This window comes from Benincasa hispida, chromosome 3 (assembly GCF_009727055.1).
Source record: "Benincasa hispida cultivar B227 chromosome 3, ASM972705v1, whole genome shotgun sequence".
In the NCBI taxonomy this organism is placed as follows: domain Eukaryota; kingdom Viridiplantae; phylum Streptophyta; class Magnoliopsida; order Cucurbitales; family Cucurbitaceae; genus Benincasa; species Benincasa hispida.
Genome location: NC_052351.1, coordinates 22,189,097 through 22,261,185, shown reverse-complemented (window position 1 = coordinate 22,261,185; position 72,089 = coordinate 22,189,097). Strand labels below are relative to the sequence as shown.

General features: G+C 32.9%; 4 protein-coding genes across 4 annotated transcripts in view; 3 read left to right on the top strand and 1 right to left on the bottom strand.

The window, feature by feature from the left end:
- Window positions 1-116, top strand: part of LOC120073916 (leucine-rich repeat receptor-like serine/threonine-protein kinase BAM1) — a 3,603-nt gene extending 3,487 nt beyond the window's left edge. Inside the window, exon 2 of the mRNA XM_039026831.1 lies at window positions 1-116. This exon is cut by the window's left edge and continues 543 nt beyond it. The gene's annotated coding sequence lies outside the window, so the exon portion shown is untranslated.
- Window positions 117-905: 789 nt separating this feature from the next.
- On the bottom strand, window positions 906-4,112 carry LOC120074607 (malate dehydrogenase, glyoxysomal). Its single transcript, XM_039027774.1, has 9 exons — window positions 3,928-4,112; window positions 3,532-3,747; window positions 2,978-3,292; window positions 2,607-2,696; window positions 2,435-2,518; window positions 1,748-1,783; window positions 1,543-1,632; window positions 1,365-1,459; window positions 906-1,199 (listed from the first exon to the last, which is right to left on the bottom strand). The coding sequence occupies exons 1-9, from the start codon at window positions 3,997-3,999 to the stop codon at window positions 1,127-1,129; spliced, it is 1,071 nt and encodes a 356-aa protein (XP_038883702.1). The 5' UTR covers window positions 4,000-4,112; the 3' UTR covers window positions 906-1,126.
- Window positions 4,113-43,831: 39,719 nt separating this feature from the next.
- Window positions 43,832-44,173, top strand: LOC120073484. The gene has a single exon (XM_039026329.1). It carries the CDS (start codon window positions 43,832-43,834, stop codon window positions 44,171-44,173), a length of 342 nt encoding a protein of 113 aa, XP_038882257.1.
- A 51-nt stretch (window positions 44,174-44,224) lies between these two features.
- LOC120073483 lies at window positions 44,225-44,626 on the top strand. Its single transcript, XM_039026328.1, has one exon. The coding sequence runs from the start codon at window positions 44,225-44,227 to the stop codon at window positions 44,624-44,626; it is 402 nt and encodes a 133-aa protein (XP_038882256.1).
- The last annotated feature ends 27,463 nt before the right edge of the window (window positions 44,627-72,089 follow it).

The window sequence follows — 72,089 nt, the reverse complement described above, 5'->3', positions numbered from 1 at the left end:
ACTGTGAGACGTACGAGTACTGATGCTATGCAAAATCACAACATTCTCCCATTACATGATTAAATAAATTTTACTTTATGAACGAGAAATCATAAGTTCAAGCTTAAAGAATGTAACTACTGTTTCATTATTTGATACTCTGACTTAGTATCAATTATTGACTTTGAAATTAATCATGAATTTGCGGAGGAATGTGGTGAGTATTATTAGTATTCCACTAAATGGGCCTCCAAGCATCATTTCAATATAAAGAAGAAACCTCTAAATTGGGCATTACTCAAGCTAATGTTAATTTTCGAAGGAAACGTGAAATAAAGATGATAAGTATTCATCTTGTGGAAGTGTTTGGTTGATTGTTAGGTCAAAGTGATGGGCTTGCATTAGAAGACAGGACATGATTGCAAACAGGAAGCACTACTCCCAATAATTTCTTCACTCTTATCATTGCAAAAAAAACAAAACAAAAAGATCTTTTTTTATTTATGGTATTGGCACTCATAATGCAAAGTCTTTTCCCCGCTTGTTGCTATCTATTCACTATCACTACTATCAGTGTCTGTTTATAAACAGATTACTTTGCAAGTACTTAAAATCGTATTTTTAAACATTTAAAAAATCATTACAAATCAGTCTCATATTAATCTACAACGAAGATTATTTCTAATCTTTTTCATAGAGTGATTGGTTCTTTCCAAGTGACGGTAACAATGTGCAACAATGAGATCTGTCCAAAAGAGAGACGAAGGAAAAGGAGAAGGAACAGAGAACAGAGGATGGGGAGGAAACAAAATGCTACACAAAAAATTAGATAAACTATTATGTAGGAACTCGAGGACAATTTCAAAAAGATTAGATGGTCTCTTTTAAGAAGGGAATGGACTAAATAGAAACCAAAGCACCATGCAGAAAAATGAAAAATCACCAATCTCATAAAGTACTCTAAAGTCTAGTCCAACCCTTTTGGTTGTGCATTAAATATCGACATGATGGCGATACAGTTTTATTAGTATAAAAATACGTGGTGTGGTTTCATTTCAATCAACTACAATCTCTAGGAAAACATATAGAACAAGTGATTATGAGAGATAGAATGTTTCTATTAAAACTAATGGTAATTGGCATCTCTTCAGCCTCTGATGAAGGAAACTCCTTTCTCAATGCTTCCTGCCAACTCTTTCTTCGCTTTCTCCAATCCAATCCTGTCAATCAATATCCCAACTCTTTCAAACTCAATGTTTCACGATCAGATTAAATCTCACGCTAGACTACTTTTGTTCAACAAATTCACATTTCTCATCAAACAGTTTAAATGAGAAATCATATTTGATTCTTATGTTAAATTTTCAGAACTGGCAATCACGTACCTCTCATACTCATTTAGTGGGCCAAGGGAGTATACTTCTTCAATACCATGGCGACCAAGTCGTACTTTTGTTGCAAAGAATGGAAGTTCAGTCACCTGTACATGACAAAAACATAAGATGAACATTATTCTAATTGCGAAAAGGGAAAAGGCCGATAACTTGGATAAAAGATGCCTACCTGAGAAGACACGAACGCGCATTCAACAACACCTGCATCTCCTCTTAAGCCCCTGAGGCATGCGTCTGCAAACTTAACGGCAGCATAAGCCTGCAAATTTCTACAATACATTAGTCGATTTCTTTCTATTTCTTAGATTTAATGGTAGCCAAACAATTTAATAAGCTATTTTGATAGTGATGGCAAGGAGTGGAAAGAAACTGACCATTGAGAGAGTTGCTGAACCAGCTCCTGCTTTGGCCTGCAGAGAGTAGCAGATTAGTATAATAAGCTATTGTGATAGTGCTGATAAGAGTACAGCAGAATGGGTTCAACAAATGTAAAAATCTCAAGAGGCGTTTGAGCACTTGCAAACGTATGGTCAAATTGCAGGTCAATCTAATTTGTGCCCGATGCAACAGTCTACATGTTGAATTTTCACAGAAGATAAATGATGGTGTAAAAATCTCAAGAAATATTAGAGCACTTGCAAATAAGTATGGTCAACTTGCAGGTCAATCTAATTTGTGCCCCATGCAACAGTCTACATATTGAATTTTCACAGAAGATGAATGATGGTTCTGCCTTCATCATATGTTACGCCAATAAAACTTATAGAAAAAAAAGGGAGCAAAAGAACTTGAGGTGGTGATTAAAACTATATATATGAGCTTTTATAGCAGCATCTAAACATAGACGAAGACAAGTCTGATTCTACATGAAGTAGACGCTTCTTCTAAACTAATATACTCAGTTCATTATATTTCATTTATCGGGAATACAAACAAGCATAGGCACTGGTATTTCTCCATTTATTGGTATCTACCAAACTAGCAAAGTTTTTGTTATTAGATTTGTTCAATAAAATGTATAGTTGTAGTAGATATTTACAACAAACAAATGAATTTTTTACCTCGACAACTTCTGTTCCACCATTTTGAATCCTATCGGTCAGGTAATTAATCTCTTCTTGTGTGAAAGAACTTGGAGGCTTGACCTATACACAAAGACAAACAGAAAAATGAAAACTTAGTATGCAAATCAAGACATCATGTAATTCAACCAAATCAGAAGCCCGTACAAACCTGAGATAGAAGGGGCAAAATGGTTACACCAGCATGACCGCCAACAACTGGCACGTCAACATCCCGAGGATCAAGACCCAATACTTCTGCCTGATAAAGACAACATAACATGACATGACATAAGTTCCTCGAGAAAGAAAGCCATCTCAATCCTGGTGAATGCATTTTCATAAAGCAACCACAAGAAAGCCAAAAGTGATCACATCTAAATTCTAAATACGCAGTTAGTTAAATGAAAGGGGTGCCATTTTACCATGAATTTTAAGCATCGGGTTATCTAACAGGACTTTCATTCATCATTGCGACAATCTAACTCCAAACTCAAACATGATCTAATAAAAAGGGAACGAGATTAGTGGACTATGGCATACCACAAAGGTATTGGCTCTAACGACGTCGAGCATTGTAACTCCCAGAAGTCGCTTTGGATCATAGGTTCCAGCCTTCTTGAAAACTTCAGCTGCAATGGGCACGGTGGAGTTCACAGGATTACTGATCAGGTTGACAATGGCTCTTGGACAACACTTTGCAATCCCTTCACAGAGAGTCTTGACAATTCCTGCGTTTATTTTGAACAGATCATCCCTTGTCATTCCTGGTTTTCGAGGAACACCTGCGGGGATTATAACAAGATCCATGCCAGTAAGCGCAGCCTCCAGCTGCTGTTGCCCCAAGAATCCACGCACCTAAATTTTCAGAAATATTCTCAATATGCCATCCACTCAATTCAAGACCTCAAACTTGCATAGCAGCCACTCAAGCAAAACAAATCATGTCAACAAATTCCCCAATTCAAATGCGAATACACCGTACACGACAGTATCCTCAAAGTATCTTGAATCACTTAAAACCCATATCCCATAATACGTTCTAACTCCAAATTGCACGAAACCCAAACCCAATAGAATATAGATAATAAACTCACCACAGCACCCGTGTCCATGTGGCTAATATCAGCGGTGACACCAGGGGCATTGACTACATCATATAGATGTAGAACAGAAACCAGAGGATTCATCTTCATCAACATCGCAAGGGGCTGACCGATGCCACCGGCAGCCCCGAGTATGGCGACTTTGAACCCGGGAGCTCCGCCTTTCGCCCGGCAATTCACCCTCCTCAAAGCTGAACTCTCCTCCATCTATCCCAAAACAACCAAAATCAAAACAAATAAGGAAGCAAGTAGGATCACTTGATCCAGAACTAAATCCCCGTATTCCCAGATGGGTTATTGGGTTACAGCAAAATGCTTCGAATTTCACAGTGATCCTGAAAGAGTAAGCCAAAGGGAAGAGAAAGTGACAGGGCAGAGAGTGAGAACCTGAGACTTGGGAGGATGAAGATGTGCAGAAATTCGAGCAATGCGCTGGTTAACATCGGGAATCGGCTGCATAATTAGTTCTGCAAACAGAAAACAAACCTACCGCTTCGAGATCAGAAACCTTTTGGGAATTTGGGGTTGGGAAGAGGTAACTGCTTTGCGGATCAAATTATATAATAATAATACGATAAACAAATGGTTGGGAAGTGTGAAGAAAGGCCATCCCGTGGCCAATCTTATCTTAGCCAAATTGATTACACGTGTCAAAGTCCCGCTTGTTGGACCCCACTTCCTTCGTTTGCGGGCGCTTGGCAAAAAGGAGACCTTTGTGGATGAAACGGAATTTCGCTCCTTTACAAGATTTGGGTCAAAGGTCAAACTGGACTTCAGTTTGTATTTGACGGGCTGGACAATGATAAATTTATTGGGCCGGGCTCGATCCCTAAGCCCATAACAACGAGTTTCTATTTTTATTTTATTTTTTAAATATGACTATCAAAAAAATATAATGTATATAACGTAAATCAGTGCAAAATACTTATTAGATAGGGATAAGCATTGGTCGGTCAGAGTTCATTTTCTGACCAAACTGCTACTGAACTAACTATGATTAGTTTATATGTTCATACTGACCTCGGTCATTAAGGAGTAAAGTTGGCCAATTGGTCGGTTTGGTCGGCTTTATTCTTTTTTTTTAAAAAAAATCCGATTTGGAATTCTCTCAAACCGACATCGATCGACAAACTTCTATTTAGTAGATCAGCTTGGTGTTTTGATCTATCATGCTTACCCCTAATTTTTAATATAGAAAGATTTCATATTTATGCATAAACTTTTCAAAAATTGTATCTATTCGTTCCTTCAACTTCTAAATCTATCAGATAATTTTCTGAACTCTTTATTGTATATATTTAATATGTCTCTAAACTTTTAATTTTACTAGTTAGAAAGCACGTGCGATGTACTTGGTTAAATTTTATTAGAATTTAATTTTTTATGGTAGCATCAATAATAAGCATTTGATATAAATTTAATAATGAAAAAAAATTATCCTAAAACTATATGTATTTTGTTGTAGGTTAATTTATCATGAAAATAAAATAAATTGGAATATAAATTTTCAAGGTGAAATATAAATGGTTCTCTACAGAAGATGAAATATAAATGGTGAATGAATATACTATTCATTAGGTGAAAATTATAAATATACTTAACCTTAAATTTTAAAATAATGGAAGAGAGAGAATAATTAAAAAAAAATTAAAAATACCATTGAAATACAAGAAGTAAAAGATATATTAAAATTTGTGACGGGGCAACATAAAGTGTTAAAAAAAAATATATATTGTATATGAGGTAATAATTTTAAACGGAAGAATGCTGAAAATATTGGGCCATTTTAAAAATAGAAAAATAAGAAAAACAACTTACACAAAATAACAAAATTTAATCTTATTTGTTAGCAACTAATAAAAATCTATTAGTGATAGAAGCGGATATAAGTGTATCAGTGATAGAAGCCGATACAAGTGTATCACTGATAGAAGCCGATACAAATCTATCACTGATACAAGTATATCAATGTTTATTAATGTTTTTTGTTATTTCTGTAAATAATTTGATATTTTTTCTATCATGAAAAATTTCTAAAAATATTTTTAAATATAGCTAAATTTCACTGAATGACGAATTGTGGTCACTGATCATCTACTAATATTGATTGATTTCTAACCGTATTATTACTAATAGCGGTAACACTTTACTATATTTAGAAATAAGTTTACTTATTTTACTATATTTGAAAACCATCCTAATATATGCTTAAGTTAAAAGAATGAAACAAAAAGGGAATGGTTTAGTTACAAAATATTGTTTCTTCTAAAAATATATGTATATTTATACATAAATTGAACATTCATAAAATCGAGAGGAAACACTCAAAAATAGTTATCGAGTTATATTTTACATGCATTTTTAAATAGATTATTGATAAATTAGTATATCTTCTTAATATAAAAAATAAGATTGTTTAGATACACAAATTTATTTTCAAAGATTTGAACATCCGTAAAATGTAAAAGTAATAAACATATTGAAGTGAAAATTTAAAAAGAAAAAAACTCTTACTTGGAATTCAGTGGATTGGGCAAAAATTTAAAGAAAATAAAAGAAGAATACAACAACCAATTACTTGTTTGTTTTTAGATTTTTTTTTTCTTAGAGAAAACGTTGTTAATCATTAAACTCGTCACGTAATTAATTAATTAATATATATATATATATAACATATTGATTAAAAAGATATATACATAAAACTAAAAAGAGTTTATTAAGAAGAAAAAAATTGTTTAGATAGAGAATTTTGTTTTTAAAATTTTAAAAATAATAAACATATTTAACTAAATTTCTTTAAATTCAAATATATTACTAAAATAAAAATGGTTTGATTATAAGTTGTTCAATCAAATATTAATAAATATACATAACGATTAAAGAAAGACATATATATAGTTGTTTCAACTTCTACGTTTATTTAGATACATAGCTTGTTTTCGAATATTTGAACATTCATTGGAGATTTACATACTAGAAAAGTTCTTACTTTGAATTTAATCGTTGAGTAAAAATAAAAAAGAAAATACTACAGCCAAATACTTGTTTCTTTTTTGAATTTTATTTTAGAAAAAAAACAATAAATAGACCCATTAAACTTATTGACCTTGTTTTGATATTTTTTTCACTATCAAATTTTGGAAAAACAAAAAGCACAGTGATTAAAAAATGTATATAAAAACAAAAAAGAATTTTCTAAAAAGAAAATATTTGTTTACATATAGAATTTTGTCTTTATGATAAATATATTCAACCAAATCTCTTTGAGTTTGAAGAAAATAATAAACATATTCAACTAAATCTATTTAAACTTGAATACCGTATTAAAAATAAAAACCTTTTGATTATAGTTTGTTCCCTTAAATCTTTAATTTATAATACACACATCTGATGATAAAATTGCACTAAAAAAAGGTGAAAATAAATAGATTTAATACCTTATATCATGATATTTAAAGAAATGACATACAATACTTAAAAAAAAAAAATCAAATACCTTATTTGATAATACTTTTTGTCACTCTCAAATCTCTTTAAAAAAAAACTAGTAATTAAAGAGGGATGCACAAAAAATAATCAAAAAATGAAAAAAAAAAAATGAAATACTTTATTTTAGGGGTGTTCATGGGTTGGGTTGGATTGGGTTGGGTTGAAAGACGTTTTAGACCAAACCCAATTGTTTGGGTTCTTCAACCCAAATAACCTTTATTTAAAAATAAACCCAACAATGAAATATTTGAGTTGGGTTAGTTCGGGTTAATCAGGTCATTTGTTTAAAATTTTGTTCTAGAAAGAACCATAACGTAAATATATAAAATCTTATTTAATTATTTTCATATATTGAATTAAGATTAACAACTCAATTTCAATTTATATAGTGAAAATTTTCTTTTTAAAGTGCAAAAAAACTATTTTTAAAAGTTGTTGAAAATAAATTAAAAAATATTGGAATTAAATAAAATTAAAATCAATATATGTATAAATAATTGTGTTATATGTAATAAAAAAATATTTTTAAGTTAATAATAAATTGATTTGGGTTATATTAGGTGAACCCATGAACCAACCCAACCCACAAAATTTTTAATGAGTTGATAACCCAACGCACGGGTTGGGTCGGGTTGATTGGTTTTTTTGGGTCATCGGGTCTTTTGAACACCCCTACCTTATTTGATCATATGTTTTGTCATTGTTAAATCTTTTGAAAAAAAATCCTAGTGACTAAAGAGACATATAGAACAAATAACACACATTCTTTGATGATATATTTTTGAATGTGTCCTACAATAAACTTCCATTTGAAAATTATTATTTGCCTTTGTAAATAGAGATGGATACATTAGATTCCAGCCACACTTACAAAGGGATTGAAAATTATCTTAAATACTAAGCCTAGGCCCAATGGGCTTTTACATAAGGAAATAAACTAACACTAATTAACATAATACAAAATGTAATTACATCAATATTAAATATTTTAACATTTCCAACAAAGAGGAGAGAATTATTCATTTGCCTTTGTAGAAAAGAAAGAGATCCTTTTCAACTTAGATAACAGGAAAATATATAGAAGGTGGTTACATTGTTTTGCGAAGAGATATAATTGAATAAGGGCTTAGGTTAAAATGAGGGACAAAATGGAGAAATTTTTTTTCCCATATTACCCCTTATGATATAGTAATAAATATTTAATAGGACCTAAATTGACAAATTTTTTATTTAAAAAAATCGACATATTCAAAATTCTTAATTTTTAATTGTTCTGTTATGTGTTAATTTAGTTAGGTCTAATAACTCTAAATTTTTAATTGTGTGTTAGTAGATTTATAATTTTTTTTTTTTAAAAAAATACCAAATAGGTTAAAGATTTATTAGACACGAAATTAAATTTTAGTATTTGACACAAAATTTAAAGTTTAAACTTTAAAGATATTTGTCACATTTTAAGATTAAGAGACATATTTGACAATTATTTTACACCAAATTGAAAGTCTATGAACTTATTAAATATTAGGGGCATTCAAATGACTCGATAACCCGAACAACTCAAACTACCCAATCTAAAATGTAAAGGTTGGGTTGGGTTGTGGGTTGGCTAAGAAATTTTTTAAGTTGAACCAATCCAACTCGAATTTTATATATATATATTTCTTCATTTTAAATTTGATTACTTTGTATTGATTAATTTATAAATTATTATTATTTTCTTCAAAATTGTCATGATATTTGTCTTTATTTAAAATTTGTATATAAATATCATACATATTTGGTATCTAACATTTGAATTTTATAAAATTTTAGTTATTAGTCATGTGTGTAGATAATGAGTTTATATAATTTTAATTAAAAAAAAAAAATTATAACTCAACAACCCAACTTGAATTTTAAGGTTTGAATGAGGTTGGATTGGAGACTTTATCTAAGTTTTTTGGTTTGTCAATCTAACCAATCTGAATTTTCGGGTTGATTCATAAAACACCCTCAATCTAACCTATCCCCAACCTATACATTCCTATTAAACACTCGTAAAGAAATCAACTAGACACAAACATGAAAGCTTATGAGGCGTTTGGGATAAGGGTTATCATAAACATATAATGACCATTTCTTACTACAGTAAAAACTATTTCAAAATCTCAAATTAGCTAAATACTATTTCAAAACCCTCATTTTCTACCGTATTTACTATTTACTATTTACTATTGTTTTTACTATTTTATATTCATCATTTTTTATTATTTGTTATAATGTTTACTATTTCCTCCTCAAACTAAAATAGTTTACAGTTTAAATACATACTATTATAACCCAAACTAAAACAATCTACACTCCAAAATACAAACTATCATTACCCAACTATAATAACCTAAGACTATAATAACTAACTTATTGTCCCAAATGTTCCTTTAGAGATTAAAATTTTCATTTAACTAAAATTAACAAATAAATTTCAATCCTAATAGTATGAGCCTTTAAACTTCAATATCCTAGTATCTGCTTAAATGGTTAAATTATTGTATCATTGCTCCAAATGTTAAAGGATGAATCCTCACTTGTGTCAATTGAACTCAAAATGAACAGAGTAATTTTTATTTATTTTTTTGAAATTGGGATCAAAAGAATTATAGATGTTGGGAACAAGTGATAATGTAGAGCTTAAGTCAGCCAACTTATACCACGATGATACTTATCATTAAAATATTGTTTAATTTTAAGTTTGGACGGCCATCACGCTCTACAATAGAACCGTGGCATTAACTCAATTTTAAAGAGAAAAATGTGGTCTAATTAAGAAATAATGAGTATGTTTTATTTGATAATCATTTTGTTTTTTTTTTCCCTAAAAAATTATAATAGTTTGGTAAAAAGAAGTAGTTGCAAATTTTGATTTCTATTTTTAAATTCATTATTTTCCCAAATGGTGCTTTTTCCCCATCTTTGACCTATCTCTTTTGAACAAAAACTTCGGTCTTTATAAAATAAAATAAAAGCTATTCATAAATTTTCTCTAATATTTTTATCTTTATATAACTCTTATTTTTAAGTCAACATCTTTATATTCCTTTTATTTTTCGTTCTCTAAAATCTACATTACTATAATAATAGAGTGTAGCGTGTACCTTCTTAATATAAATGTACCTCTTTACTAAAGTGAACATAACTGATTGATAATTGATATGTATTATACTCTTTTAACTTTATGTTATATATATATATATATAATTGGTATAATATTAAAACCACTAACTAGTTCAATGGTAAATTTGTCTTTCAACTCTCTCTAAATCCAAATTTAAGTCTTACTTATTACATTTATTTTTTCTAAATTATATAAAGATCCCCGTCAACAAAATTTTGGATCGTTCATAACTTCATACCTCACTTTCTACTCTCTAAAAATTTTGTATCTTTTGTAAAATTTCACTCTCGGAACAAAATGTTCTCACATATTTATTTTTCAAATTTCTCTTAACTTTTACTCTCTCTCTTATTTTTCTCTATAATCAATGTATATCTAACTTTTCTAAGTTTTTCCCCACTACAACTCTATCTCCCTTTAAATTATCTTTATATCTCTAAGTATATTTTCTATTCAAATAAGTCTAACTAATATTCTCCGGTATCTCCCTCTAATTATATATATTTATTTATATTGGAGAATTTGACTTTTATTTTTTCAAATATAATTTGGTTAAATCATGAATCAAACTAAAAAAATCCAAAAGTTGATAAAAAATCAATATCAACTTGGAAAAAAATAATTAACAGCATAGAAATATGAACACAAATTCTTAAGTTTTGATGTCAAGTTAAATAACGGTTCAAATACTTGTCGATAAATTTCCTAACTCAGATATTGTGCTAAATCACCAATCTACTCAAATACGTATAAGTTGATGAAATTTAATTAAATTAAACAACCCATTATAACACATTTTAGGAGAGGCTATTTACCTCTTCTTCTTTCTTCACTCCACCTGCGTGTTTGGTATACCTATAACTAATTACCAACTATAATTAAAATAAAAAAATAATAATAAATCTGTCGGTGTGTCTCAGAGGGTCTAGAAGGGCTAATTTCTTAGAATCTTGGAGTTCAGTTGGGACTTCCTAAGAATCCTCATTTGACATTTCACCCTAAACACACCATCTTTTCCCCAACCTTCATTGTCAAAAAAACAGGGTGCAACCACTGTCACTATAATAAAATTAAAGAAAAATATATATATATATATATATATATATATCCTTTTAATCAATTTTTAATTATTTTCATTTATGAATAATTAGCGAATTTTTTTCTTCCTTTTTATGAAAAGAAATCACAATTTAGATATTCTCTTTGGTCTCAACAGTATGTGAATCCAAATCCAAATTAAATTAATTTTTTTATATATATATTGTTGTATTAAGCATACTTTAAAACATCTTATCCGACCACACCCGTCTTCCCCAAATAATAATTATATTAAAAAACAAAACGACATTCCAATTCTTAAATCATCGTAACCTTCAAGCTATCTTCTTTAATCTTTTAACACAATAATTTCTATACACGTTTACTTTTTGTCACATGTAAAAACAAAAAACAGAATGCCCTATTTCCCCCCCCCCCCCCCCCCCCCCCCCCCCCTTTCTCCTTCCCTTCAAAAACCTCGTTTTGTTTGTTTTAATTAGTATTTTTAATTGAATTTCGAGTCTGCATTTGAGCTGGCTTATTTGGAATTAAACGAAACCCAAAAACGATGCCTTTTTTTTAATTAAAAAAAAAAAAAAAAACCCAAACTCACACGAATTTAGCCTATAAAAATCATGTGAAATCCATGAAATCTCCCAAATAAAGTTTTTAAAAAAATCCATTTTGATTTAATCGATAAACGCGTTTGAAGAAGAGAAAAAAAGGGTAAATATGAAAAGGGCCCTTCACCAGCCACATCGACCCCGATGCCTTTCTTTGTCTATATAAATCAAAGTTTTTCTTTTGTGTTCTGTAGATGGGGATCAATATAATCAGGTTGGTTATCACTCCAACAAAAACCTCTCTGTTATTATTATTATTATCATTATCATCATATAGGTTTCTCTCTCAATCTCCCATCTTGTTTGAATGATTTAATTTCAATTTTAGATAGAGCCCACTTTTGTAAAATCAAAAGGGGTTGAAGAAATTAAAAGAGTGCAAATGTGAAATCTTGAGATCTTCCTTGAGAAATTAGAGCAGAAGGAACAAATTTGGCAGACAGGACCAAGCCAGGCAGTACAATGGAAGCTACAACAACAACAACAAGAGTTCGTGATTCAAAGTCTCAGGCCATTCTTGCTGATGATCTTAGAACAATCTGATTTTGGGATGGTTTGTATGATTTTTTTTTTTTTTTTTAATTTGGTAATTTCTTCGAACTTTATTTATAAATATATTATATATTGATGAAATGTTATTGGGTTTTGTTGTTGAGAAGAGAGTGTTATTGAGGGAAATCTTCTTTTTTGGTTTTTTTTTTTTTTTTGGAATTTTAGGATAAATTCCCACAAGACAAATTCTTTTCTTTGCGTGGATTATGATCCAAGCAAGAAAGATAACACAAGTTTCAGAATCTCTGTTTCAAATTTGAGTAGCCCACTTTGTTCTAAGCTGTAAGCCTTTTTCTTTATGAGAGAGTGAATAAATTGGAACAAAGAGCATTGGATTGTCAGAGAAGAGAACCAAATTTAATTTGCACCCAAAGTTTGAGGCTGTAATGTTTTATGTCGAATATTCTATGGCCTAACTAACAGCCTTTTAAAAACTTGGAATAAATGCGAAGGAAGTATGATAAAGTAAATAAACAAATATGTCTAAGCCTCTCCTTAGTTATACGGATACAAGTGATTGAGTTCCATTTGAGTTTTTGGCTAAAATGATTTGGACTCAGCTTCATAATTTGAGAAAACTAAATTTATAGTCTTAACACACTCAAATTATAATCTTAATAAACTCTAATATCATATTAGATAGAGCAAGCAACAATCACAAACGTTTTTGTGTCTACCATCATTACTGGTATCATTCATCTTATAAAAGTCCAAAAGGGTTCCCGTTGGTTTAATTTAGTTTAACCAATTTGTTCAACTTGGTTCGATTCAATCAAAACGCAATTCCGTTCCGTTCATTCAAGTTGGTCAAAACCATTTTAAGATTAATTGGTATTTGATAATGAGAGTAACTTATGTATATCTTATAAAGAATTAATGTGAGGTTTCTCCATCTTTTCCTTATGAAATTCTCTATAGATATAAAATCCGTCACATATAAATTAAGAGAACAAATGTCTAGAGAAATTATTCTTCCAAAGAGTCGAAGTATCATTATTACATAACATATACATTTCTGATTTCATATATAATTTCATTCCCTTGATAGTGAAATATTATTATGAAGGACAACAAGCGTTAATTCCCTAAGTGAAATTATCATTTCATCCATCTACGACAATGTTACTAAAAATTATACTGACATAAAAAATTTGAAGCTCAGGATTAATAAAAATTGAATAATATATGACAACTGACAACATAGATTATTACTGACCATTTTATAAATATGGGTGAAATACACTTTATTATTACCATGTTTTATTAATCGCAAAGGTTGTCTAGTACACAAGTAGAATATATTTACACACTATAATTTTGAAAATATTATTCAACTGAAGCTCTGTAGGTTGAAGAGTTTAAATTGGTCCAAAAGGATTTTTTTTTATTACCATGGAAGGTGAAGGTTCAAATGACTTGTTGGAAATTGTTAATACCTATGCTAGTTGAACTAATTTAACTTCTTAGAACATGGGATATCTCAACCACCATATCTAAGATATCATAGTGTCACAGGCTTGAATCTATCATTCTCTACCTCAAATTTTGATGGGACGTATGAGACATGATAGGTAGTAATCATTTTTAGTTTTTAAGAATATAGGAAATGTTTGAGGCACTGAGTTGATTATTATAATTCCTGATTATTATAGTTGATAGATTATAATAGTTAGTGTTCGAGGTGTAAATTATTTTATTTTGTGTTTCGGGTATAAACTACTTTTGTTTGGGTAAGAGATAATAAATACTATAACAAAAAAAAAAAAAAATAGAGGATGAGTGACAAATAGTAAATACGATAGAAAAAAAGGTTTTGAAATAGTATTTACTATATTTAATCGTAGGTTATAAATAATTGTACACACCACTATTATATTTGGTGTTCAGTCAACTATCATTATTTACTCCACCAACTTTTAATTAGTGTTCTAAATGATCCCATAACATTTATAAGAAATGGCCATGGTTTTCCACGTGTAGAATAGAAAGGCGTTGAATTTGATTAGGAAATGAACATGATTTGTTAGAGAATGTAATTATGAATGTTGATATATATGATTACATTTTTTATATTAATTTTTTGAGAAAAATGTTATATATGATTAAATTAGATTGTGAAAATTATATTATTAAAAATTCTCAACTTCCTTCCATTAGGCACATATTACTAAATATTTAAGGTAATAATGATGCTGCACCTAATTTGCATGCCATTCATTTTATACATGGTAGAAAAAAGTTTTTAAAAAATCATTTAAAAAGCTACTACATTAATTTTTATTGTATGCAAATTGAGTTGCACAATAAATGACTGCACCAAAACTTTTTCATATTATTTATAAGAAATTGCAGTGGGTGGCAATTTCAAAATGAGATTTTGTAAGCATGTCTTTTATATTTGAGATTTTGGAGATATGACAGAATTTTAAATTCTTGAATTTTGTGGGCTCTCTATTCCAAAAATTGCCATAATGACAAATTAACATTTTGAACCACCTCCATTGATGACCACTTTCTCACACTCGAACTGCTTAACACAAAATCATATTTTCTTGTTCCGATTTAGAGATTTACAGAAATGTTCAGACCTGTTTGGTTCGTAGTTCAAATTTTGTTTTATATTTTCAGATTTACTGAGTTCAGAGAATATATGTTTGACAGACAATCCAAATTCTATTTTTAAAAATTGTTTTCAAATTATGTAATCGAAACAGTACAATTTCTTAAAACAAAATTTTTATATTTTCTTTGTATCAATAATTTGAATTTTAAAATTTTAAATGTAGAATTATATAAAATAAAGATAAAAATATTTAGAAATATAATATATCAGGTTATATATCCAATTCAGTTTTTTAAAATTAAAATATATATTATATAATGTATTATGAATTAAATTAGGTTAAATTTCAAGTTTGATCCCTATAGTTTAGATAAAGTTAAAAATTAGTTCATTGTTTTCAAATTTCTGTCTTCAGATTCTCTACTAAACAGACCTCCTATCGTCACCATTAAAAATTGGACAATAAATTAATTTTTGAAAAAAAAAAGGAAAAAACCCCATTTTATCCTTCTCTGATAAAAATAAATGTATATATGTACGTACGAGTAGTGGATGGAGTTTTTTTAATAAGAAACTTAATATTATACTTTTTAAAATGTTTTCAAACTTGATATTTTAGATCTTATTTGGTAACCTTTTAGTTTGATAATTAGTTGAGTTTTTTTTTTAATGTTTTAGAAAAACAAGCTAATAAACATTAGTTCTACCCGTACCTTTTATGTTTTGTGATGGGGGCAATAAAAGAATGACTAAATCTAACTATTTTTACTTGAAAAATAGCTAACTAAAATGAACTTTTACATGTATAATAACCAAAGTGTATCAATAATATATAATACCAAAGTGTATGTTGATAAACTTATATATTTAATATTAAAGTGTATAAGTGTATATCATCAATATCACCTATCAATCAACTTTCAATGGTACCAATAGTATATCAGATATATTAAACAAATTTCTAGTCTATCAAAAGTATATTAGTATATATCAAAAGATATTTTGATATTGATTCAATTCTATTTTTTTTATGTTAATTATGTTCTATTTCTTTTATTAAACACGTGGTTTGATATACTATGTTATGTATATCAGTCGACAAATATACTTATATGTCAATGTGAGTATTTTTATATTTTTTTCAATATTTTTGTAATTATGATTAAGTTTCTAATACTGGATGGAGTATTGTAGAGATGAACGACACTATATAAACAATATATCAATAGATATCAAACAACCTTAAAGAATGTCAATAGAATAATCATCAGTATATCACTTATCAATCAATTTTCAAGAATATCAATAGTATATTAGTAAATATATATGATATCAAATAACTTTCAAATCTATCAAATGTATATCAATGATATATCAACTTTCAAGACTATTACTCATTTTAAATCTGAGGAGTATTTTGGTCATTCATTATTTCAATTGGGTTCGCTTGTTAATTTTTCTATTTCTGCAAATTTATAATTGTTAGGCTACATGTTTAATTTTCATTTCGCGTTTTGCTGTTATTGCAAGTGGCATGTAAATTTTCAATTACATTATTTAGTATCTCATCAAGATGATTACCTATCTAGTTAGAATCATAATTGTGAATACATCAACTATTAACCTATCATCTAGTCATTGTTCAATTCTAATAACATCTCAAAAGAATGCATCCGAATGATTTATATCGAAGCTATATCACTTCTAATTAATTGATATATTTAAAATGGAGTATATCAATAATATGTCATCTATATATACCCAACATCAAATATATCAATTAACTAATGTACTTGATATTGAGTATATCGTCTACGCACTACTGTTTTGATATACTTCAGTATATCAATAAACAAAGGATATTTTAGACTTTTAACTTTTTTTTGTGTATGCAAATCTCCTCAAATATATTTTTCTTAGATTTTGAGTCTAGTTTCTTTATGGTTCACATGTTTTACAATATTACATTTTTACCCTTAAGTTTTGAATTTAATTTTAATATGGTTCCTTTATTTTAAAATGTTACACTTTTTACTATATATTGTGTTTTGAGTTTAGCTTTTATTTGGTCCCCAAAGTTTCAAATTTTCTTTTTCCTTAATTTTACTTTGGTTCATAATGTTAATTTGTAGTTGATTAATTTTGAATAATTTGGAAGAAAATTTTAAATTAAAATTTCATATTGATAAATAAATTGTGAGATAAAAAAAGGTAATGATTAGGTGCAACTTCCCTTTTCCTCGCTACACTAAAAATAAAATAAAAAAAATTGCCACATGATGCATTGTTATTAAGTACTACCTAAGCTGCACAAAAAATTATGTTGCGTAGGTTGCACCCAAGTATGATGCAACTTCCCTTTATTAAATGAGAGAACAATGTATCTGAAGAAGTTTCAAATATTAAATAATATGAATGAGATTCATATTATAACTATAGGTTAAATTTATTAGGAATGAGATTTATAATAAAACTATATTTTAATTCATATGAATGAGATTCATATTAAAGTTATAGGTTATTTGAGAGAAATAAATATTTGACTAAGATTCAAATATTATTTATATGAATGAGATTCATATAAAATTATATGCTAAAATTATATGAATCGGTTATGTGAGAGAATATTATTTAAATATGATTCAAAAGAAATTAAATATATGATCATTAATTAATTANTAAAAAAAAAGACTGTTAAATTAGTGGGAGTGCAAGACAGCAGAGCTGGGCATGTAAATTACAGCAACGTGGAATATTAATATTATTATATATATTAAATTTGATTTAGTATATATATTAAACGAGAGAGTTATTCTATGGGTGGAGGGGAGTTGTAACTCCTCCTCCAACTAATTCTTTCACTCTCTCACATTAGGAAAACTTGGGTAGAGATTTTTATGAATAAGCTCTCTACATTTTTCTCTATAACACATCAAAAAATTCTCTCAAAGTTTTTATAGAAAAGTACCATGCAAAAACTTTTTCATTCCAAAAATGAGATCCCACCATCTCGATTCTTGCTAGAGAATAGCAAGGTTTTCAACTGGTGGTGTCCATTATTTGTGGTTCGTGTTTTTGGATGTAGCTTCGAGTTCGAGGGAGAATTTCACTATATGAAGTGTTTGTGACGTGGAGAGGATTTCCAAGAAGAAAGTCTTAAGGGTAAGTTCTTCTCTTTCCCTTATAGCGTACTATAAAATTAATGTTTATCATGTACATGTTCTATGTATTTTCTCTATTTTTCAAGTTTTCTAAAATGAATTTCATTGGCACGTGCATTCACGCGCTTCCGTTATGGAATTCAATTCCTTCAATTGGTGTTAGAACCAAATCGTACCTCTATTTTTCATTTTCGAAATGAAAAATCAGAGAAAATATGAGTTATTTTCTGCATAATATATGTGGGTTTGCGTAATAGATGTTTACAAATATTGACACTTAAATTTACAATTTTTTACTTTGATTTGAACAATGTAAAGGCCCCGTGTTTTAGTTATTGATTCTTAAATTGAGTTTGTAAGTTGGAGTTGCTTGTGACAAAGTGTTTGCTGTGAAAAAGACAAAAAATAGAAGTGAAAGATGAGTTTTGGAGGCAGATTTCTGGTGTCTCTCGGGCTTTGTGCGTGATTAAAAACTTCTAATTATCGTTTGTCATCGTTTGTACGTCGTGGAAAGATCACATGAACTTGGAAGTTTCCCTCAAACACAGAAGTGGTTGTTTTCTTCCAACAGTTGAAGGTAGTTTTTGTGTTTTAAAATCAAATTGATGTAATTTAATTTAATGTTTTTATTAGAATGCCAATATTTGGTCTATTATTACTATAACATAGTTTTAATATGTATGACATTTATGTTTAATTATATTAGTTATATGTTGCATAAATTATATCATATGTTTAAATTTTCACTTTAAGATAAACATATTCATGCATTATATTTAATATAAATGTTATATTATATGATCACATGATATAATAAGCATGCACATGCATCAAGTGTTATATTATATATTAGCATGTTTAGAGTTTTTATTAGTAGTAATATAAGAGTTATATTTAAATATAAATGTTATATTTAAAGGTTAGAGTAACTCCTAATGTATGTATATGCATGATCATACTATATAGTCTGCATGATTATAATATAAGTATTATATTATATGTTTTAATGTATGATTAAAAGCATGCTTACTATATAGTTATTCATTAACATTAATATGAGAGAGATATTATGTACGTTAATGAATGTGATATGCATGGAGTATAGTTTTATTAATTAGTTTATAATTGTTATATTCAGTTAATAATACTGTGAGATGCATATGATTTGATTACATGATAGCCTAATGCGATTAAGATAAGGTTAATTAATTTGTTTTAAATGGTTTAAAACTTGTTTAACTACTTTCAAATTTTATTTCTAATGAGAATAGATTTAAAATAAAATTTTTCTTTTTCTTTTTCTTTTAATAGGATTAAATGAGAAAGTAAAAAAATTTAAATTTATAAAATATTTGTCTATAGGGGACCTTTGTTGAAAGAACATTCTATCTATGATTGAGGTATTTAAGCCGACGAAAACGGAATACCACTACCTCGAAACTAATCTGAAAGGTGAATTTATTAAATATTTTGTAAGCATGGAATAGATCATCAGAATTTATCAAAGTGTTTAAATAAATGATAATCATACTTTGCTAAATTATCCAATATAAGAGTATAGCAATTTTAACAAGACTTAGAATTTTTTTTTGCCTAACTTGCCTATGTAATGAACCCTTGATTGAAAAATACTTGGTGGGAAGAAAAATGATATATATATTATGCTTGATTCTTCTACGTTCTCGGGTAATTCACACCGTGAGATTCATGCTTGGCTTCAAAGCACCTTTGATGCGACTCTTTACGGATAGTGTTTGCATTGGTCAATATTAAGGTAAATTAGAGAAAATATTTATAGTAAGTGGGAGAGGGACGTGCGTCAATACATCCAGTGGTCTCCATCATTAGTTAACAACGTGAGATTCATGTTTGGTCTCGAGGCGCTTTTGATGCATTCCCTACGAATGACGTTTGCATGGGTCAATATCAAAGTTAACTCTTGATAAAGATAAGATTATATTTTTTATTTTGAATATTGTTCTTCCTTATAGTAAACTTGTTGAGGAAAAAATTATAAATTCCAAAATGATGGGTTATAGTTAGAAGAATCCATTAAGGTGGTTAATGAAATTTTGATCAAAATAATGGTAACTAAATATTATAGGAATAAGAGTTATTCTGGTGTAATATCTGGTTGAAATTGTCTCAATTTAGTGAATGAGTAACTGACTGCCCTATGGTGACTTTTGTTCTAAATCATTACAGTATCATAGCAATAGAATTTTTAGATTAATATGAATAAGATTCATATTAAATCTACTAGTTCATAATTTATATGTTCAATTATAATGGATAGAATGTTGCATATAGTCAAATAACACGCTTTATATATTTCAAGATTATGTTAATTTCTCTAAGGAGTTTTATTCTTTTAATTATCAACATAAGTCAAAAGGTTTTGATAAATAAGTTACTTGAAAAAATATCATCAACATATAATGGTAGTGTAATCTCAAAATTATCTTTGATTTGAGAAACATTCTAAAAAAGATGTTGTCAATTTATGAAATGTTCATGAATCGAATTGATGGCTTACTTTTATCATCCAGGTAACATATGATGCGCCTGGATCATAAGATAAAATCATGATAATAACATATTGTGTGTTGAAGTTATAGGAAACTAAGTGACCTCAAAAGTTAAGTATTATTTGAGTCAAAAAAGAGTTTTTGTGATTAGAGCCAATAAGGAAAAAGTTTCAAGATTAGCTTGGGGTATCACACGATGTGGAATTTGGAAATACCGCAAAAAGGAAGCAAAAGGAGAATAAAGTAAATTATATTAACATTGTTTCCTTAAAAAATGTTTGAGAAACAATTTTGGATTATAAAAGTGTTGTAAAACTGATTTACGAAATTTCAGTATTTGGGTAAGTTGAGATACTTGTATAAAAAAGAACCCCTAATAAATATGCTTAGCAAAACAAATGTTCGAAAATACACCTAAATATAGGTAGTCCTTAAGGAGTTGTAAAATGACCTTTTGTACACTCCAAAATAAAATAATGTATTTATGTGACACATACTGATTTTATTAGGAATGTCATATAAAAGGCTATGAACCTGTAGAAAGGTTAATTTGTGTTGATGAACCAATTCCACGTAAAACCACTTAATAGTTAACAAATATTGTTAACCATTTATTTTTATTTGAAAGTAAAATTGTAATTATTAACCAGATAAGTCTTCATCGTAGTAAGAGAGTTATGAGATAACTCAACCTTTACAAATGCTTACTTGAAGTCTACATTATCATATTAAATGAAAAGATGAAAACTTATAAACCTCAAAAGTAGTGGGAGAGTTATGAGATGACTCAACCTTTGCTGTGACTTATTAGAAGTCAAAGTTGTCATACTGGATGACAAGAATTGAAGGATGTTGACAAAACAAGTTATGTCAAAGTAAAAAAATCTAAGATAAAATATTTGTACTTAATCTTAGTCTATTTTTGTAGATTTTCTTAAAGGGATAAGACTCGGAAGATATGAATGGATCCACAAAAAGGAGACTTGAGAGTGTAGAACTTGGAGATAGAGATATTCAAGTTAAGACTCTTGGCGTAAGATGAAAACCAGCGTTGAAACTAGTGGGTGAAAAGAGATTGTGAATCAATTTTCTCACTGTTACTATAATAGAGTATTTATGCATTATTTGATTCATTGTTACATAGAGATATATAAGAATGAATTTAATTCTTTTATGAAAACAAGTTCAATGAATCTAAAATTTTCAAAGATTGAGTTGCAAAAGGTTTTAAAAAATTGTGATGTTCATTTGATAAATGAATTTCATAATTAGGATCTTTGAGTAGATGATTTTGATATAGTATCATAACCAATGATTTTGAACAATGACAATGTTTAGGGATGACAACATGGTGCGTTATTTTAGGTGATGAAATAATGGAATGAATTGTGGTGATGGGAATGCGTTGAGCAACAAGTTTTCTCAGCAGAATCCAAGTATAAATTCCATTGAGTTTCCTGGTAAGTCCAGGGTCGAATTCAGGGACTAGGAAAAACGGTATGCGGTGATAATTTTCAAGAAGACTTTACGGTAAATAGTAAATCAAATAGTTATTTTGGGTTGTTGTTTTCGGTATAAAATAAATGTATGCGACAGATTTAAGAAAATATCGATTATGCGTTAGATGCACTGAGTATGCGGAGGAACGGGTTGAGAAGGTATTTAGCTAGCGTTTCCCGGGAATGCGTCAAACAATGCGTCATGCTACACTCATGCGACAACAAATCATTTTCCAATGCAAATGTGATGCTCCTAGTTCTAAGACGAATGTGTTGAATGCAATAATGTCCATAGAGCTTATTCCTAAGTTTTTACTTTTTTCCTATGTGATGATGCAAGATGCACACAAAGACAAGGTGACCGCACACAATCATATCCTATCTTTAGGATGCATGCGATGCGTTAATAGCAAACAGTGCTTATTCTTAATCTCCTATCTCTTGATTATGTGTTCTAATCTGACTCTCCCGAGCCTAGATTCTAACTTGACTTTTCTAAGCCTAGATTCTGCCCTTAGACTACCCTCCCGAGTATCTCGAATGGATGAATGATGCATACATAATACAAGATAATCGCACAGAATGAAAATCCCCAGTTATACTAGCTAAGTGCTTCTCAACCCATCCGACAGATTTAGCTACTCATGCGTAATAAACAGAGAGTGAACAGATATAAAGAAGTAAATTCCATTTCTATAGATAAGTTTAAGTACAAAATGACAATGGAATATAAGGATAGAGAGTCTGGTAGCAATCCCTTGCTTCCCAAGGCTTTTACACTATCAACTCTATTATGTTCAAAAGATATTCTTGCTTCAGCAGGAGCTAGCCCTCTCTCTGATCTTGACACTTCCGACACTCTTCCAAGTTCATCGGAATGATCTATCGGCACAATCTCGATTCTCTTGCTTCTGCCTTCAATAAAAGAAAAACTAAGAATAAAGCTTTTCTATCTAAGGGAAAATTCTTTAACTATCTGAACTCCTTCACTGAAGGTTGCTTTCAGTATTTATAGAGCTTTGGGGTGAAGGGTTGTTTCTCTCTTATGATTGCACTGATGGGATAACATTAATTTTCTGTCTGATGCGCCAAATATTTGTCACCGAAAAGTTGAGTGTACTTATTACAGTAGTTCGTTAACGACTTGTCAACTTTATTCGGACTCGACCGTCATCAGCTTTTTGTTCCATCGTGATTTATTATGCTTTTCACCCAGATGCGCCCACCAAGTTGCGGCGGCTCTATGCAGCAATCCTTCTGAGCAGATATTTGCGAGCACAAATCACAGCAAAGACTTGCGGTAACGCTGCGCTCGACCGTTGCTTTCTTGTGATCGCATTTTACACTTTGCGTCAACGCATATTCTACACAAAAATACAATAGTTAACTGTTTTTATGCGATGAACGCATGCGACCACAATGTTATAAACTTAATGCTTTTTGGACGCAATCTTATGTATTTTATCAATGCAAACCTGCATTGTTTAATAACTTAGCACTGTAATAACATGCATTTCTGTCCGTTATCACAATGGGACCGAGGTGGGGGAGGGGGGATGCATTCTCCATCCTCGTCCCCATGGAAATTTTTAATCCCCGTCATTGCCCCATTCCTTGTTTTGAGGGGTCAGGGTCGGGGAATCCTCGTTCAAGAATTTGGGTTCCCGCAGGGAAAAGCCTCACTTTTTATTTTATTATTTAAAATTATTTAAATTTAGTATTTACATTGAATTATATATATAATAAATTAGTATTATTGTTGCATATATTTGTTTAAATAATAATTAAAAATATTTTAATGCTTTTTATTATAAATTCAATAAAATTAAATTTATTATATTAGAAAATTAAAATAAAAAATAACTAAAACAGTAGCTTCAACTATTGTTTTGTTAGTTTATATATATGTATATATATAAATATTTAATTTAAAGATCTTTGTATTTTTTTACTTATATATATATATATACAATTAAAAAAAATTCGGAGCGGGTCCCCGACCGGGGACTCGATTTAAATCTCCAGTTTGACCTCCGTACTTGATCAAACTGGGAATTCTCCATCCCGATCAGATTGGAGACCCATGGGGACCTGACCCAGAGGAAATTTTGCCATTCCTAACAATGTTCTTGCAATGAAAAGAAAATGAAAAGTGGGTATTTATATGTTTATATTGATATTTACTTAGTATGAATAAAGTAAAGATCAATATGAAAGTTTGACTATTTAACCAATTTCAAATAGTTGATTTGAAATTATTTTGTATATTAAATGTCCATATAGAGATGTTGACAACATGGTGTTAAGTTTGTCTCATGCATCTTACATTTACAAAGTTGTTATTGAATGTTCAATGCAATGGCTTCAGATGGAATGGTAGTGTATCATTCTGTAGGGAAGTTGATATGTCTAAAGAAAAGTTTCCTAAGACACCTCAAGTGTTGTGGGGTTGTAATTCTTATATGAGACTTAATTAACATTTAATATACAGTTTGTTGGTGATATTGGCTAAATCGTTGGTATTACCATAAATTTGAAAATTAAAATTATGAGATGTTGGTGTATAAAGTTTAAGATTAGATCTTTTATGTGATATATTGTCTCAAATAAGAATAAATATCAGGATATTTATAAACACAAAGTTGTAGGAATAAAAATAGAACGAGAGAAACATCATCGTGGTGACTAGATGGTATTTATTGATATAACAATTGCGAATTATATAAAAGGATTCTCTAGGCTAAAGTGTGAGAGGATCTCTCAGAATTTCTAGGACTGCGAGACATGTCTCTAATGCATTACGGCAAGTGGGAGAGCATGTTTGGTATAGAGTGTGCTCTAGGATACATGTCTCACCAACTTATGTCACTCCGACTTCAATGCAAGTGGGAGATTATTGAGATGAATGCCCTAAAGCCTTGTAATTAATATGTTATTTGAAATAATAGTTGATTATTTTATATATGAAATTATCAATTACAGAAACATCCAAGGTTATTTTATGAAATTCGAACAGTATGTGGTAGACATACAGGTAGATCATGTTCAAGTAATAACTTAAATGGTTTGTAGTATATAGATAAGGTTGGATGCCTTATCCTGATAACACTATGGATATGACCCACTTTGTAATTGTTACAAGAGTTATAAAGTGTTACAACGATTTGATCCTAATCGTTCATATGGAGATAAGCGAGTAGAGGTATCATATACAAAGAGTTTGTATAAGACCAGACCACGAAATGATTAACTCTTTATAATACCGTTGAGTGAAGAGATTAACATTTCATAGGATGACCATAGATGACTTGACCTTAACCCTGAGTAAGAACTCCTATCTTTGAAGGTGATTTCATTTATATAGATGAGGATGACCAAATTTGTTGACTCAATATGCCTACCATTTTGGAGATTTGTCTGAGTAGGAAGCTGGGAACATAGCTACACAAGATGGAGTTTACTTCTTTCCGTCTTTAACGTAAGTAGATGAATTGCTTCCTTAAGCATTGGCTTCGAGTCTTAAACAATAGGACCTCTCCCTTTCACTGGCCTGAGAGGGTTTTTGTTTATGGTAGAACCATAAACAAGTTGTTCATTAGAGGATCAATGGGACTTAAGGAGTTATATATCATCATAGAGGTAAAACAACAATTTTGTCCTAGTTATAATTACGAGCAATTTGTGAAGGGTTGACTTACTATTGAATGGTTATATATGTGGACACATAAATATATCTACAATGCAAAAAGTGTAATGTGGTTCTTTAGTGGAATGACCTGCAGTTAATAAATGTTGATTAATTTAATTAAAGAGTTTAATTAATTCATTTTGTATCATTGAAACTTCTAATCTATAGGTTCATTAGGTCCCTTTGCTAACTCACTAAGGGTAAAATAAGAATAATCTAATTTTGGATTAATTTGAATCGCTCAAATTATATAAGAGAATTAATTGTTGTAGTGTAGGTCTTTAGTGGAACGACCTGCAGTTAATGAATGTTAATTAATTTAATTAAAGAGTTTAATTAATTAATCACGTACCATGGAAGTTTCTAATTTGTAGGTCCATTAGGTCCCTTTGCTAGCTCATTAAGGGTACAATAAGAATCGTCTAATTTTGGATTAATTTGAATCGTTCAAATTATATAGGGAATTAATTGTATGAGATACAATTAATATAATATATATAGATACATTATGATATAAAGCTAATTTTGAATGAGATTCAAAATTATACTTTATTATATGAGATAATTGTTGGGGATTGTGCCCTAAATCTCGTTGTTTGTAATGTATAAATGAAATTCTTTTATTTTATAAAATAAGGAGTATTTTTTTTTACATTTAAATTTGTGTAACTCAATCCAATAAACTAAGATCCGACGTTTTTTATGTAACTTAAACATGTATGTGGTTGACATACAAGTGGATCATATTTAAGTAATAACCTAAATGGTTTGTAGTATGCAGATAAGAATGGATGTCTTATCCTGGTGACACTACGGATATGACCCACTTTGTAATTGTTACAATAATTATAAAGTGTTACAAATAATTTGATCCTAATCGTTCATGCTAAGACATGCAAGTGTGAGTTCCTATATAAAGAGTTTGTATAAGACCGGACCGCGAAATGATTAGTCTCTCTTTATAAGGTCGTTAATTGAAGTGATTAACATTTCAATAGGATGACCATAGGTGACTCAACCTTAATCTTGAGTGAATTCTGAACTCTTTTCTATGAAGGAAATCCTTTGATCTATATGGATGAGAGTGACTAGGTTCGCTGACTCAATAAGCCTACCATTTTGAGAATTTTTCTGAGTAAGGAGCTGCGAACATAGCTGCACAAGATGGAATTCAATCCTTTCCATCTTTAAGGTAAGTAGATTAATTACTCCATTAAGGGCTGATTTCAGGTCTTGAAGATTGAGGCCTCACCCTTTCACTGACCCGAGATGAATTAGTTTATAATTCGACTATAAATTGTTTGTTCATTAGAGGGATTAGTTGTTCTTAAGAAGTTAGACGTAACTACAGGGTAAAATGGTAATTTGACCCAATTATAGATTTGAGTGATTTGTGAAGAGTCGACTTACTGTTGATTGGTTATATCCATGGACATATAAATATATCTACGTTGCGAAGAGTGCAGCTGTGGGCCTTTAACGGAGTGACCTGCAGTTAAATGAATGTCGATTAATTTAATTAAAGAGTTTACTTAATTAATATCGTATTATTGAAGTTTCTAATTGTTGGATTTGATGCTTTAAATCTTGTAGGGTCCTATAGTTTGTGAATGTATGTAAAAACTCATTATTTATTTAATAAAATATATGATATTTTATTCCAATTTTTTTTTTTTTTTTTTTTTTTTTTTTTTTTTTTTACATTAATCACAAACCAATAAACTAAGTTCCATGCTTATCTCGTAACTTAAATATGTATGTAGAACATACGAATGGATCATGTTTTTAAGTGATAACCTAAATGGTCTGTAGTAGATGGATATTGCTGGATACCTTATCCTGGTGACACTACGAGTATGAACCACTTTGTAGATGTTACAATTGTTGTAAAGTGCTACAAATGATCTGATCCTGATCATTCATGTGGAGACATGTGAGTGGGGATATTCTATACAAAGGAGTTTGTATAAGACCGGACCACAAAATGAGTAGTCTCATTATATAACACCGTTCTTAATAGAGACTTCCATTTGATTATAAGACCAGACCACGAAAAGTAAAACTGATTTAGTTGTTCTAGAAACTTGCTTAGTGGAGAATGATAATTCTGCCTGGATTATTGATTCTGGGGCCACTAACCATGTTTGTTCTTCATTTCAAGAAATTAGTTACTGGCGGTAACTTGAAGCTGGTGAGATGATGATGCAGATTGGAACTGAACACGTCGTCTCGACTATGGCAGTGGGAGGAATCTGGTTGACTTTACAGAATAAATTTCTTGTATTAGATAATGTTTATGTGGTTTATGATTTGAAAAGGAACTTTATTTCTGAATTGTTTGTTAGAACATTCCTATGCAATCAACTTTTTTGTTAATAAAGTGTTTATTTCCAAAAATGGTGTTGATATTTGTTCTGCAAAACTGGAAAATAACCTTTATGTACTAAGACCGTTAGCTACTAAGGCCCTCTATAACATTGAAATATTTAAAACTGCAGTAACTCAAAATAAAAGACTTAAAATTTCTCCAAAAGAAAATGCCCAACTTTGACACCTAAGAGGTCACATAAATCTCAATAAGATTGAGAGGTTAGTAAAGAATAGACTTCTAAATGACTTAGAAGAAAATTCTTTCCCAGTATGTGAGTCATTCCTTGAAGGCAAAATGACAAAAAGATCTTTTATTGGACAAGGTCATAGGGCCAAAATACCTCTCAAGTTCGTACATTCAGACCTTTGTGGTCCGATGAATGTGAAGGCTAGAGGAGGTTATGAATATTTCATCACTTTTACTGAGGATTATTCCAGATATGGGTATGTTTACTTAATGCAACATAAGTTTGAGTCTTTTGAAAAGTTCAAAGAATTCAAGGCTGAAGTTGAGAATGCATTAAATAAAACGATTAAAACATTTTGATCCGATCGGGATTGAGAGTTTATGGATTTATCTTTCTAGAACTATTTGATAGAACATGGAATAGTATCCCTGAAGGAGCTCGTTTTGAAGAGATCCTTGAGCGGAAGCGGATCGTCCAAATTCTATTTTGATTGAAAAATGAATTTACAACAAACATACAAGATATGCATTCTTAAATAAATTACAGCATGCTTTTTATTAAGAAAAAGAGTTCAAGAGATTATACCTTTAAAGAACGTTTCTTCGTGTAAAACCCTCGAACTGTCACGAATTCAAAAACAACAATAAGCCTAAAGATCCTCTTCAAGAAATTTCGAACTAACAAGCGACACAACCACCAAGAATCTTCGGTATACTCAGGGTGAGAGTCCAGGAGTTGTGAGCTCTAACTATTTTGGTAAGGAGGGAGTTTTGAGTTTGGAGAGGAAGAGAATTGAATAAGATAGAACTCTTCTATCGTTTAGCAAACGTCAATCGTGTAGCAACTCAACATAAGTTTGTAAAGAAGCAAAGAATTTTTTTTTATTCCAATTTGCCATAAAACAACTTAATTAACCACCCACTAAGGTGGTTGGAGTAACATTAGGAATTAATTATCCAAAAGAATAAATTTAATATAAATAAATATGATAACCAATTCATCATATCTTATTTATATTTAACTATATGTTATATCAAATATAACATATAACCTATAGTTTTAGTATTGTATCATATACAATATAAACTATAGTTTATTTTCTCTATTTTATGGCATTTAATTTATCATATTTATATTAAATTTAACAACTATGAATCACATTCATAGAAAATATATTTGAATCCCATTCAAATATTTATTTCCTCCTATTAAACTATAATGTACCAAATACATTATGGCAAATGTATCATATATAATTGAAACAATCCCTCTTATTAATTTGAACAATTTAAATTAACCCAAAAACTGATTCTCAACTAAATTCTTTTGACCTACCAAGGGGACCTTATGGACTTGTAGGTTGAAGCTCCAACAATACGTGAATAACTGACCAAACTCTTTAATCACATTATCCACCATACGTTAACTGTCGGACACTCTACTAAAGACCAACAGCTGCACTCTTTGCACTATAAATATATTTCTGCGTCCATTGGATATAACCAATCAATAGTATGATGACCCTTCACAAAATTGCTTGTAAGTATAGTTGGACCAAATTACTGTTTTGCCCTTGTAGTTACATCTAACTTTTTAAGTACCACACTGATCCCTCTCATGAACAATAGATTATAGTCCTACTATGGGTGAATACCTCGCGAGTCAAGAGAGGGTATGACCCACATTGTTCAAGACCTGGAATCAACCCTTAAGGGAGCAATTTATCTACTTACCCCTGCTTTGAGGAAGGAGTGAGCAATTCATCAAAGTCAGCAACACTTGCTTTCTCTAACTAGAGATTATCTTGGGAAATGACACTACTGGTTTCTTTGTCATCCATCCCTTTGTGCTAAAAAAGTAAGAACTGACGTTCAAACAATTCTTGCAACAAGTCCATGATCTTATGTGCAATGACCATGTTCTCAACCCTTTTGGCCAAAACATCAGGTATGCTAGCCAAAATGTGAAGTCAGGCCAATGAATTAGCCTTCATCCACATCTCATATGCATTATGAACACTTCACGATGCATCAAGGGTCGAGACTTGAAGACACTACTCAACCATGACAAACTCAAGGTCGTTTACCATGAAATATGTTTTTAACGGACTCTTTTCAATGTATGGAATCGGTCAAATTTAAGGCAACTAACAGAAAATCATTCATGTTACTGAAAAAATCACATTGACCTACATTAGATTTTAGCAAATACTCGTTGTAAAACCAACATCCAATACGATTTAGAAAAACTGAAATGAACTCGTGTGACATCTAGTTTCGCAATGACGCTTCAAAGGTTTAGGATAAAAGCCACCGAAGGGTAGTCAATTTATCCCTCCTATGAATTGAGACATTCTCAACTAGTCATTAATACCAGAATAACTCTTACTCCTATAAAGACTAGCCATCATTGATTTAGTCAAGAAATCATTAACTTGCTAAACAATTTTCTGTAAGTGTGACCTGTCATTTTAAGTCTTACAGCTCCTCCCCAAGCAGCCAATCCGAAGGGAAAAAATCCAATTGGGGCAAAAACTAAAGTGATCCTATCCATTTCTAGAGTTCACCTTGATATTGACCAACTGCACAAAACCCATCTAAAGGGGGATGCTTCTAGGGCGCCACGAGGAAGTGCAAGAAGATCTCACGGTGTGAACTAATGAAGGAGACCGCAGTACGTGTTGACACACACCATTCACCTATTTACTATAAATACTCTCTATGTCTACCTTGATATTGACTCATGCAATATGAAGGGGGATGCTCCTAGGGCACCATGAGGCCAAGTAGGAATCTCACGACGTGAACATTCAGGGAGAAATGTGAGTGAAGTCATTGACATATCATATATATATCTTCCTCCCGCTAAGTATTTTATAATCTAAGGTTTAATTTACTTAAAAGAAACACCACTAAGAATTTTAACTGAGTGACTTTTTAGGTTTACCCAAGAGTAACTGTGACTTTGGAAAGTTGAACAACTTTTGATCATCATTCATTAAACTCTTTAATGAAGTCTTTGATCAATTGTCGCATGCTTGCAGAAAATCTATCTAATTTACCTTTCCAGGTAGGGGTGTTCTATTTTCGTCAGCTTAAGTATCCTAGCCTAGACAAAACCCGCCTTAGACAAAATGTCCCTTATAGATAGATTTAATACAAATTTAATCTTTTATGCCAATCAATTTAATCCTATTAAACCGATTTAAAAGATTAAACTTAGGTATTTAATCTTATTAAAACCTTGAACTTAGGTCTATCTCAATCCAATTTTAAAACTCTTTTAAAACATGAGTTCACCTAAGTCTACATGCAACTATTTCTTATTGATTTTAGTACTAATTTTCATTATAACGCTTATAACAGGAAACAACTAAAACCAACACAATGCGAAGCTACACATACAAGACATTCATAACACTTATAAACAAGCCTAAGTGTCATGCTCCATGCATTGTTCATTCATTGCTACTTTTATATAACACTTATACAACCAAGCAATGAACCAAGCAAACATGCTTCCATACACCCCTATACTATAACTCTTATAATATAAAGATGATGCATGAATATGCTTACTGCAAGCATAAATATAACTCTTATATTTCAGGATGCATGTACATGCTTTCTTGTAATTTCATCATGCCAAAAACTATATTATAACACTTATAATATATGATGCATGAATAATTGCATAACCCATATGTCATACACTATGGCATATAAACAACATACATCCCATGTACATTAAATAAAAGTTGATGAATCGAGATAATTAGCCTCAAATCCTCAAAACCAAAGCTAACTATTACAAATAGCAATGAGTCTCCGGTTCAAATAGGCGAACTGGGTCTTGAACCGTTCGGGCGAAGAAACGCGTCTCCTTGATCGTGTACCAAATTCCTTGTGATCGCCTAATGATAGAGTAAACAATTTACTCAATCGTTTACCAACACTTCATGAGCTTAAACAATCGTTTAGCAACAATCGTGTACTTTTGACTATAGATGAAGCATAAAGGCACGTAATCCTGCGCGCGTATCATACAACGCAAGCCTTAAACTATCATCTAAACGACAATGATGCGGTGAAGCACAATCGTCTAAACGATCATTGAGCGATCGTAAGGTATCGTATATCAGGTGATTGTGTAGTCAGTGACTATGCGATGAAGCATGCTAACTACACGATTATTTAGTGCGTGCGCCTTTTATTAAATGATGAGCATCAAATGCTCTATATGATCGTTTACCTCCAGTGTCCACACGATCGAGCAACCAACGCTACGCGATAAAGTAAACGCTTTACCCCATCATCTAGCATTAGTTAAACATTGTTTTGTAAATACTACACGATCGCGTTAAAATTTTCTACACGATCTTTTAGCCAAATCTCAACGATCGTGTACCTTAGGCTACACGATACGACCAACCGTTGGTCTTCTTCCTCGATGAGAACGGCATCTCCGTGCTTCGAACCTTCATCATGATTGACTCAACAACTTCAAACACTTTGAATTACATACTCAATTGCTTATTAATTATGCTAAAAAACACATAGGCCCTTACAAATTAACACTTTGTAATCGTAAAGAAAGCTTTAAACAGAGGCAACCATCCCGTAAAAATTCATCAATACATCCACAAACGCATTAACTCTTAAACGCAATGCAGAAACCTCAAAACCCACCACGATTGTAAAAGAAGTTCAAAACAAAAGTGAAATTTGGAATATCAGAACAACCTGGCTCTGATACCTATTGAAGGAAATAAAACATGAGGATTTTCATGAGCAACGGAAGAGATCGTTCCAAATTCCATTCGAATGAACACAATCAATTACAATCGAAATGGAAACTAACAGGTCATGCATAAAACGAAAATTACAGCATGTTTTAAGATGATACAAGGGATAGAGGATGCATATCTTTGAAGAAACATTTTTCACAAATCTTGATAACGAGCAAAAATGCATGTTATCATGGTGCTAAGTTCTTAAACAATGCTGGCCTGCGTTGATTAAATGTGTATATTGCGTCCAAAAAGCATTAAGTTTATTACATTGCGGTCGCATGCGTTTATCGTATAGAAACCATTGTTTTTGTTATTTTTTTTGCAGAATATGCATTGACGCAAGGCGGAAATTGCGATCATAGGAAATCATTGGTCGAGCGCAGCATTACCGCAAGGCTTTGCGGTGATTGTGTTCGCAAACATTTGCTCAAGAAGGATTGCCGCAACTTGGTGGGCACATCTGGGTGAAAGGCATAATTAATCGCGATGGGATAGAAAGCTGATGACGATCGAATCCAAATTAAGTTGACAGCCGCTGACAATAACAAGTACATTAAGCTTTTCCGTGACAAATATTCAGCGCATCAGTCAGGGAATTAAAGCCATCCCATCTGAGAAATCATAAGAGAGAAGCTGCCTTCACCCTGAAGCTCTATAAATACCAAAGGCATCCTTCAGAAAAGGGGTTCACGAGTTTGGAAATTTATAAGTTCGGATCAGTTAGCTCAGCACGTCTTTTTCCATAGTTTTTCCTTTTTATTTTAAGGTGGCACAAGAGAAGAGTAAAGACGCCGGAGATCGCTCAGGAAAACTCGAGAGAGAACTTTGAGGCTAGAAGCGGAGAGTGGGTTGACTATCGCGAGAGCGAGATTATCTTTTGAACATGAGTAGAAAGACAGTGTTAAAGCCTGGGAAGCAAGAGATTGCTACTAGACACTTTATTATATCCTTGCATTGTTATTTTGTACTTCATCTTTATATTTATACAATAGAAGTTCTTATTCTACATCTGTTCACTTTCTTAGTATGCATGAGTAGCTAAACTGGTCGAATGGGTTGAGAAGAACTAAGCTAATATGACCTACGAAGTTCATTGATTGTGATTATCTTGTGTTATGCTGTGTCAAACATCTCTTTAGAGCTACTCGAGAGAGAGTCTAAAGAAAGAACCTAATGACTCGAGAGAGCTAGGTTAGAATCTGGACTCGAGAGAGCGAGATTAGATCGGCATAAGCAAGAGATAGGGACTTAGAGATAAGCTCTGTTTGTCAACACTGCAACGCATGCACCTTAGAGATAGGTATGATATTATATAGTCGCATATTTGTGTGGATGTCATTTTGTCATCGCATAAATAGAAATAGAGGCTTATGTGTAGGCCCTATAGACTTAACGCATATATCGCATGCATTCTAATATTAGAAGTCGTAGCATTCGCACCGAGAGGTGGTTTACTATTGTATGTGTGTTGCATGATCGCATAGCGTGAATGCATCCTAGGAAGTGTTAGCCAAAACGCTTCTCAACCCGTTCACTGTATACTCATCACATCTTCCGTTTATTCAACTCTTTTCAAACTTCGTCGCATTTGTTTATTTTTCATTACCGCAAACATCAACGTCAACAACTATTGATTTATTTGGTTACCGCAAAGTTTTCCTAAAAATTACCACCACAACCTGTTTTCCCAAGTCCCTGTGTTCGACCCTGGGCTTACCAGGAAACTCAGTGGGGTTTACACTTGGATTATGCTGAGAAAACTTAAGTGCTCAACGCAACTCCATCAACGCATTTCATCCATAATTCCACATCATAAAATAACGCATGAAATTCCTCAAACAGTCTCCCATGCGTCTAACAACAGCAATGCTTGAACGCAAAAAGCGGAGCATAGCACGAACACAACGAATATAGCCTCCATGAACCCAACAAACAGAGTTAGGACACCACCACAATGGTTACCTTGGTATTCTCGGTGTGAGAATCTAGGAGTTGTGGGCTCTGTATGATCTTTGTTTAAGGAAGAGACTGGAGGTCTACGATCGGGTTGACGATCGAGCAAGTGGGAGATAAGATGCTGTCTATTGTATAGACGATGTACTCGATCGTTTAGTAAACGATAGCCTATCGTATAGACTTAGCCACTCGATCGTTTAGCTACGATAAGCTAAATGACTATCATATAGTCAAAGCTGCACGTTCGTTTAGTCTCTGTCAACTATCGCTTAGTGAAACTATTTCACTTGATAGCTTGTCCATGAGTTGTTCAGAAGAGGAAACTTCTAATTTTAGGAAAAAAAAATTCTCATTTTATCTCACGGTTACCTTAAAATCACCAATAACCTCTCACTCAATTGGTTATTATAGAAAAAGAAATTAATTATCATATGATTAATATATTATAAATTAAAATGATAACCAACTTACCATATTACATTTATAACCTATAGTTTTAATATTTCATCTCATGAAACATACAAATCATAGTTATTTGTCTATTTTATGGTACGTAATGTAAATCATATTTACATTAATTCCTCCACTTGGTATATCTCATACATCACACCAATTATATCATATATAATTGAATTTCCTCTTGTTAATTTGAACACTTCAAACTAACCCTAAGAATTGATTCTTAACTTGAACCCATTGAGCTACCAAAGGGACCTTATGGACCTGTAGCTTGAAGCTCCAACGATAAGTGAATAATTGACTAAACTCTTTAGTCACGGGATCCACAATCTGTGAACTGTCAGGCACTCCACTAAAGACCGGTGGTTGCACTATTCTCATTATAGATATATTTCTATGTCCATATTAACCAATCAACAGTGCGATAATTCTTCACAAATTGCTCGTAAGTACAACTGAGCCAATTTATTGTTTTGCCCCTATAGTTACATCTAACTTCTTAAGTACCACTGATTCATCTAATAATAATAAGTCATAGTCCTACTATGACTGGGTCCTCTCTTCCAAAGAAAGGATGTGGCCACTATGTTCAAGACCCAGAATCAGCCCTCAAGGGAGTAATCTATCTACTTACCCCTGCTTTGGGGAAGGGGTGAATTCCGTCTTGTGTAACTGAGTTCCCAACTCCCCAATCAGACAAATCCCCAAAAAGGTAAGCTTGTTGAGTTGGCAATTCGGCCACTCTCACCCATACTAATCAAAGGACTGCCCTCATATGCAGAAGTTTTCAAAACACTCAGGATTAAGGTCATGTCACCTATGGTCGTTTTAGTGAGATGTAAGTCTCAATTATCAACGACGTTATATAAAGAGACTAGTCATCTTGTGGTCCAGTCTTATACAAACTCTTTGTATAAGACACCCTCATTCGCATGCCTCTACATGAATGGTTAGGATCAGACATCTGTAATAATTCACAACACTTGTAAACCTCTACAAAGCGGGTTGTATTCGTAGTGCCACCAGGAGAAGGTATCCCTCCTTAATCTTTATACTACAGACCATTTATGTTATTACTTAAGGCATGATCCATTTGTATATCTCATATACATGATTAAGTTTACATACAATAACCACAGATCTTTGTTTATTAGATATGAGTAAATGCAAATAAAATAACTCTTATTTTATTCATAATAATGTCTACAAAGCTTACAAATTACGAGACTCTGAGGGAATTAGGATACCAATCCCAATAGTTTTTAAATATATCTACAAATGTATCCACAATTATAAAAAATCTTAGTAAGAATTGTAGTTTATTTTATTTTTCACATAGTTTGTAGTTTATAATATTGTCATCTGATTGCCATATGATTCCCTTTTAATCTTTATCATATTTTCATTTGATTACTTTCTAATGTGAATGTATTCAAGAGTACTTAACTTGCATATATGTAACTTTAATATGGGGCAAAGAATTTTAGTTTCACTGAAAGGATAATAGTTAATATATTTTTTTATTATTTGATTTCTTTCTGATTGCTATATGATCTTTTAATCTTTATCCTATTTTCATCTGATTACTTTCTAATGTGAATGTATTCAAGAGTACCCACCTTGCATATGTAACTTTAATATGGTGCAAAGAATTTTAGTCTTACTGAAAGGACAATAGCAACATCATTCATATACTAAAAAAGAATGCAAAATCAATCCACTAATTGTAACGACCCGACCTTTTGAGTACTCTGATAAGGGTTGTTACTCATAATTACACATTTACATTTAAAACATTTTGACCATTGAGGAAAATAAATTTCATTAAAATAATAAAGACAATTTTCCAAAAGAAATAACAAATAAGTAAAACCTTTGTTCGGGGTCCCTAACATAATGAAGAAAAAAAATAACTTAAATAGATAAAATTTTGACCAACATCGAGTTTCAAATCAAAACTTTTAAATAACTTGAAAACGTAAACTGAGCGGAAACGATTTACATGTCCCATGTGTCATGATCACAGGTTCCTCTCGTTACCCACCGGTCCGTTCCCATCCTTACCTGAAAAACATAAATTAAGGATGGTTTAGTATAAAAATTCTCAGTAAGTGATCCCATTACCGGGATTAGGTTATGCATCCACGAGCAGAGAATGCTGGGCTCGTTGCTTAAACAACTACATCTGTCTTAGATGATGAAAAGAAACCAAAGGACATACTATCGTGCCTTGACTCGCATGTCTAGTGGCCTAATGGCACACCGTCAAACATGGAAAGATAACATAAACATGAACAAGTTGATTCACGCATGTCTAGCGGTTCGTAGGCACACCGTCAAACATGAAAAAATAACATGAACGTGAAACATCTTAGTAGCCAGAGGAAAAGAAAGCAAAAGTGATTCCTTGTCGACTCATGCATGTCTAGCGACCCATAGGCACACCATCAAACATGGAAAATTACATAAATGTGAACCTGTTAACTCACGCATGTCTAGCAGCTTGTAGGCACACCGTCAAATATGAAAAATAACATGAATGTGAACTTGTCGACTCACACATGTCTAGCGGCCTGTAGGCACACTGTCAAACATGAAAAATAACATGAACGTGAACCTGTCGACTCACGCATGTCTAGCAGTCCGTAGGCACACCATCAAACATGAACCTAGACCCGTCAGTCCTCTGAAATAAAACATGTGTCAAGGCGAGATGGTAAACTGCCTTATTGGTCTATTCATGCATCACATACATAATTTCCGTATTGATTAGAAATTCGAACATGCTCATAATACTCATAACTTTCATGCAACAAGTATATCATAATGACAAAATCATGCTTCTAGAGTCCATTAATTAACTTTATAAATCTAATCTAGGCCGTCTGGCACGAAGGTACCGGTAGTAGTACCACTTACCTCAACTTGGTAAAAAAAGTGCATGCAAATAATTCTTTAAAACCTTTGGAAAACTTGAATCAACCCAAAGTTGTGGCTTGGTCCAAGACAAATTCCAAAACTTGATTCAGTTAGGCAATCTGATCAAGAATTAAATCCAAAATCAATAACTTAATTTTTCCACTATTACTCTCAATCCAAAAGAATAACCAACCAACAACTTATAAGTTAGTTATCATATGTATATTTATATTATTATTATTATTTTGATAATAAGGAAGGGAGTTACAACTCCTTTCCCCATCTTTTCTCTCCACTCATATTAGTGGGTGGTGGTTATCTTTTATGGCAAGAGAAATAAAAGAAAATTAACTTTTCTTCTTCCTCTACATTTGCAAGTAAGTTGGACGATTGAGAGAAAAAGACATAATTATTCTTTCTTTTTTACTTGAAAGAATTCTCAATCTTCTTCCTCCACATAAACCTTTCCCTCATAACCAAAATAGTTAGAGCCCATCACTCCTGGGTTCTCACCCGAAGAATACCATGGTTTCTTTGTGGTAGTGTCTGGATTTTTGGTTCGAGGTTATTTTGAAGAAGGTCTTCAAGTTGTTCGTGTTTATTTGACGGAGAATCGTGAAGAAAAGGTTCTACAGAGGTGATATTTCTTGAAACCTTTTCTTGTAAAGTATGCTGTAATTTAGACTTTAAATGCACATCTTATTGTTCGTTTACTGTAAACTTTGTATTCAATAATTAATAGAATTTGGTCGATTTGCTTTCGCTCAAGGTTTTCCTCATACGAGTTCCTTCAATTGGTATCAAAGCCAGGTTGTGGTTTCTGATTCCAAATTTCATTCTTGTATTGAATTGTTTTACAGTAATGGTGGGTTTTATAATCTGCATTTTATTTATGTGATGAATGTTTGTGGATGGATTTATTGATGGATGTTTCAGGATAGAACTCTTTGTTTAAGGCTTTCTGTATCTTTTACATTTTTTGGTTTGTAAGGGCCCCTGCATTTTTGGGCATTTCTATAAATTTGTAAGTTTTGAGTCGTTCATGAAGTTCTAAGGTGTCTTCAAAGAAGAGTTGCAGAGCGTTGTTTTCAATCACGACGAATTGTCCCGGCTTTCTTTTCTTCCAAGAGATTACGAAACAGAGGTTCCAGATCGTGTTGCTACAACTAAATGATCTGGTAGCTTTTGTTATGCGATTGTGTAGAGTTTGTTACACGATCGTGTAGCAGTTGCTAAATGATCGCATAACTAATGCTATGCAATCGTGTATATTTTGCTACACGATCATGTTGCATTTATTACAAGATCACTTAGACGCTTGCTGAATGATCACACGGTTTTAGTTGCTTGACGCACGCTTGATTGCTACACGATCACGTAAACTATCATGCTCATCGCATAGTCATTAGCTACGCGATCACATAGTCTTTCATACTCGACATATGGTGCATTTGCTACACGATCAACTGCAAGGTGGTTCTTTGAAAGGCGGTTCGGTCTGAGCGGTCCAAGATCCGGTTCACTTTTTCCGAATCGGCTGACTCAAATTTTGTAATAGTTAGCCTTTTGTTTTTTTCTTTTTAGAGAGTTCCTATCCCGGTCCATCAAATTTTTGTATAAATATACATACGATGTATGTTTTATATTATATGTCATAATGTATGTCATATAGTTTTAAAACCCACCATAGGTTATGCATTTATGTTCATGCATTATTTATATTATAAGTGTTATAATATATGAATATGCATGATTTAAATTACATAAAACATGCTTATGCATCATATAGTATAAGTGTTATAGTATATGTATGTATGCATTATAACATATCCATGCATCATTTATATTATTAGTGTTATAATATATGGTTGAATGGATGTATGGAATGTATGCTATAGCTTGATTCATTACTTAGTTATATAAATTTTATTTATTAGTAGTGAATGAATATTGCATGAAGCATGACATTACCTTAGGTTAATTTATAAATGTTATAATAACTAAAGTATGTCTAGCATGCAATGGTTGGTTTTAATTATTTTATATATTTATAATAGTTATAATTAAATGAAATTAGAATTAAAATCAATAATAAAGAGTTGTATGCAAACCTTAGGCTATAATCATTTTTTAATTTTTTTTTTTTTTAAAATATGATTGAGATAAACCTAAGATCACATTTCTAGTGAGATTAAAAATCTAAGTTTAATCTTTTAAATCGGTTTAATAGGATTAAATTGATTCTTAATAAAAGATTAAATATGTAACAAATATATCTATAAGGGACCTTTTATCTAAGGCGGGTTCTGACTAGGCTGGGGTACTTAAATTGATGGAAATATCGCACCCCTACCTGGGAACCTACCTGGAAAAATGAATTAGATAGATTTGTTACATGCATGCAAGTTTGATGAAAGTCTATTAAAGAGTTTAATGAGACTTAAATCAAAATTGTTTAATCATCAAAGACAAGAGTTGTTTTTGAGCAAATTAAACAAACACTAAGATAAAATCAATAGCCGGATTTTTCTAAGTTAATTAACCCTAGGTAAAACACTCAATGGGAGGAAAATGGGGTATATGGTACTTCATTTTTGCTCTACACGTTTTTCCCTAAAAGTTCACACCGTGATATCTACTCTCGGCCTCGAGGCACCATGGTTGTCCCCCCTACAGGTGACATTTGGGTAGGTAAATATCAAAGTGAATGGAGAGAGTGTTTAAGTGTTAGCTTTAGGGCTTCAATCAAACCAAGTATTTTAATGATAACAAACTCAGATTTTTTGTACTAATATTTTCAGTGTTTCAGAGTCATTATCTTGTAGAGCTCAGAAAGACGATTCCAACGCAATTTGAATAGCTCAAATCGGAGTTCAAACGAGAAAGTTATAAGCAAAAGAAGATTGGAGAGGAAATCCAACGTGGCAAGGACACGTGGCACCTTGCTGATGTGGCACATAAACGGTCAATATTGATGACATGGCACTCCAACGATCAATATTGATGGCGTGGCAGCTGACGTGGTGTTCCAACCGGTCACTTTTTGCTGATGTGGCGATGACGTGACGACCATGGATGAATGAGATAATGACAAGTAGCAGCTGATTTTTAAAGGAGGAGAAATCGTTAATTGACACACGGATCAATAGTATGGCGACACGTGGTGCAGGTTAAGATTTTTCAGCCTTTTCAAATTTGATTTCCTTCCTAAATTTTCATCCTTCAAATCCTTTTTATTCTCTAAATCTCAATAATTCCAATCTTTCAAAATTCCTCTCTTAATTACAAATCCTTTACTTTTCTATTTTTATTCAATCTCCACCCTTCATTTGCAATCATATCCAATGGCCAAAATTTATCCCCCTCGCCTATAAATCCGACTTGATTTTACTCTTCATTGACACACACCCCAAAAAAAGCTATCAAGTCTCAAGCTCTCAATTCTCTCTACTCTCAAATTCTTGTCCTTTTTGCTCCTAAATTGATCTAGAGTTATTTTTGTGAGTTTTTTTGAGTACTCAACTTGTGTATTTAGTCTTCAAGAGGTAATATTGTGAGGTTTTCTTTTAACTTTTGGGAATTGTATTAAGGTGTGGGTACACCTTGGGTTGTGAGAAAAAGAAATTGGTTTGATCTTGAACCAGTAAAAAGGATCTTAGGTTTCTCTTTAGCCTAAGAAAAAGAAGGTCGTATGTCGGTTTGGTCCTCACCTGCAAGAGGATCACTTAGTGAAATACCCAAGGAATCTTGGAGAGTGGAGTAGGCAATTTGCCGAACCAATATAATTTTCGGTGCTTTCTCTTCCTCTCTCTTTTATTTCTTGTTTTCAATTTTTTGCTTCTCATCTTAGTTATTTTTTTTTTAATCTTTCCTAATTGCATGATTTAATTTCTAGTGTATTATTTAAATTTATCCTTGATTAATTTGTCTTTAAATTTGAAGTTATCATAGCTTGCATGATTTAAGCTTTGTCTTGCATAAATTTTCTTTAATCAAATTAGTGGGTTAACTTTATTGAGCATTGTTTGAAGATAAAATTATTTTTTAAAAATTGGTAGTCAACCCTATTCACACCCCTCTAGTGTTGCGATCCTACAATTGGTATCAGAGTGGGTANAGAGTTATTTTTGTGAGTTTTTTTGAGTACTCAACTTGTGTATTTAGTCTTCAAGAGGTAATATTGTGAGGTTTTCTTTTAACTTTTGGGAATTGTATTAAGGTGTGGGTACACCTTGGGTTGTGAGAAAAAGAAATTGGTTTGATCTTGAACCAGTAAAAAGGATCTTAGGTTTCTCTTTAGCCTAAGAAAAAGAAGGTCGTATGTCGGTTTGGTCCTCACCTGCAAGAGGATCACTTAGTGAAATACCCAAGGAATCTTGGAGAGTGGAGTAGGCAATTTGCCGAACCAATATAATTTTCGGTGCTTTCTCTTCCTCTCTCTTTTATTTCTTGTTTTCAATTTTTTGCTTCTCATCTTAGTTATTTTTTTTTTAATCTTTCCTAATTGCATGATTTAATTTCTAGTGTATTATTTAAATTTATCCTTGATTAATTTGTCTTTAAATTTGAAGTTATCATAGCTTGCATGATTTAAGATTTGTCTTGCATAAATTTTCTTTAATCAAATTAGTGGGTTAACTTTATTGAGCATTGTTTGAAGATAAAATTATTTTTTAAAAATTGGTAGTCAACCCTATTCACACCCCTCTAGTGTTGCGATCCTACAATTGGTATCAGAGTGGGTAGCTCGGTTTTCTTATTTAAAAAAAGTTTTATAATTTTTTTTTGGTTTTACATTTTGTTTTTTTTAATCTTATTAAATCTGGAATTTTTCTAATTTTTGCAAAAAGTTTGAAAATTTGAGTTTTAAAAGCCGTTTTCATTAGAATTTTTTTTTTGAAAATTGGTTATTAAAATCTTATTTTTTTCTTTGCTTCTTAATCTTTGAAATATTTTTGATTAAAATCTAAATTTTGGAAAATTATTTCTCTTTATAAAAATCTTTAAAAAAAATTTATTATATTCTCTTCCTTTTTCGAAAAACTTAATTGTTCGAGCTTATGGCAACTACTGGAATAAATGGGTATGGTGAAGGTCAATCTACCACTAGGCCACCTTTGTTTAATGGAAATAATTATGCATGGTGGAAAACTAGGATGAGAATTTATTTGATTTTTATTGACTATAATCTATGAGAAATTATTTTTAATGGTCCTTTAATCCCTACTAAGATAGTTGATAATAAAGGTATTCCTAAGGAAGAAAAAGAGTTTAATGATGAAGATAAAAAGAAGTTTTCTATTAATACTAAAGCCATGAACTGTCTTTTTTGTGCTTTATGTCTTGATGAGTTTAATCGAGTCTCTGCATGTAATTCTGCTAAAGAAATTTGGGATATGCCTGAAGTAACTCATGAAGGAACTAATCAAGTTAAAGAGTCAAAGATTAGCATGTTAGTTCATAATTATGAATTGTTTAAAATGGATGCAAATGAAACTATATCTGAAATGTTTACTAGGTTCACAAATATTGTTAATGCTTTGAAGGGATTAGGAAAATCTTATACCACCTCTGAAAATGTGAGAAAAATTCTTAGATCATTGCCTAAGAGTTGGGAAGCTAAGGTGACGATGATCCAAGAAGCAAAAGACCTCTAAAAACTTCCACTAGAGGAGCTCGTTGGATCTCTCATGACACATGAGATAATCATGAAGGCCAATGTGGAAGAAGATGTCAAAAAGAAGAAGAACCTAGCATTAAAGTCCACTCAAGTTCAAGAGGACTCTGAAACTGAAGCTGAATTAAATGATGAGGAGTTCGCTTACTTGACCAAGAAGTTCAAAAATCATTTTAGGAAAAGGAACTTCTCAAAGAAAGTAAACAATCAAGAAGGCAAAGGAGAAAAGAGCAACAAAGATACAATCATCTGTTATGAATACAAAAAGCCCGGACACGTGAAGTGGGACTGTCCTCAAAGAAAATCCATTTCAAAGAAGAGCAAGAAGGCCATGAAAGCTACTTGGGACGAAAGCGATGAAAGCGAATCTGAAAGCGAGGAAGAAGTAGCAAATCTATGCGTATGGCTTTTTGAGACGACGACGATGAGGTAAGTCCTAAAAACCTTACTTTTGATGAGCTCATTGAGGCATATAATAAAGTTAAAATTGAATTTGAAAAACTAGGTTGCAAATATATGTCTCTTAGGAAGAAAAAATGCTAAATTAGCTCTTGAAAATAATAATTTATTTATTGAGCTAGATAATCTAAAAGAGAAAAATGAGACATTAGGAAAAGATCTAGATTTATCTAAATCAAATTTGCATGCTTTAAAAGAAGAGTATAAATTATTAGAAAATAAAAATGAAGATATTTCAGCTACTCTTTTAAAGTTTACAAATGGGAAAAAGAATTTCATGAGATGGGTAAGCAACAATGTATTGATAAGTTGGCTTAGGTTATTAAACACTCACCAAAAACAAAGAAATTTACAAACTACTTTGTCAAAGAAGGTTCTATTATTTGTCATGCATGTGGAAAACATGGTCATAAAGCATATGCATGCAATTTAAGAAAAATCAATATTATGAATGAAAAGAGATGGATTCCTAAATTTTTGTTAACTAACCCCCAAGGACCCAAACAAATTTGGGTACCTAAGGTTACATCTTGAGAATTAATTTTCTCAGGTATGTTTGAGATCCATAAAGAATAAGTGGTACTTGAATAGTGGATGTTCAAAACATATGACTGGGGACCACACAAAATTCACATACCTAGAAAAGAAAGATGGAGGATACGTTACCTTCGGTGACAATAAAAAAGGAAATCTAAAAAACATTCCCAACCTGATAAAAGTTAAGTTGTGAAAGGAACCTGCTCATAGTTAGATGTTCGCATGACACCCGTGGGAGCAAGCCAAAATAAAGGTGTGTTTCCAAGAACAACACTGTGTGAAAAGAGAAAAATGAGAAAGAAAATTAAAAGAAAATAAGAGACAACTCCTCTGAAATTCATGAGTTAAAGTTCAGATTGGCACAGAACCATACTTGGATGTTCGCATGACACCCGTGAGAACAAGCCAAAACGAAGGGTATCACCATGATCAACAGTCTCTAATAAATGATGCAAAGACCACCACATCCAGAAACATCAAGTTGTTTTGACAAGAAGAGGTAAACATTCTTTTCAAAACTAGAAAAGCATTTTTGAGCAGAAATTTGTAGTATAGAAGAATAAAGTAAGGCTTTGTTATGAATTAGCAAGGATAGAAGGAAATTGCATTGTTAAGTAATGTGCCTAGGTGGAGCATTCGGAGCAACCAATCGATGCAAAATTTAGGATAGGAGTTGAGCATTATCGCCTTAATAGAAGATATGCTTGAGGACAAGCATATATCTAAATTTAGGGTGTGATAACTTGTAGAAATACAAGTTATTTATACTGCTTTATTTAGATATTGCGGCCAAAATAAAGGAAAGTTGTGTCAATTGTATAGAAATTAGCTAAGAAATACAAGAATTATAAATTGTCGTCAATACACCCACTGACACCATCACAATGGTAGAAAAGAATATTTCAAGTCTGATTTGCAGGAAATCAAGTCACCACATGTGTTCATGGCTCAAGATAAAAAGAACAACACTTCTACGTTGCATTGCACCCATCATTTAGAAATGAATAGACGATCAACGCAATGATAATAGATCAACGCAACTTTAACCGCATGCTGTAATAAAAAACAACACCGCATGCGGGCAAACGATCGAAGATGAAAAAGTGCAATGCAATTGTGAAGGATTCACACACGTGTACAGTTGACCGTTGTGCATTTCTGATGAGATTGATCGCGTAACAGAAGGAATATTCACTCCACCATTTCTGGAATTACCATAACAATAAAGAGGGGTCCACACTGCAGAGAGTTAAAGCTGAGCCTATAAATAACCTCTGAAATTCTAAGAGAAAATATACTTGATACGAGCATATTTTGATATTTGTATATTGCGAGAGAGACTGATCTGAGTGCTGATCGGAGAAGATCCGGGAAGATTTAAGAGACAAGGCCGAGAGGTGAGTCTCAGGAAAAATCCTTTCAATCCCTACCATGAAGCTCTATACCAAGGTCACCTCTACTGGACGAGCAAGCCTGAGAGGGAAGCTCTTCCTTCCATTCACTCCATTCGCGGGCAAGAAAATCCACCGTTCAAATCTGTGTCAAGATGTTGACACTCTTCTATATTTGTTTCTATCTCTTATCATCAATTGTATTCATCTTCTTACTCTCTATCATTCACACCATATATCAGACGCTAAATATTAGTATTGAATGTCATGATCATTTTGATCTCCATCTTTCTGTCTATTTCCGTTCCTCACACCATGTATCAGACGCTAAATATTAGTATTGAATGTCATGATCATTTTGATCTCCATCTTTCTGTCTATTTCCGTTCCTCCATTTATCGCTTTCTCCATGATATTTACTTAATCCCTTGGTAATTAGAATGAATTAAACAAGTAAATTAATCTGTGCTAAAGAAATAAATATGTTTAGCTAAAGCATGTTAGATGACATCTTCACCTATGAGAGCAGAAGTGAAGATGCCATTTTGCCTTTCGAGAGAAGGTCAGAAGAATGCGTTAACTAAAGCGAGAAGTACTTCCAGAGATAGAAGCAACCTTGCGTTCATTAAGTTCATCCCTGTTTCACCACAGAGATGTGGGAACATGGCCGATCACCAAGAGGTGTACGCCAAGGGAAAGCGGAACCGTAGTTATATCTTTAACACAATTAATGAACTTGCGATGTTTATATTAATTACCCTTTCTATCTCTGTTTCATACATAAAGACTTGCCACCGCATAACACGACCCTTTGTATAATCTTCATAGTCAGTCTCAAACTCAGTAACATGTATCAATATCGTGTATCTCGTATCATAATAGCTTAGGTTTACTTTTATCATATTTTATTGTATTACCACCACTTTTCTTTACCGCATATTTTACTTGATCGCAATTTTAAATACTTGTATAAACCAATCTTTTATTAATTGAAAAACCCCCGATCGTATATATCACGAATGTAACGCATTAACTATGCAATCCCTGTATTTGATCTCGGTTCACTCCGAGAAACTTGCGGTGGAATTATACTTGGTTTCAACGCAAGGAAACTTGTGACAACGCATAGCATACTACAAGCATTTCATTAATAACGCATACATCTAGAAGTAGTATCGCATATCATCGCATCATCATTTTATGTGCTTACACACCGCAATTCTCTTCCTTGGAAAGCCTATTGAAGCAATACATAGAGAAAAATGAAATTATGCTTCAAAGTCAGGCTACGTGCATCCGCAACCTAGAATTGCAGATGGGCCAGATTGCAAGTGAGCTGAACATTAGACCGCAAGGGGCTCTACCGAGTTCAACATAACTCTCACACAACCCAGGGGTATCAGGTAAAGAGCAATGTCAGGTTGTGACATTGCGAAGTGGGAAGACTGTGGAGGGAGAAAAGAGGGAGCTTAGTCGGACAGCTCCCATTGCAGAAGAATCTGAAGTTGCGATGACACAAGAAGAGGAAGGAGAAAAAGAAGCAGTAGAACTAGAGGTTGCGTTGACCTCAAAGCCAACTGAGACGGGAACTGTGAAAGTGCAGTTACCCCCTTTCCCGCAAAGACTATGGAAGAAAAAGAATAAAGAGGTACAGTACCAACGCTTTCTGTCTATGTTAAAACAATTACATATTAATATTCCATTCAATGAAGCGATTGAGGAAATGCCTACCTACACAAAGTTTCTGAAGGATATGGTAACTAAGAAGAGGGGAGCTGGTAAGTTTGCCATGGTGGCGCTAACTCAAAGTTCAAAATCAATCATTCGTGATCCTTGGAGCTTTATTATTCCTTGCTCCATAGAAAATTGTACATCAAGCAAGCCCTATGTGACCTGAAAGCCAGCATAAATTTGATGCCTCTATCAATCTTTAGGCAGCTAAATGTAGGGCAGCTTGTGCCTACAACGGTGACTCTCTAACTGGCCAATAAATCTCTGATGCATTCAGAGGGAAAGGTGAAGGACGTGCTGATAACCATTGAAAAATTTATCCTACCAGCCGACTTCATCATTTTGGACTACGAGGCCGACAAAGATGTGCCCATCATTCTAGGGTGAAAATTTTTATCAATAGGTCGTACTTAGATTAATGTGCATAAAGGGAAATCACTTTGAGTATCAACAGAAAGAAGCTCAAGTTCAACATAATTCGTGCCATGAAGTTTTCGAATGAAGAAGACCTGCATGACTCAGATGATGACCAGAATTTGATTGAAGAAGAATAGTTTGATGAAGAAAATGAAGAAGAGGATGCCAGTGCATCCGTTGCTATCTGTAATATGATCATAACAAAAACAAGCAAGGACGAGGAGATGATCGCAAATCAAGAAAAAGAGTCAACAGAAAAAGAAGAAAGAAAAACAATGGAATTAAAGACTCTACCGAATCATTTAAAGTGAGGCAGAACGAGAAGTTGCCAGTTATCATTTCCTCTGAGCTCAACGAAGACTAAGAGAATGCATTGATGAGCATTCTAAGGAAACATGTGCGAGAAATTGGCTGGANCTCTGAGCTCAACGAAGACTAAGAGAATGCATTGATGAGCATTCTAAGGAAACATGTGCGAGAAATTGGCTGGACGCTCGCCGACATTAGAGGAATTAGCCCAGCGTACTGTATGTACCGCATTCGTCTTGAAGAGGATGACAAAGAAACAATCGAACATCAAGCAGACTCAACCCTACGATGAAAGAGGTCGTTAAAAAGGAGATCATTAAATAGTTAGATCATTAAATAGTTAGATGAAAGAGGTCGTTAAAAAGCCCCGTGCAGTGTTGCCGAAAAAAGGCGGCATGACGGTAGTCCCGAATGAAAACAATGAACTAATACCATAAAGATTCGTCACTGGGTGGCGTATTTGCATGGATTACCGCAAGTTGCGCGACCACAAAGAAAGATCATTTTCCTCTGTCATTCATTGGTCAAATGCTAGACTGTCTAGCTGGAAATGACTTTTATTGCTTTCTGGATGGTTATGCCGAGTACAACCAGATTATGATAGCTCCAGAAGACCAAGACAAGACCATATTCATCTACCCATATGGGACCTTTGCTTTTCGCCGCATGTCGTTCGGCCTCTGCAATGTGCCAAACACGTTCCAAAGGTGCATGATGGCCATCTTTTCAGACTATCTTGAGGACTCTGTCAAAATCTTTATGGACGACTTCTCTGTTTATGGGAACACTTATGAAGTCTGTCTAGCCAACTTGGAGAAGATACTAAAGAGATGCAAAGAGACGAATTTGGTGCTTAATTGGGAAAAATGTCATTTCATGGTGAAGGAGGGCATAGTGTTGGGGCACGAGGTTTCCCGGGATGGGTTGAAGATGGATAAAGCAAAAATCGAAGCAATTGAAAAACTTCCACCTCCAACAAGCATGAATGTTTCACGAAGCTTCTTGGGACATGCTGGATTCTACAGACGCTTTGTCAAAGATTTTTCAAAAGTAGCACGACCACTAAGTGCGTTGTTAGAGGCTGACAGAAAATTCGAATTTGACAACAACTACCTCAGCGCATTCAAAGTTTTGAAGAATGTGCTGATTACCGCACCCGTACTAATTGCACCTGATTGGGCACTCTTTGAAATAATGTGCAATGCAAGTGGGTATGTGATGGGAGCAGTTTTGGCACAAAAGAGAAAAACAATCTTGCATCCTATCACATATGTGAGTAAAACATTAAATCCTACTCAGACGAATTACACCACTATAGAGAAAGAGTTTCTCGCGGTAATTTTTGCGTTGGAAAAATTTCGGGCATATATGTTGGGAACAAAGATACTCATCCATACTGACCACTTGGCGATCAAGTACTTAATGACAAAGAAGGACGCAAAGCCAAGGTTGATCAGATGGGTTTTCCTCCTTCAAGAATTTAATATAGAAATAATTGACCGAAGGGGACAGAGAACCAAGTTGCGGATCCTTTGTCGAGATTGGAAAATCCTAAGGTTGATCGCAATGAGTCTGAGATTAGTGTGGTGTTCCCGGTTGAGTAGCTGTTCCATATTGAAGAATTGCCTTGGTATGCAGACATAGTCAATTATCTGGTTTGCGAGCAATTTCTTGAAGATTACACCTACCACCAACAAAGGAAGCTCAAACATGAATGCAGACATTATTATTGGGATGAGCTGAATCTGTATAAAAGAGGGGCATACCAGATTTTGCGATTATGCGTACCAAATGCTGCTCAACAACGCATATTATTGCAATCTCACGACTCACCATATGGTGGGCAATTTGGAGGACAGCGCACCGCAGCTAAAGTTTTACAGAGTGGATTCTTTTGGCATACATTGNTCACGACTCACCATATGGTGGGCAATTTGGAGGACAGCGCACCGCAGCTAAAGTTTTACAGAGTGGATTCTTTTGGCATACATTGTTTAAAGATGCAGCTGACTACGTAATGAAGTGATATTAGTGCCAACGCATAGGTAACATTTCATGGAAACATGCCATGCCGATGAACACCATCTTGGAGATTGAATTGTTTGACGTATAAGGGATTGATTTCATGGGACCATTCCCTCTTTTAAATGGTAAACATTACATTTTATTAGCTGTCGATTATGTCTCCAAGTGGGTAGAGGCAATGGCATGTGCCGCAAGTGATGCGGCGGTCGTCTCCCAGTTCCTGAAGAAACATATTTTCACTCGTTTTTTCACTTCCCATGCCATCATAAGTGATGAAGGGTCCTAGTTTGTTAACCATAATATCAAGGAACTGCTGTGCAAATACAACATTCTCCATAAAGTGGCCACTGTATACCATCCGCAGATGAATTGTCACGCCGAGGTGTCCAATCGGGAGATTAAGCTGATACTCGAGATGGTAGTAAGGCCTTCGCGAAGAGATTGGGCAACAAAGCTTGATGTTGCGTTGTGGGCATACCAGACTGCATTTAAAACACCAATAGGCATATCTCCATATGCATTGGTATTTGGTAAGGCGTATCATTTTCCTCTGGAGCTGGAATATAAGGCATTGTGGGTGGTAAAGAAGCTGAACTTTGATTTGAAGAAAGCAGAAGAAGCGCGAAAAATGCAACTGGGCAAGCTAGAAGAATGGAGGATTAACGCATATGAAAACGCAAAAATTTACAAGGAATGCACCAAGTGCTAGCATGACAAACACATATGCAGCAAGAACCTCCAGGTCGGTCAGAGGGTCTTACTATTTAACTTACGTCTGCGGCTCTTCTCGGGAAAACTAAAGTCACATTAGTCTGGACCATTCATAGTTAGACAAGTATTTCTGTATAGCACGGTTGAATTATCAAATGATGATGGAATAAACATATTCAAAGTTAATGGGCAGCGAGTAAAGGCATATCATGGAGAAGGCTGGCATCGCCAAGTCGACTCCGTGGAACTAAAAGAACTTTGAATAAAGAAAGAAGTAGGTGGTCCCTGCGCTATCAGACGTTCGCAATCCATCAGGGACACAAGTTTTGGGAAGCATGGAATCTTTAACTTTTCTCTACTATTCTGAATTTTCATTACATTATCTCTTTTCAGCTTTATCTGTTCTTACAAAAAAAGAAAAAGAAAAAGGGGGAGATTGCGATAACGAATTTTGTTTTGTTTAAAATAATTTCACCCTCTCTCTGTTTTCTTGCAACGATCGAGGCGCTGGATTGTGAAGATGTTACGCGAAGAAGCCACTTATCTTACTCCGTCACCGCAATCCAAAGAAGATAGATCGCCACAAAGATAGATGCGTCAATATACAATACGTGCGACAACGCAAATTTGGGGGTGTATTCTTCCTTATCTTTATTTCAAATTTTGTGCTATCACATCACACGTTATTTTAAAAGTTGTTATCACTACATCCTCTTTGATTATCGCAATCATTTGACATAGATAAATTTAGTAAGACATCGCATGCTGTTTCTTTGCCAAGTATGATTTCAATGATGAAAAACATGCTTCTACTTCTTTCGTATATACTAGAGTCAACTTAATCTTAAGATAGTCACCTTATAAAATAATTCTAGAAGTGGTTTGCTAGCTTTCTTTCAAACTCTCTTTACGAAGCTTTCTAAGAACATCACATGCCTTATCTCAATCTTTTAGCAATGAGGACATTGTTGCATCTTAAATTTGAGGGTGAGGTATTTATTTTCGACCTTGCTATTTTGAAAAAAAAATTCTTTTTTTTAGAATAACAACTCCACTGTCAATGCAATGGAAACCCATGTTGATAAGAGTTAAGTTGTGAAGGGCACTTACCCATAGTTGGATGTCCGCATGACACACGTGGGGGCAAGCCAAAACGAAAGTAAGTCACCAGGATCAACGCATAAATAAATGACCGCAACTCCGCTGCCAAGTAGGTATGAATTTAGTCTGAGGAAGAGCGCATTGCTCGTAGTTGGATGTCCACATGACACACGTGGGGGCAAGCCAAAACGAAGGTAAGGCACTTAGATCAACGCAAGGTCAGAAAAAAATAATAATGTCAAGAAATATGCAAGGATAAAATCATTTGATACCCTGGTGGAAATTTTTCTTTTTGAAATAAATCATGCGATGTTTCGGAAAATAGTAAAGTCCTTTTGAAGGTTAAGCTTGCAGTCCCTAGGTCTTAGAAATATTTTTAAAAGAGACTTGAATAAGACTTAAGGAAATTTTAATATATAGGATTTGAACGAAGTATCCTTGAGAAATCTAGGAAAAGAACATTGCGGTCGATTTTCTAAAAGAAATCTTTAGCTTATGCTTGAGGACAAGCATTGTTTAAATTTGGGGGTGTGATAACGGGCAGAAATACACGTTATCATAGTGCTAAGTTCTTAAACAATGCTGGCTTGCGTTGATAAAACATGATAAGTTGCGTAAAAAAAGCATCAGATTCATAATATTGTGGTCGTATGCGTTCATCGCATTAGAACAGCTGATTTTTGTATTTTTGTGCAGAATATGCGATTACGTAAGGCAAAAATTGCGATAATAGGAAATCATTGGTTGAGTGCAGCATCGCCACAAGGATTTGCAATGATCATGTTCGCAAACATCTGCTCGAGAAGGATTGTCGCAACTTGGTCGGCGCAACATGGTGGACACATCTGGGTGAAAGGCTAATTAATCGCGATAGGACAGAAAGCTGATAACAGTCGAATCCGAATTAAGTTGACAGCCGCTAACGATAACAAGTACATTCAGCTTTTCGGTGACAAATATTCGGTGCATCAGTCAAGGAATTAAAGCCATCCCATCTGTGTAATCATGAGAGAGAAGCCATCGTTCACCCTGGATATTCTATAAATACCTAGGGCATCCTTCAGAAAAAGGGTTCACCGTTCCACTAGTTCGAAAATTCATACATCGGATCGCTCGTCTTGTTCATAGTGTTCCTTTCATTTTAAGGCAGAGAAAGAGAAGAGTAGTGACGCTGGAGATCGCTCAGGGCAACTTGAGAGAGAACCTTGAGGCGTAGAAGCAGAGAGCGGGCCGACTCTCGTGAGAGTGAGATTATCTTTTGAACACGAGTAGAAAAACAGTATAAAAGCCTGGGCAGCAAGAGATTGCTACCAGGCTCTTTATTCTATTCTTGCATTGTTGTTTTGCACTTCATCTCTACATTTATACAATGAAAGTTCTTATTCTACATCTGTTCACTCTTCTAGTACGCATGAGTAACTAAACCAGTCGAATGGGTTGAGAAGAACTAAGCTAACATGACCTAGGAGTTTATTGCTTGCGATTATCTTGTGTTATGTTGTGCCAAATACCCCTTTAGAGCTACTCGAGAGAGAGTCTGAAGAAAGAACTTAAGACTCGAGAGAGTTAGGTTAGAAACTAGACTCGAGAGAGCAAGATTAGAACTTCATAAACAAGAGATAGAGACTTAGAGATAAGCTCTGTTTGCCAACCTGCATCGCGTGCATTCTAGAGATAGGAATGATATTATGTGGTCGCCTTATTTATGTATGTGTTATTCTGTCATCGTATAAATGAGAATAGAGGCTTATGTGTAGGTTCTATAGACTTATCACATATATCGCATGCGTTCTTTCATTAGAAGTTGTAGCATTCGCATCGAGAGATGGTTTACTATTGTATGCATGTTGCATGATCGCAAAACATGAATGCATCTTAGAAAGTGTTAGCCAAAACCCTTCTCAACCCGTTTATCGTATACTCATCGTATCTTCCGTGTACCAACTCTTTTCAAACTCCGCCGCATTTGTTTATTTTTCATTAACGCAATCAACAACAAACCCACAACTATTTATTTATTTGGTTACCGTAAGGATTTCCTAAAAATTACCAATGCAACCTGTTTTCATAAGTCCCTAAGTTCGACCCTGGACTTACCTGGAAACTCAGTGGAATTTACACTTGGATTCCGTTGAGGAAACTTGAGTGCTCAACGCAATCTCATCATCGCATATCATCCATAATCCACATCATAAAATCAAGCATCAGCTACCGCTACTCTTAGTTTACTAGCTGCTGATATATTAACGGTAAAAACTATGCTAGCTAGAAAAACACAATCAATATCGTTCTAATCATCGATGACCTTCACTTTTTCCTGATAGAGGAGTGTCCTCCCCTTCCATCTGCCAATGCTCCTCAAAATGTTCGAGAAGCATATGAGCATTGGACAAGGCAAACGAAAAGGCCCGAGTGTATATCTTGGCAAGCCTTAATGAAGTATTGGCGAAGAAGCATGAGCTCATGCTCACAGCCCATGAGATCATGGAGTCCTTGAGGGGAATGTTCGAACAACCATCTGCACAGCTCAGACACAATTATCTCAAGTACATCTTCAATGGCCGTATGCAAGAGGGGGCATCTATTCGAGAACACGTTCTCAACATGATGATCCACTTCAACATGGTGAAGATGAATGAGTCAAGCATCGATGAGGCCAACTAGGTTAGCATTATTCTGGAATCTTTACCTGAAAGTTTCCTGCATTTCCGTAGCAATTCTAAACAGGATTGACTACAATCTGACTACCATGCTCAAAGAGCTACAGACCTTTCAATCCTTGTTGAAAAGCAAGAAGAAGAAAGGTGAAACAAATGTTGCTTTATCTTCTAAAAAGTTCCATAAAGGTTCGACCTCTGGAACTAAGTCTGTACCTTCTTCCTTCGGCACCAAAAAGTGGAAGAAAAAGGAGGGTGGAAAGGGGAAGGCAGCTAACCCAATAGTTGCTACACCAAGGGGTAGACAATCCATCAAGGGTGACAAAGGAAAATGTTTCCATTGCAACCAAAATGGGCACTAGAAGAGGAACTGCCCCAGATATTTGGCAGAAAAGAAGAAGGCCAAACAAGGTAAATATGATTTACTTGAATTGGAAACTTTTTTAGTGAAGAATGATGATTCTGCCTGGATTATTGACTCTAGGGCCACTGAACATGTTTGTTCTTGATTTTAGGGAATTAGTTCCTAGTGGCAACTGGATGCTGATGAGATGACGATGCGAGTTGGAACCGAGCACGTCGTTTTAGCTGTGCCAGTGGGAGGTCTCCGGTTGACTTTACAGAACATATTTCTTATTTTGAGAAATGTATTTGTAGTTCCAGATTTAAAAAGGAACTTAGTTTCTATAAAGTGCTTGTTAGAACAATCTTATCAACTTAAATTTTCTTTTAATAAAGTGTTTATTACAAAGAATGGTATTGATATATGTTTTGCAAAACTAGAAAATAATTTGTATGTGCTAAGGCCGTTAGCAAAAAATGCCCTCCATAACACAGAGATATTTAAAACTACAGTAACTCAACATAAAAAACTTAGAATTTCTCCTAAGGAAGATGCCCAAGTTTGACACCTAAGACTAGGACACATCAATCTCAATAGGATTGAGAGGTTGGTAAAGATTGAACTTCTAAGTGAGTTAGAAGAAAATTCTTTACTAGTGTATGAGTCATGCCTTGAAGGCAAGATGACTAAGAGAGCTTTTACTATAAAAGGTCATAGAGCCAAAGAACCTCTAGAGCTAGTACATTCAGACCTCATTGGTCCGATGAATGTAAAAGCTAGGGGAGGTTATTAATATTTCATCACTTTTACTGATGATTATTCAAGATATTGGTACGTTTATTTAATGCAACATAAGTCTGAATCTTTTGAAAAGTTCAAAGAATTCAAGGCTGAAGTTGAAAATGCATTAAATAGAATGATTAAAATATTTTGATCTGATTGAGGTGGAGAGTTTTTGAATTTAACATTCCAGAACTATATGACAGAACATGGAATTGTATCCCAACTCTCAGCACCTGGTACACCATTCATGACAGAGACTTCACTTCACTAGGATGACCATAGGTAACATGACCTCAATCTTGAGTGAGTTAAGAGCTCCTGCCATTGAGGGCGGTTCTTTGATTTGCATGGGTGCGAGTGGCCAGGTCGCCGACTCAAATCTACCACTTTGAGGATTCGTCTGATTTGGGAGCTAGGAACTCAGCTACACAAGATGAAATTCACTCCTTCTCCAAAGCAGGAGTAAGTAGATAGATAGCTCCCTTAATGAGCTGATTCCAGAGCTTGGAACGATGTGGCGCACACAGCTTCTCTTGGCCCGAGAGGTGTTCACACATAGTTGAACATGTTGTATTATTCATTAGAGGATCAGTGGTACTTAAAGAGTAAGATGTAACTATATGCAAAACGGTAAATTGGCCCAGCTGTACTTACGAGCATCTGTGAACGGTCATCGTACTCATGATTGGTTATATCTGATGGACAACAAAATATATTTGTGGTAAGAAGAGTTCAATGATTGGTTTTTAGTGGAATGCCTGGTAGTTAACGAATGGTGGATCTCGTGGCTAAAGAGTTTAGTCAGCTATTCACATACCATTGGATAGCTCCCTTAATAGCTGATTCCAATGCTATTCACATACCATTGGATGCGAGTGGCCAGGTCGCTGACTCAAATCTACCACTTTGAGGATTCGTCTGATTTGGGAGCTAGGAGCTCAGCTACACAAGATGGAATTCACTCCTTCTCCAAAGCAGGAGTAAGTAGATAGATAGCTCCCTTAAGAGCTGATTCCAGAGTTTGAACGATGTGGCGCCACACACGCTTCTCTTGGCCGAGAGTGTTCACACATAGTTGGACTAATGTTGTATTATTCATTAGAGGGATCAGTGGTACTTAAAGAGTAAGATGTAACTATATGCAAAAGGGTAAATTGGCCCAGCTGTACTTACGAGCATCTGTGAACGGTAATCGTACTCATGATTGGTTATATCTGATGGACAACAAAATATATTTGTGGTAAGAAGAGTTCAAGGATTGGTTTTTAGTGGAATGCCTGGTAGTTAACGAATGGTGGATCTCGTGGCTAAAGAGTTTAGTCAGCTATTCACATACCATTGGAGCTTCAAGCCATAAGTTCATAAGGTTCCCTTGGTAGCTTGGATAAAGTTGAGAATCAGTTTTTGAGTCAGTTTGAAATGTTCAAATTGACAAGAGGGAGTTCGATAATATATGATATAATTTAACTAGTTAATTATATATGATATAATTGACTAAATGTATGAGATACATTATTTTTGGAGGAAGTTGGATATAAATATGATTTATATCAAGTAGATAAGAAAACACTATAGTAGATATATGATATCAAACTATAGGTTAAGAATATAATATGATTATATTCATTTATCAATTAATTAGGTGGTTATGAGATAATTGGTCGATTATTTCTCTGGAAACGTGTGAAAGTGGGAAAGTTGAATTCGGTTCTTGTAACTGAAGAATAAAATGAAAATTGTTTTCATTTTGTAAGAGATGCAAGAAAATTTGCTCACGGTATGAATCTATACGTTCGCTTAGCATTGAGAGCCTATAGATAATGCCCGTCTTCTTAAATGGTCGCACACCCGTGCATTAAACGATCGCCCGCGATTTCTAACCGATCGCTTATGTTTACTACACGATTGCTTAGCGTGCCTAGTAGACCTAAACGATCACTTACCATTTGATAGACGATCGCTTAGCTAAACCTACACGATCATGTACCTTTTTGTAAATGACAAGCACCCAACTATACGATAGTCTTCTACCATCTCCCATTTTCTTGTTCGTACTACACTATTGTCTTTTCCTCCTTCCCTCTACCAATTCCATCAAAATCCACCATTTGGATTCTCACTCCGAGAAAATCGAGGCCTTCGAGTGGTGGTGTCATCTCCGATTACTATTGGTTCGTACGCTGCTAATCGTGTAGACGACGGTGGTGCTATTAGGCAATTATTTGCTGGGCGATAAGGAGCGTAGAGGAGTTCGCTTCCGCTGAACGGAGTTTGTTTGAAGAAAGTCTTCAACTGGTACGTTTACTCGGTCTTTTGTATTTTATTTGTTAAAGCATGCCAGTAATTAATGTTACAATGCATAACTGTTTGTTAGAATGTATGTGTGGTAATTCTGTCACAATGAAATCAGAAAGATCTGCTTCCGATCATGGATTTTCTTGTTTAAGAGTTCCTTCATCTTGTAGATCAACCTGATGGGGTTAAACCTATAGGTTATAAATGGATCTACAAAAGGAGAGGTGTTTATGGGAAGGTGCAAACCTTCAAGGCTACACTGGTGGCAAAGGGTTATATCCAGGTAGAGGGAGTTGACTATGAGGAGACTTTCTCGCCTGTTGTCATCCTAAAGTCTATCCAGATCCTTCTATCCATTGCCTCATATTATGACTATGAGATTTGGCAAATGGATGTCAAGACTGCTTTTCTGAATGACAATCTTGAGGAGACCATTTACATGGTGCAACTCGAGGTATTCATAATCCACGATCAAGAGTAAAAGGTTTGTAAGCTTAATCGGTCCATTTATGGACTGAAACAAGCATTTCGATCTTTGAATATAAGGTTTGATAATGCAATCAATTCTTATGGCTTTGATTAAAACGTTGATGAGCCTTGTGTATACCAGAAGATCATCAACAGTTCAACAGTTTTTCTAGTGTTGTATGTAGATGATATCCTACTCATTGGGAATGATGTAGGTTTACTGACTACAGTTAAGAATTGGCTAGAAACCCAATTGTTCGGGCGGAGGATTCAATGTCATTAATTTGACTCCAAATCGAAACAAAAGAAAATTTATAAATGCCGAACTACTTCTATTACTACTAAAACGTAGCAACAATGGTAAGTTCAAGTCGATCCACAAAGAAGCGCGATTGGATTTATTAAGTTAATTTTCTAACTAGAGTGATAAATGAGGGGTTTTGATGTGGAAGAGATAACATGCGTGAAATTCAAATAAAAGGGTAAATGTAATCTAGGATAGGAGTCTATCTAATTTCTAGAGCAAGAGAGAGTTTCTATGCAATTTCTTTCATTAGGCACCAATTAATTACACTGAATCTGTCAATCCCTCAACCTATTAGAAAATCTAATAGCCCAATTAGTCAAATTTGATATTAAACCAAATTAGCCCTAATTCAATTTACAACTCTTCCTTCTTAGCGACGTACAAGTTAAAATTGAATTGCATTACGAAAGAGTTCAATTGTTGAGACATACTACAAGCCGAAAAGTCATATTTTGTAGCATGATTTATTTGGAAAGATTAAACAAGGCATACATGAGTTTGACCAAAAAAAGTCTAGACCCTAAACATGCGATCCTAATACTTGCAACTAAATCAATCAATGTTGCATAGGCTAGAATGATTTTGCAAACAAGAATTTCGACAAATTAATTTGTCAGAAGAATTTATCAAAACTACATTAAGATTAAGAAAAATCCAACCAAAGAATTCATAAGATTGCAGTTAATTAATTAAGAAACATTCAAGAAATTAAACACAGGACTCTTGCTTTAAGAAACTAGATAGAGATTACCTCTCAATTCATAGACAAATTTAAGAAACACTTATGTTCCGTTGATTACAACCCAAAATAAAAAGCAAAACTAACCTAAAGATACAAAAAATTGAAGGGAATGGACGAAGGAACGAGTTTTTCTTCGGCCTCTATCAATTTGGCTTCCCAAATTTGGCATATTTTGACCTAAAGACGAAGGGGAGTATTTATAGGAAAGTTCGCAGCATCGCAACACTGAAAACAATGTTGCTACGCTGGCATTACGCAACTTTAGAGCGTTGCAATGCTGTAAATAGTGCTGCAACGCTACACATTCTGCCTTAGAGCGTCAGGGTGGAGCGTTGCAACGCTGTCACAATGCAGTGGTAGTTTCGTATTTTCACTATTTTGAGGCATGGCTGCTCAAATCACCTCGCTTCAAATCAGTCCCATTTGACTCCGATTTCTTGGTTCTACTTCCTTGGTGAATGATACCTAAAAAATTAGACAATAAACACATAAAATACATTAATGACCTAAATTAAGCTAAGAATAATAGCTCTTTTTCAGAGCTAACACCAATTCCAAATGAAAGATTTGGGAGAGGCTTAGTTTATTCTGGGTATTTAGATCTTTCGAGATCGAAAGAACAAAATGCTAGCATTGTCTTCGACGTCGTATATTGACAAGATGCTTGTCAAATATTCGATGTATAACTCCAAAAGGGACTTATTTTCTTTCTGGTACGAAGTTACATTGTCTAAGAAACAGTGCCCTAAGACACCTAAAGAGGTTAAGGAGATGAGACGGATCCCCTATGCCTCTGTTATGGGTAGCTTGATGTATGCAATGTTATGTACTAGACCTGACATCTGCTATGCAGTGGGGATAGTCAGTAGATATCAATCTAATCCTGGATTAAATCACTGGACAGCCGTTAAGAACATCCTCAAGTATCTATGGAGAACGATGGATTACATGCTTGTGTATGGTTCTAAGGATTTGATCCTTCCTAGATACACGGACTTTGATTTTTAGACTGATAAAGATTCTAGAAAATCCACATTAAGATCAATGTTCACTATTAACAGAGTGGCGGTAGTATGGCGAAGCACCAAGCAAGGGTGCATCGTTGACTCCACCATGAAAGCTGAGTATGTAGCGGCTTGTGAAGCTGTTTGGCTTAGGAAATTTTTTTCTAATCTGGAAGTTGTTCCAGATATGTCAAAGCCCATCACACTTTATTATGATAATAATGATGTTGTGGCTAATTCCCGAGAGCCTAGGAGTCATGAGCGCGACAAGCATATAAAGTGGAAGTATCATCTCATCTGAGAGATTTTGCATCAAGGGGACGTGATTGCCACGAAGATAGCTTCAGAGCACAACGTTGTTGATCCGTTTACAAAGGCCCTCATGACTACAGTGTTTGAGGGTCACCTGCAAAGTATGGGTCTACGGGACAGGCCACATCTGAACTAAGGCAAGTGGGAGATATTGTATTTGGCGGGTTATGCCCTAGTTTATTATTTGTCTACTTTATATTTTATTATATTGTGCACTCCATTAGCTTTAGGTCAAGTGGGAGACTGTTGGGGTTGATGCTCTAAATCTCGTCGGGTCCTATAGTTTGTAAATATTGTTGAACAAACTCTTTATGTATTTAATAAAATATATGATATTTTATTCATTGTCTATAAACTATTTGATATTTTAGTTGCATTAACCACAAACCAATAAACTAACATCCAAGATTATCTTTGTATCTTAAACATGTATGTGGAGACATATGAGTGAATCATGTTTAAGTGATAACCTAAATGGTCTATAGTAGATGGATAAGGCTGAGTACCTTATCCTGGTGACACTACAAGTATGGCCTGCTTTATAGGTGTTACAATTGTAGTAAAGTGCTACAAATGATCTAATCCTGATCATTCATGTACTAGACATACGAACGGAGATATTCTATACAAAGGAGTTTGTATAAGACCGGACCACGAAATGTTTAGTCTCATTATATAACGTCATTCATAATAGAGAATTACATTTCACCATGATGACCATAGGTAGCATGACTTGAATCCTGAGTGAGTTGTGAACTTCTGCCTATGAGGGTGGTTCTTTGATTTGTATGGATGAGAGTAGCCAGATCAATGACTCAACAAGCCTACTATTTTAGGGATTCGTCTGATTGGGGAGCTGGGAACATAACTACACAAGACCAAATTCACTCCTTCCCCGAGGCAGGGGTAAGTAAATAAATTGCTCTCTTAAGGGCTGATTCCTGGTCTTGAACAATGTGATACCACACCCTCTCCTGGCCTGATAGGGGTCTAGTCATAGTGGTACTATGATATATTGTTTATTAGAGGGATCAGTGATACTTAAGGAGTTAGATGTAACTACATGGGCAAAATAGTAATTTGGCCTAGCTATACTTACAAGCAATTTTTGAAGGGGCATCGTACTGTTGATTGGTTATATCCAATGAGCACAGAAATATATATGTAGTACGAAGAGTGTAGCTGTCGGTCTTTAGTGGAGTGCTTGACAGTTAACAGATGGTAAATAATATAATTAAAGAGTCTAATTAATTATTCATATACCATTGGAGCTTCAAGCTACAGGTCCATGAGGTCCCTTTGGTAGCTCAATAGGATTTAGTTGAAAATCAGTTTTTGGATTAATTTGAATTGTTCAAATTAATAGAGGGATTTAATTATATATGATATAATTGTCATAATGTATTTGATACATTATAGCTTAATGGGAGGAAATAAATATTTGAATGACATTCAAATATATTTTCTATGAATGAGATTCATAGTTATTAAATTTAATATAAAATATGATTTATATTTAAATGCCATATAATAGAGAAAAGAAACTATAGTTTAAATTATATGTGAACAATATTAAAACTATAGATTATATGTTATATTTGATATAACATATAATTTAATGATATATGTTTATATATATATATATATATATATAATATGACAAGTTAGTTACATATTTATATTTATATTCGTATTATTATTTTCATAATAAGGAAGGGAGTTACAACTCCCTTCCCCACCTTTTCTCTTCACCCACATTAGTGGGTGGTGGTTATCTTTTATGGCAAGAGGAATAAAAGCAAATTAGTTTTTCTTCTTCCTCTACGATTTGCAAGTAAGTTGGACAATTGAGAGAAAAAGACGGAATTGTTCTGTCTTTTTTACTTGAGAGAATTCACAATCTTCTTCCTGTACGTTAACCTTTCCCTCTTAACCAAAATAGTCAGAGCCCACCATTCCTGGGTTCTCACCCTGAGAATACCAAGGTTTCTATTATGGTAGTGTCCGAGTTTTTGGTTCGAGGTTATCTTGAAGAAGGTCTTCAAGTTGTTCATGTTTGTTCGAGGGAGAATCGTGAAGAAAAGATTCTACAAAGGTGATATTTCTTGAAACCTTTTCTTGTAAAGCATGCTGTAATTTAGACTTTAAATGCATATCTTATTGTCTGTTTATTGTAAACTTTATATTCAATAATTAATGGAATTTGGTCGATCCGCTTCCACTTAAGGTTTTCCTTATACGAGTTCCTTTAAGGGTGAGACCTCATTATTCAAAACCCATAATCAGCTATGAAGGGAGCAAATAATTTATTTTCCTTCAAGACAGAAAGAAGTGAATTTCATTTTGTGTAGCTGTGTTTCCAGCTCCCTACTCGGACTAATCCCTAAAATGTTAGACTTGTTGAGTTGGCAAAACTAGCCATTTTCACCTGTACAGATCGAAGGATTATCCTCATAGGCAGAAATTCATAACTCACTCAGGATTAAGGTCAAGTCACCTATGGTCAACCTAGTAAAATGTTAGTCTCTTTGAGTAATAGTGTTATACAGAGAAACTAATCATTTCGCGGTCTAGCCTTATATGAACTCACTCACATGTCTCCATGTGAACAAGATCCATTTGTATGTCTACCATATACTATTCAAGTTATATTAAATAATCTTAGATCTTAGTTTATTGGATTGAGTTAATGAAATCTAAATGTCGAATAATATACTTCTTATTTTATTAAATAAATAATTTATATTTACAAAGTATAAACTACGAGATCCACAAGATTTAGAATACTAAATCCAACAAGTTTTACATCTGTTAGAGATGGTAAGCTAAAATTAGGGCCAAGAAGGTGGTCCAAGGTTATTTTTAGCCCTAATTTTAGATTCTAAGCTAAATTTGAATAAATTTAGGACGATTATAAATTGGAAGAAATTGGGGATCCAATAAGAAACTAGGAAGCTGGGTTGAAGAAAGAGAATCCTTGTCAGTGAACTGTGAATGGTCTATTTTCAAATGTTTTGGTTAATATACTAAGTATGGTAATATATATGTATGGTTTAGAAATCTGACATGATCTGTGTTACGAGCTTTTCTACTGATTTGAACCCTGGAATTAGATAAATATGTTTTATCTATGGATTTGCAAGAAAGCATGCTTTATGTCGAAATTCATTTACTATTCTGGTAAATGATGTGTTTCTTTAAACTCTCTAGATTTGATTTTGAAACTTATATTTATGGTAGTAGATGAAAATGGATTTCAAACCACTAGATTATGTACCCGAGTAATGTTAGCGTACCTCGTGTACAACTGGCGGGTAATGTCAACATGTACACATAAGACGGGACATCTTTGTTGGCTTTTTGGCCCTTAATCTTAAATTTAATTAATTTTAATTAATAAATTACTATTTTGATGATAACAAACTTGCTCTTATTTACTAATAATTTTAGTGTTTTGAAATATTAATTGTGTAGAGTTCAGAACAATGATTCCAATGAAATTTGAATCACTCAAATTGGAGTTCAAATGAAGAAGATATAGTTGAAACAAGTTTAATGGAAAAATCTCCAGCTGATGACGTAGCAAATTTTTTAAGTCAAAGTGGATACGTTGAAAGGTACCATTTAGAGCATAGAAGGAACGACACATGGTGGATTTTTTATTTTTGGATTGATTTTTAAAAAATTAATTTAATATTATTTTATATTCATGTCTAACTGCTAGTTTTGGATATATTTGCTTTTTGTTGGGTTTTAAAAGAAATGGTTTTAACATATATATATATATAATATTAATATTATATATATATATATATATATATATTTATATTTTTGTTTGTGTCTAATGGCTAGTTGAGTTTAAATCTCCATTATTCAATTTTCTTTTACCAACATCCAATGGCCTAAATTGAGCTTAATCTTTACCTACTTCTCTCTTTACTTAAACTCATCTTCTTCTCAAAATTTTCAACAACAATTTCACATCTTTTTACAATCCTCCATGATTCATTAAGCTTCAATTGTTGATCTTTCCAAGCTTCAATTTTCTTCTTTTTCATCTTATTCTTGAGTGAGATATATGTGTGGTGAGGATGGATTTGTTATGAGCTCAAAATTTGCAAATCCACTCTTTTAGAGAGTTTATCGAGTGTGTTTTTTGATTTTTTTCCAAACATTTTCTAAAGGTTGCTCTAATCCTGAAAAAGAGTGATGATAATGTTTGATCCTAATTAGTGGAAAGGATTAAGTTTGCTATTGAACTAAAAAAAAGAGTAGTGTAGCAGTTGGGCTCTTATTTGTGGAAAGATTCGGTGAGATTCTTATTCAAAATCCCAAGAGGCGCTTAGAAAAGTGTATGTAAGTCGAGTTTGACCAAACCACTATAAAAAATTCTAGTCTTAAGTTCCCTATCTCTATACTATTTTAATTTTACAATTAGTGTGTTATTATAGTTTATGACATGAAATTAATTGCAATAGTTATTTTGGAAGCTAATTACTTATATTTGTATATTTTAGTTGGTAGTTCTTAAATTTCTACATTCATTATCAATCTTGTTATTAGATTCTAAATCAAATAGAATGCTTAATATTGTTAACTTTTTTATTATTTTAGGTTGAATTTATTATTTAAATTACTTGTTAACAAAAAAAATTGTTAATTTATTTAATTGGGCCCACATTCGGAAAAAGTTTTAATTAATTTGATTAAACCTTATTCACTCACTCTAGGGTTATCATATCGATCATACAATTAGTATCAGAGCCAATTACTCTCTTGTTTGTGATAAAATTTTTCGCAGATCATTTTAGATTGACACCCATTGTTTGAGTTTCTCATTCCTATAATTGGTATTAGAGTAAGGATGTCACACCTCGCTCCAGATTACCCAACTAACCTTAAGATAGGACATGAAGACAATAGACCCCGAACAGACAATGGAATCTATTGACAAAACTTTCCTTATCTTAAATTTAACTTCTTGTATACCTTAATGATCTTAACATTTACATAACAACACTTAACAGAACCTCAACCCACACTTTAATATCTAGTTAGATTTACATACAAAAACTGCTAGTGACACGTGGTGTGACCAGTGGCAGATACTTGATGGCTAACTTTGCTTAAAACTCTAGAGCAACTTTGTGGGAGAAAATTAAAAGAAAAGAGTGAATTGTAAAGCCTAATGAGTGATAAATCTAATATTAAAATAACTTTGATAAAAATTTCTTCAAAACTTATAAGAGTTCATAACTTAGAACAATTCAGCTAACATTCAATATTAATAAACATTAGAAAAGGCATAAGAATAATCTTTTGCAACTAAAACATAAGTTTATGTAATACATCACTAAATATGTACCCCACTTATTAATATTGACGTACATCATTAGACGTTTACACTATCGAAACACATTTCGGTGGTGTATTAGAAAACATAATCATAACATTTACACCTTAGAAATATATTCTCAAGGTGTATCGAGCATCATAATCATGTCGTTTACACCATGGAAACACATTCTCGAGGTGCATGAAAAACATAATCATATCATTTACACCCAAGAAACACATTCTTGAGATGTATCGGATAATCACATAGATACAAGATTTAGTGCATTTAAAATCACTTTTCATAAATCTCATAACTCATAACCTTTAATCAATACATGCTTCGTGATTAAGAAACTATTTAAAATAAAGTATGCTTTACATTCTTTAAACATATAACTTCGACTAAAAACGTAACATTTCTATAAATTTGTAATCTTTTCTTGGAAATTACTTAGCAGCTGTTCTTAAATCATACATCAAACATAAATTTCATGAAATCTCATAATAACCAACTAATAATAGAATATTTCGTAAGATAAATCCCTCACAAACAAATTTCGTAATATTCGACTAATAATAAAATATTTAGTAAAATAATCAATCACAAATTATTGTGGATCACACTTAGGATTGTAAGCTAAGTTGGAATCCAAGTTCTTCCAATTTATTCAAAGAGCACCATCAACCTTCATTGGGCTGATTTCTAGAGCAAATGGCTTTCAAAGGCATAGTTTCTTTTCTTCTTCTTCCGACACCATCTTTCTCTCCAACCCGATCTCTCCTCTTCTGTAAATTTCCTCTTTTTTTCCCCTTCCTATTCTAATTTATTTTTTTTTATCCTCAAAATCAACACTTGCCAAAAGCTTATAATACCAACACACTTCTTCCAACTTTTAACTGATGATTAACTTATTTAATTTAATTAACTTCATTTCATTTTACTTATCTTCACAACTCACTATTGTATTTCACCCTTTTTAACAAAAAGAAAAAGACAATTATGCACTTATAAAGGAGCCCTTCTACGTATATTATTGTTAAAATATTATTTTGATATTTAAATATCTTATTAACATTTTGAAAATTATTTGAAAAGTTTTATTGCTAGAGCTATGGCAACTTCAGAAAGTCAATATGTTGATACACCTCATTTCTTTAATGATAAAATTTTGATGTTTGGAGAAAGAGAATAAAAACATTTTTGCTTGCTATTAATTTTAATATCTTGTATGTTTATTAACTAATTTGTTAATACTAAAATTGAATGATAAATTGATCTCTTTTAATACCCAAGCCATAAATATCATGTCCAATGCTTTGGATAGTAAAGTATATGATAAAATTGCACAACTTGATTATGCATATAATATTTGGATTTTTTTTTATAATATGTATAGTTCAAAAAATTCTCCTTGTAATACTAATAATTTATTTGATGTGAAGGAGAATCACAATTTTCAAAATGAAGAAAAAATCCATGAAGTGGAAAAAGGAAATTGTGATGGATCCTCTTTGTGCATAATGGCTCATTTTGGGTAATGATTCTGGATATGAAATTGACAAAAATGAGATAATTAAGAAAATTTCAACTTACGATGAATCATATGATGCATTTGCAAGCATGTAATATGAGCAAAAAATATTTGAAATTATCAAAGAAGTATAAGACCTTGATTGTTGAGAATAAAACTTTGATAGATGAAAATGCACATTTGAAAAATAGAGCTACTAATGTCTTACATGATGATATATTTTGTGATGATGAGAAATGTGCATTGAATGATCGAATTAAATTTCTTGAAAAAAATAATGATGAGCTCAAATCCTTATCATGTGAAATGAAATTTGATTTGAATGATTTGAGAAATAAAAATGAGAAATTTAAATCTTGTTCTTTGAAATTAAATGATGAAATTTTGAAAAATAAAATTGTTGATTTGAAAACTAGCAATATAACATTAGAAAAAGAGAAAAAAAATTGATAAAATTAAATTTCTTGAATGTGACCTTCATGAGAAAAATGATATTTTATATATGTTTAAAAAGAAAGGATTGTTTCTTGCTAGAAAGCTTGAAATTGCAAAATAGACCATAAAAAAGTTGACTATTGGTGCACAAAAATTGGATAAGATTATTGATATGGGTAAACCTTACAGTGACAAAATAATACTAGGTTATGTGAATGAAAATTGTTCTTTTAGTTCTAAGACGATACTTGTTAAGGCCACCTCTTCTATGTCTAAAAGTGTTTTACATAATGTGCTTAATTTTGTTGAAACTAAATTTATTTCAAAGCATGAAAAAGTTAGACGTACCATGAAAATTTAAAATTTGTACTCAAACAATCTCATGCTAAAGCAAAATGCGCCCATATGTGAATTTTGTGAATGAGCATGAAAACGTTAGGCCTATGCTTGAAAAATTAAAGTTTGTATCTAAACATTCCCATGTCAAAACTACTTACATGAATAGTGCTAAGTTGTGCTTAGACATGAAAAAGGCTAGAGATTTCTATGTGAAATAAAAATTTGTACCTACTTTGTGATTATTGTAGAGTTAAGGTCATATTAGACCAAATTGTTTCAAATTGAAAAATGCTCCTAAAACAATTTCTTAATAGAAATAAAGTGGAAAATCTGTGTCAAAAAGAAATTCTTGCCTAAATGTGACTTGTTATTCTTGTGGCGAAATTGATGATAAATACAAAACTTGTTATTTACGAAAAATGAATGTTAGTAATTTTGGAAATAATTTGAAATAGGTTCCAAATCTTTGCTCAACTAACAATAAAGGACCCAAAAAATGGGTACCAAAATCTTTTGGTTGAGCTTTCTTTGTAGGTATGATGCAAGAAGTATTTGTTGCTTGGACTTGAAATGATTGATTAATTCAAATTAGAGCAACTCTTGTATCTAGCTTGAATCCAAGAAAGAAAAATAACTTATTTGATAACTTTATATGCCCTTTTTAATTAATTGAGATAATTTTTTTTGGTATCATTATATGTTTTTCAATAATTGATGTTTATTTTATAATATTTTATATTTGATTTCAATTATTTGAATTTTGCTTGAATGAGTTTATCTCCTTAGTATTTATTAATTTTTCTTATTAGAAGGAGAATGCTTCATATACATTTTTATATATGAATTTCATGTTTGAATGAATCTGATTCTCATATTGTTTTATTGTTGTGAATCATTCTTATGTTTATTGTTTATCCTTTTAGGGGAGTAATCTTTGGAGTAATATTATGTTTTAAAAACTTATATGATGTTTCTACTCTCAAACTGAAATGTTTCTACTCTCAAATTAAATTATGTGCTAAATGTCTTTTATCCCTTTTAAAGAGAGAGTGCTCAATTGGTTTCAAAAAGGGAAGAAATTTGTAAAATTGGTCTTAGAAATAAAATTAACCTGAGCTTGGTTGATTATTTATGATACTTTTTGAATTTATATTATTGTTGCTTATTTTTAGAAGGCATGTTAATAGGAGAATAAATGTAAAATTATTTGTTCATGTTTTAGGGAGAATATTCATGTCTTTGTTTATTTTCCTTTAAGTGTCCTTTTTTTATTGATTCCAAAAGGAGGAGAGGTAATAAGAAAATGAAAATATTGTAGTTATTGAAGTATACACTATTTCATGTTGATTGAAATTATGTATGTGCATTTACTGTCGTTCGAATTCATATTTCATATCACACATCTCTTTGAATTTCATTTTTCTTGATTTTTTTTTAGCATAAAAAATGGAGAGATTGTTGGCTTTTTTGCCCCAAAATCTCAAATTAATTTATTAATATTTTGATGATAAAAAAAACCTACTCTTATTACTAACAATTTTAGTATTTTTGAAGTTTTCATTGCGTAGAGCCCGGAACAACGGTTCCAATGAAATTTGAATCACTCAAATCGAAGTTTAAACGAAGAAAATATAGTTGAAACAAGCTTAACAGAAAAATCTCGAGTTGATGACTTGGCAGATTTTTTTAATCAAAGTGGATGAGTTGAAAGGTGCCACTTGGAGCATAGAATGAATGAACATTGTGGATTTTTTATTTTTAGATTGGTTTTAAAAGGAAAATAAATTTAAAAAGAAAATGAATTTAATATTATTTTATATTTGTGCCTAACGACTAGTTTTGGATATATGATGAGCATTTGCTTTTTGTTGGATTTTAAAAGATATATATTATCATATTGTTTTGTTTTGTTTGTGTCTAACGGCTAGTTGAGTTTAAATCTCCATCATTTAATTTTCTTTTACCAACATCCAATGGCCCTAAATTGAACTTAGTTTTCACCTACTTCTCTCTTTATTTAAACTCATCTTCTTCTTAAATTTTTCAACAACAGTTTCACATCTTTTTACAAACCTCCATAATTCATTAAGTCTCCATTGTTGTTCTCTCCAAGCTTCAATTTTCTTCTTTTTCATTTAACTCTTGAGAGAGATTTATGTATGGTGAGGATTGATTTGTTGTGAGCTCAAAATTTGTAGATCCTCTCTTGTATAAAGTTTTTCAAGTGCGTTCTTTAATTTTCTTCAAATATTTTGTAAAGGTTGTCTTGATCCTGAAAAAGAGTGGTTCTAATGGTTTGATCCTAATCCATGGAAAATGATTGAGTTTGTTCTTGAACTCGAAAAAAGAGCAGTGTAGCGATTGGGCTCTAATCTGTGGAAAGAGTTGGTGAGATCCTTATTCAAAATCTCAAGAGGCACTTGGGAAAGTGGATGTAGGTCGAGTTTGACCGAACCACTATAAAAATTTCTTGTGCTAAGTTCTCTATCCCCATACTACTTTAACTTTGCAGTTAATGTGTAACTATAATTTATTGCATGAAATTAATTATAATTTATTACATGAAATTAATTGCAATATTTATCCTTGAAACTAATTGCTTATACTTGTATATTTTGATTGATAGTTCTTAAATTTCTACATTCATTAACAATCTTGTTA

Excerpts from the sequence above, each read along its gene's own strand:
- LOC120074607 (XM_039027774.1), bottom strand. The coding sequence starts at position 3,999 with ATGCAGCCGATTCCCGATGTTAACCAGCGCATTGCTCGAATTTCTGCA. Across the intron at positions 3,748-3,927 it reads TTCATCCTCCCAAGTCTCAG|ATGGAGGAGAGTTCAGCTTT; the intron begins GTTCTCACTCTC and ends GTTTTGGGATAG. Across the intron at positions 2,697-2,977 it reads TTAGAGCCAATACCTTTGTG|GCAGAAGTATTGGGTCTTGA; the intron begins GTATGCCATAGT and ends TGTCTTTATCAG.
- LOC120073483 (XM_039026328.1), top strand. The coding sequence starts at position 44,225 with ATGAAGGCCAATGTGGAAGAAGATGTCAAAAAGAAGAAGAACCTAGCA.
- LOC120073484 (XM_039026329.1), top strand. The coding sequence starts at position 43,832 with ATGAACTGTCTTTTTTGTGCTTTATGTCTTGATGAGTTTAATCGAGTC.